General features: G+C 37.6%; 4 protein-coding genes and 1 pseudogene across 14 annotated transcripts; 3 read left to right on the plus strand and 2 right to left on the minus strand.

Moving 5' to 3' along the window:
- Positions 1-11,356: 11,356 nt before the first annotated feature.
- LOC132035467 (hemoglobin-2-like) lies at positions 11,357-12,040 on the plus strand. Its single transcript, XM_059425754.1, has one exon. The coding sequence runs from the start codon at positions 11,404-11,406 to the stop codon at positions 11,860-11,862; it is 459 nt and encodes a 152-aa protein (XP_059281737.1). The 5' UTR covers positions 11,357-11,403; the 3' UTR covers positions 11,863-12,040.
- Positions 12,041-27,415: 15,375 nt separating this feature from the next.
- LOC132047542 (secreted RxLR effector protein 161-like) lies at positions 27,416-28,171 on the plus strand. The gene has a single exon (XM_059438570.1). It carries the CDS (start codon positions 27,416-27,418, stop codon positions 28,169-28,171), a length of 756 nt encoding a protein of 251 aa, XP_059294553.1.
- Positions 28,172-33,540: 5,369 nt separating this feature from the next.
- On the plus strand, positions 33,541-34,442 carry LOC132047995 (hemoglobin-2-like; annotated as a pseudogene).
- A 2,227-nt stretch (positions 34,443-36,669) lies between these two features.
- On the minus strand, positions 36,670-39,308 carry LOC132035478 (BES1/BZR1 homolog protein 2-like). Its single transcript, XM_059425763.1, has 2 exons — positions 38,978-39,308; positions 36,670-38,043 (listed from the first exon to the last, which is right to left on the minus strand). The coding sequence occupies exons 1-2, from the start codon at positions 39,206-39,208 to the stop codon at positions 37,315-37,317; spliced, it is 960 nt and encodes a 319-aa protein (XP_059281746.1). The 5' UTR covers positions 39,209-39,308; the 3' UTR covers positions 36,670-37,314.
- Positions 39,309-41,360: 2,052 nt separating this feature from the next.
- LOC132035487 (secreted RxLR effector protein 161-like) lies at positions 41,361-45,060 on the minus strand. Of its 11 annotated transcripts, XM_059425837.1 has the most exons (4): positions 44,631-45,053; positions 43,558-44,547; positions 43,189-43,301; positions 41,361-43,110 (listed from the first exon to the last, which is right to left on the minus strand). In XM_059425837.1, exon 4 carries the CDS (start codon positions 42,339-42,341, stop codon positions 41,601-41,603), a length of 741 nt encoding a protein of 246 aa, XP_059281820.1. In that variant the 5' UTR covers positions 42,342-43,110; positions 43,189-43,301; positions 43,558-44,547; positions 44,631-45,053; the 3' UTR covers positions 41,361-41,600. The 11 variants fall into 11 exon arrangements, 10 of the variants coding, with proteins under 10 accessions (XP_059281820.1, XP_059281791.1, XP_059281769.1 ...); XR_009409304.1 differs by having other exon boundaries at positions 41,361-42,201; positions 42,595-44,547; positions 44,631-45,060; XM_059425808.1 differs by having other exon boundaries at positions 41,361-43,301.
- Between the last annotated feature and the right edge of the window lie 27,029 nt (positions 45,061-72,089).

The raw sequence follows: 72,089 nt of genomic DNA on the forward strand, positions 1-72,089 counted from the left end.
TTACTACTCAGGGGCCAAATGACGAAACTTGAACAGTGAAAATAAGGATTAAGAAGATGAACCGTTACTGGTGATTTTATTACTTGTTATAGAATCTGACATTGTTTAAATTAAATCGCGTATCCTTGGCTTCACTTATAAATTCAATTGTTATCCGCTTTTTAGGGTAAACAATTTGGAGCCCATCGTGGGGCCTAGGATAATAGTGGTGGTTTAATACAAGTTTGATAACACTTGATATTTTACACTTGTTCTTTGAAGTTAGATTACAGGTCTACTTAACATGTCGGACTCTCAGTCTGTCAACTTCCATGCTGAACCAAATCAACACGAGGAACACAACAACGGTGTACCCAACAACAATATGCCCCCAGTTGATCCAGACCAGATTGGGTCCTCCGTAGGAAACATACCGGCAGATGGGGACAATGGGGCCGCGTTGTAACAGCTCCAGAACCAGCTGGACATGGCTATGGCATAGTTGCAATCCCAACAGGCAGTTATCGTATAACTGCAAAATCAAAACCTGGCACCCAGCGTTGCCCCGTCTGAGCAGATAGAAGAAACCGAAGATAGGCGAAACGTGGTGAGGGATGGAAATCAGCCAGGGCAAAATGTCGAGTTGATAAAGATGCTCGAAGAACTTATGAAGTACGTGGAGTCGGAGGAAAAGAAGATAGAGGCAAATGACAAGAAAGTGGAAAACTACAATGCAAAGGTCGATCAGATCCCCGGAGCACCCCCGGTATTAAAGGGGCCGGACTCAAAGAAGTTCGTTGAAATGCCTTTTCCACCTAGCGCCGCCCCAAAACCTATCCCAAAAAGATTCCGCATGCCCGATATACCGAAGTACAGTGGGACTACCGACCCAAACGAGCACATGACCGAATATACATGCGCCATTAAAGGCAACGACCATCCAGACGATGAGAGGGAGTCGGTGCTATTGAAAAAATTCGGAGAAACCCTATCCAAGGGAGCCATGTTATCGTACCATAATTTACCCGAGCATTCAATTGACTCGTTTGCTATGCTTACAAATGCCTTCGTCAAAGCCCATGCTGGGGCCATTAAGGTTGAAACAAGGAAGTCGAATTTGTTCAACGTCAAATAACATGATGATGAAACCCTAAGAGAATATGTAGCCCGATTTCAGATGGAACGAATGGATTTGCCGCCAGTACAAGATGACTGGGCTGTTCAAGCTTTTACCTAGGGTCTTAACCCAAGAAGCTCGATCACATCTTTGGAACTGAAACACAACTTGGTAGAATTTCCAGCCATCGCTTAGGCCGATGTGCACAACAGGTACCAATCGAAGATCAGGGTCGAGGATGATAAGATTTTGAGAACGACATCAAGTTTGTGGCGCTCCAGCAAAGGAAATGATCGGTTGAGAAGGACAACGGAGTGGGCACCAAGACGTGCACTTGATAAGTACAAACCATATCCGCTCGGTCGGAGGGGTAACTTGCGTAATGGTGACTCAGGCAGGAATGATAGAAGGAACGACCGTGGTCCGAATCATCTAGGACTGGTGAACAGAAATGCGACCGACAGGTTATTAAGAAATAGAGACGCGCCGAGGTTATCCGAGTATGATTTTTGCGTAGATATGGTTAATCGGAAAACGCGACATCCGAGACCCATCCAGTCCGACCCGAATAAATTAGAATAAGAACTTGATTTGCAAATACCATCATACCCACGGTCATCGAACCGAAGACTGCCGGCAACTAAGAGAAGAAGTCACTCGTCTGTTTAATTTGGGTCACCTTTGAGAATTCCTAAGCGGGTCACCTTCGAGAATTCCTAAGCGAGCCGGCCAAAGCTCATTTAAAAAAAATTAATACTTGCAAACAGGTTGATCAGGAAGAACCTCACCAAGTGATTCACATGATCATGGGAGGAACCGACATTCCTCAAGGGCCAGTGATGAAGTGCACCAAGGTCTCCATAACGAGGGAAAAGCGTATTTGGGGTTATGACCCCGACGGACCCATTTCATTCGATGATGAGGACCTGAAAAACATCGTTCAGCCCCACAACGACGCACTGGTAATATCTGTTCTTATTAATAAATTTAGAATTAAACGTGTGTTAATTGATCCAGGTAGCTCGACTAACATCATCTGATGAAGGGTTATCGAGCAGCTGGGACTACTAGACCAAATAGTGCCAGTAATCCAAGTCCTCAACGGATTCCACATGGCATGCGAAACGACGAAGGGTGAGATCACATTACCAGTCATCCCAGCCGGGACTTCACAACAGACAAATATTTATGTCACGGAAGGAGAGATGAGACATAATGCACCCTTTGGAAGACCGTGGATACATAACATGAGAGCAGTACCTTCAACGCTTCATCAAGCTATAAAATTCCCAACCCCGAAAGGAATCAAAATCGTGCATGGCGAGCAACAAGACACAAAGGAAATGTTCGCGGTCGAAAAAGCGGTTGCGGCAGCCAACGATCCAGTATCAAAAGGCAAAAACTCGAGCAAGGGGGAAGCAACCAAATAGCAATCACAGGCTCCGATCTCGGCGATCTCGGAAGATGGGGATCGGAACTTACTGGATGAGAAGATCAACTTTGGGGTCCCGAGATCCTTCATGGTACCCAATGATTCAGATACCACCAAATCTACAGTTGAGGAACTCGAGCAAGTCATATTGTTCGTTCATCTACCCGACCGGAAGGTATACCTGGGGACGGGATTGACCCCCGAGCTCAGGAAAAAGTTTATTGAATTTCTTAAAGGTAACGCCGATTATTTTTCCTGGTCCCATTTAAACATGACAGGTATCCCTCCAGAGGTAACTACACACAAGCTGAGCCTCGACCCCAGCTTCCTGCCGGTCAAATAGAAGAGAAGGCCACAGCCCGAGGTCAATCAGCGTTCATCATAGCTAGATCTGTCACCTTGCTTTATTTTATTATTTGTTATAGAATCTGACATTGTATTAAATTAAACCGCGTATACTTGGTCTCACTTACAAATTCAATTGTTATCCAATTTTAGGGTAAACAGTTTAGCGCCCACCGAGGATACGTTTTTTAACCATAGAGAAGCATATTCATATATCAAGCAAGTAATAAAATCACCAGTAACTGTTCATCTTCTTAATCCTTATTTTCCTTTGTTCAAGTTTCGTCATTTGGTCCCCGAGCAGCAACCTAGACCCCCGATATTCGAGGTCAATCGGCGTTCATCATAGCTAGATTTGTCACCTTGCTTTATTTTATTATTTGTTATAGAATCTGACATTGTATTAAATTAAACCGCGTATCCTTGGCTTCACTTACAAATTCAATTCTTATCCAGTTTTAGGGTAAACAGTTCTTGACCTAGGGTTTTCAAGAAAAGCCATATTCAAGGTTTGAGACATAAGCTTTAGGGGTTCTTCTCAAAGTTCAGACTTTTATTGTGGATTGTGAAGCAGCTAAGATATGTGAGACTAACTATCTACATTAGGAAACGTTTCTAATTCTCCCTATGCCTCATTCTACATGCTTATCAACAATTTGACTCAGAATACAGTTTAACCCTAGTTTCTTGAATATTTGTAGAACTACTATTGTGTCGGGTTATAATTTCATAATTCGTTCATGGTGATCACTTTGAATATCACGAACTCAGTATGTAATCATTATAGACTTTTGTATTGACATCAAATGAGTCTCAGTCAGTATATAATCAGTTATTTATTTAAGTTCCATAATCAGAAACAGTTATCATGCTATCAGCTATAGCCAATCTCAGTCTTGTAAATTGTTTAATGTTGAACACATGTATTTGTATTTTTGGGCCCTAGGCCACAATTTATGCATACGTATTGCTTAGGCCTGAGGTCACAGTTTTTGTTCACATTATTTGGGCCCTAGGCCACAGTTTATATTTACAGTTATACAAGTAATTCTTCATTCAGAACAAGGAGTACCTCAGATTCTTGCTTTTCTGTTTAGTTCGGTTTCAGTACTTATATTTCTTTCTTTCAGTTGCTTTGTACCAGTACAATTCAAATGTGTTGATGTCCCTTTTATTGCTTGGCGGCCTGCATCTCGCGATGAAAGCAACGATATATAGGTTGCCGATCCAGCTAGCTAGGACTTGCTCGTATCAGCTATTGGTGAGCCCCAGTTCCTCCGGGGTGTTATCCAACTTCAGTCTTCCTAACATTTAGGCAGTTATCTCACTACAACACAACACATATATAGCTACGAAATCTCAGCTAAAAATTAAGATATCATGGCTAATACCTGTCAATAGCTACAAAAATTAAAATTCCGCAGCTATTTACAAATTCTCAAAATTTCTTAGCCACGAAAATTTAATGGCAAAGCTAATTCTATATTTTTGCTATAGTTATTAATTATCGTAGCAATAGGTACTTAAATAGCTACAAAGTTATTGTTACAATTACATTTTATAGCTAATCATAATTTTTTGCCACGCTTTTAAAGTTACTGTGGCAGTAGTAACCTTTTAGCCACAATAACAATTACATTTTATAGCTAATCATAATTTTTTGCCACGCTTTTAAAGTTACTATACCAGAAGTAACCTTTTAGCCACAACAAATAAATGATATAGCTAAAGAGTTATTGCTACGATTAAATTTTGTAGCTAATCATAATTTTTTGCCACTCTTTTAAATTCTTTGTGTATACGATAACTTTTGCTACTACAATATACAAATGATATAGCTAAATAAATATTTTTACTTCAAGCTTTAAAGGATCGTGGCAATATTTAATTTAATAGCTACAATTATTTGTCATGAGAAAATGATAAAGCCACGAATTTTACGGTTATGCTAAAATTTCATTGCTAATTATTAGTTTTTGCTACATGTTTGAGCTTTTGTAGCAATTGTAACATTTTGGCCACCTTAAATTAATCTCGTAGCTAAATGAATATTCTTGAATCAAGTTATAAAAGACCGTGAAAATGATTTTCTTAATAGTTATAGTTATTTGTCAAGAAAAAATTGCCATGAATTCAAAGCGGCAATAAATTTCCAAAGTTAATTACTTATCATGACAATATTATTATTTTAACCACAATAAATTAGTTGTACATAATAAAATTTCATAGTTAGACGAATGTTTTTGGCTTTTGCTTCGATTACAAAAATCATGATAATATTTGGTCTAAAGGAATTAAAGAATTTTTAATGAAAAAATCATTTTAAATATAAAAGTTAGACTATTTTCCTAAAAGATAGGAAAAAAAATAATAGTAATCGCATAAAATTAAAAATTAAGTAACTTTCAAATAACAAAGATTAAAATGCAAAAAATAATCTTTAATAATAGTAATTTACTTGTAGCCTCAAACCTTATATCAACTGATTTCTTAGATTTATCAATGTTTGCATACTCAATTTTTATTTTCTTGCAACAATTTATTTTTCAATGTTAATTATATGATTATGTATGTAAAATTCAAATTTCTCTGAATGGTATTAGAGATATTTATTTATGTCTCTATTCCTTTATAATTCTTAAATAGGTATTTAGAGTAACTGCATATATATTAAGTGCTTATTTAGACAAGTATTTACTATTGAAGAATTTAGTAGTTCTTACAGATATTTATGTATAGCTCCACCTTAATTATCTTAAGGAAGTGCATAAAGTAATTTCACCTATTTAAGAACAAATATTTAATAATTATTTTATGCATTTAGAGAGATAATTATTTATTTATTTATTGCATGACACTGTTTTTTTGGAGATTTAAGGTGTTTAATAAAAATAAAAAAGTAATTTTGAGTAGCAGTAAGAGTAATTTTTCTGTTGTTATAAAGAAACTACAAATTTCCGCTTCTTCCAAAGGCAGAAACATAAAATTACTTTTTTCGATACTCTTCATATATTTAAATGCTTATTTTGACAAGTGTTTATACATTGAAGAATTTAGGGCCTGTTTGGAAAGCCACCTAGGTAACTAGAATTGGATGTAATTACACAGTTTGGTCTGTTTGTTTGACCAAGTAATTACACAGTTAGGTGAGAATTTGGTGTAATTTAGAGGATCTAATTACACTCTCCAATTCTCAAGGGGGAGTTGAGAATTAAGTGTAACTACACCCTGTAATTACAGGGTTACTTTTTTAGTTTGTTTCTTTTTTGTTTATTTTAATTTCTTTTTTAATTTTACTTTTGAATTATTTTATATTTTAAAATGTATATTTCTTTTTATATTATTTATTTTTCATTTCCTTTCTTCTCATTCCCAATCTTTACTTCTTGTGGTTCCATGTAATTGCTCGTTTTTTTTTTATTATTATTCATTTAGCATAACTGTGTTATTATTCTAATTTTTGAAACTACACCTCTCAATATTGGAATGAATGAGTCATTAATAAACTTGGCATATAACGAGTGACATTATTAAGGTAGAATATGGCCTTGGCACATGAGGCTTTTTTGGCCTGCCAGCCTCAAAAGCCCAATCTCTTTTGGCCCGCCGGCCTCAAGGTTTGGGTTAAGGCTCGCCCTTAAGGCCAAAAAAGAATAATAAATTAATTAATTTTTTTAAAAAAATATAAGTAAATTAAATAAAAAGTAATGAGAAAAAACAATGTAATTTATTAATTTTTTAAAAAAAATATAAGTAAATTAAATAAAAAGTAATGAGAAAAAACAATGTACTTACTACTAAGTAGTAATTAGAAATTGGAATAATACTTTTTAGTCTTAGAATTTATATTATGTTTAATTTCTTTTGAACGTGATCTAAATTAGTGATTAAAAATAATAATTTATATTTGTTCTGTTGAATTTTTTCTTCTATGATATGGATTTGCGCAAGAATGGGTGGTAGAAGATTCTATTTCATATTGCAAAAGTTTCTTCTATTTCACATTGCAAAAGTTTCATATTCAAATTGTACGAAAAATCACTTAGAAAATGTTATTCCGGAAGATGAAAAAACTTAAACGCAGTGGCCCATCTATGCGACGCCCATCGAGGCTAGGTTGAGGCTGCTATTTATTTAAGTTCCCCCTTCAATTAAAATGGTCAGCCCGTCCTAGCCTATTTAATTCTTTGGCCCTCTAAGGCTAGGTTGGATTGGGTTGGGCCAGCCTATTTTGACACCTATACCTATAATTATAGGGTTACTTTTTAGTTTGTTTATTTTAATTTTTTTTGATATTTTAATTTCTTTTGATTTTTAATTTATTTTTTATTTCTATTTTTGTAATTTCTTTTTATTTTTACTTTTTAATTGCTTTATTTTTTAAAATGTATATTTATTTTTATATTATTTATCTTTCATTTCCTTTCTTCTCATACCCAACCTTTACTTCTTATGGTTCTACGTAATTGCTCGTATTTTTTTTAATTTTATTCATTTAGCATGACCGTGTTATTATTCTAATTTTTGAAACTACACCTCTTAATATTGGAAAGAATGAGTCATTAACAAACTTGGCATATAACGAGTGACGTTATTAAAGTAGAATTTCGTTGTTAATGAGGTTATAGACTTATATTTTCCCTTTCTTTTGAATTATTTACTTAAGTAATATTGGAACTTACTTATGTAATGGTGGAATTTGACATAAAAGTATTACATTAAACTTTTTCATTTGGATTTTGAATTTAGGTTATATTTTTAATTTTAAGCTATCTACTTTCACATCGCATGTTTTTTTTTTTCACTTACATTTGATGGATTTTTGTGTCAAACATTTGAATAATGTTATGGAATTATATTTATAAATATTATTTTTTTCTCAAACATCTAATCGATGATGTTCTCACAAAAAAAGTATTCTTTTAAGTTTTATAATTCATTAAAATTAAAATATTATTAACTTGAAAATATATATATATATATATCAATTATTTTTTACAACATTAGTTACAAATATATGATTATTAATTAATATATTTTCAAGAAGTAATGTGTTATTTTTTATGTTATTGTTTCGGGCTTTCAGCCTACTGATGAAGGGTAAACCTACTTCAACCTTTCATTGAATGCAAGAAGATCATCCGGCGGGTGGGAGCATCACAATTTTCAGACAAATACTTAATTTATTTTTGGATATGAGATACTTTAGAATTTTATAGATTAAAATTGAAATGTAAAACATATTGTACATAGTTTGTAAATATCTATATTTTAGTTTGACAAGAATTTAAATGTGATGTTTGTTACTATCAAGCCTATCTAGTTTTTATTCTCCAAACTTCATTTGTGTAATTTGGAAAATGTATTGTGAATGTCATGAAGTTTAGTTATATAATTGTGTATTATTTGTATGAAATAAGTCATACCTAAATTTTTGTTGGTAATATTCATAATAATAGGTATGAATATGGAATATACGAAAATAGTTAATTAGGGAAAAACAAATATTCATAATATATATATATATATATATATATATATATATATATATATATATATATATATATATATATATATATATATATATATATATATATATATATATATATATATATATGAATATGGAATATTTAAAATAGTTAATTAGGGGAAAATAACAATAAATTTGAAATGGAAAGATTTCTGCTACCAATAAATTATTTTTATCAATAAATTTAATTTAAAAAATCAACCTCAGATCTTATGCGGGATTTCTAGCTACGAAACTTTAAATTGGAAGCTAAACATAATCTTTAATACTAAGAGGTTAATTTGTAGCATAGCTATATATTTAAAATTTTGTGGCAAAATAGATTCTTCTTTCGCCACAATGTTTCACTTTGTGGCTAAAGCATGAAGTTAGCCATAGAGTTGGTTTGGCGTGGCAAAAGAATAAAATCATTTGTTATAGGTATATTTTCCGTGGCAAGAATGTTTTACCATCTTAGCTATAAGACACAAAATTTCGTAGCAATAAGTATTAGTTGTTAGTCATGGACCATGTAAAGTTTGTAGCTAATTTTTAGCCACATTCTCTTTTGCTACAAAGGCTACAGAAAAAAAATTGTGGCTACAGTGTTTAGCCACGGAAATTTTCATATTTAGCTACAATGTATTTTGTAGCTATATATGTGTTATAGTGTCTTTAGAGGCTTCATAGATATAGTCTAGTCAGTCAGATATTAGCAAACTTTTATGTTTTAGCCTTATTGGCTATTTATTCAGATGTTTCAGACTTAATCAGTGATTCTGCATTTAATATGTTTTCAGTCAGACTTTTAATAGATCAGCATATGTTAGTCTTATTTCCTTATTATTGCATGTTTTGATATCACATGTTGATTCAGCCAGCCTATGGGTTCGCTCGGTCACGTACGGTTAGGCACGAGTGCGTGTTACGCCTAGGCCATGGTTCGGAGCGTGACACCTTTGAATCAAATGGTAACTAAATACGGATTTGACGTGATCATTCAAATCTAAGAATCCTCATAATTAATTAATTAACTTTATATATTTAGGTATAGGCTTATGGCTATGGGAATAGGAATTACAGAAACATAATATCTACTTTTCATAATTCTAGTTACCTCCCTACATATAGTCTTTTGATATTACGCAGCCCTTCCGAAATTTTTGTTATCTAGACTTATTGTGTTTATGAAGCATTGAGAAGAAAGCGCAGAAGTTAAAACGGAAAATGATAAACATAAAAATAAAGCCATCTACCAAATCTTTTTAAATTTCAATTGTCATTTTCTTCCCTTTAATTGGTTATGGATAAAATGCTATCTTATTAGTAGTAATTAAGATGACATGTAAATAAGGGAACTGTAAAACTGAATAAGGAGAAAATTCTATTTGCAATTTTTTTTTTTCATTTTGCCTTAAACTTAAATAGGCTACACTTTTCTTTCTAATTATTTAAATTTGTATTGGGCTTAGAATGAGCCCTAATTTTGATGAAGATGTGTGTGTGTGTATATAAGTTTGGTTCGGTTTTGATTCGGGTTTGTTTGGTTTACCGCCAAACCAAATCAAATATTATAATTTTTTTTAAATTTAAAAACAAATCAAATCAAACCAAACTGGTTTTTGATTAATTAAATCGGTTTACTGATTCGGATCGATTTTTCAGTCTCATTTGGATACCCCTACTATTACTGAATACACTTTTGACCTTTTTCCGTTCTTTGTTAGGAAAATCAATCCTAATAGGAAACCACTTAACCAAGTCACCATGATTCTGGTATTTAAAATGTTCAGAAAATCAGAAAATACACGCTAAAGTTTTACTCGGCAACTATCATGTAATTTTATGCACGTGGGGAGGGCCCTTTCCCGTGTTGGTTCTAAGATGCATGCTTGACCCCTGAAAAAAAAAACGAAATTTAAAATCGTGATTGATCACTGACTTATCACGATTTTTCGTTTAGGCTACGCCATGACGTTACTATTTGAACCCTCGAACGTAAGCTAAAGTTTGTGTCATTTGAACACATCGTGCCCGACAGCACATGCGTGCGGTCTTGTTTTAAACAGAGCGTGAGAGACCAAATTTTTTCTTTTTTAAAATTTTTAATCATTAAAAATTAATTTTAAGAAAAACTCTATTTTAAAATCTATTTAAATAATTTTAAAAAAAAAAAACTGAAAAACCCAACCCATCTAAGATAGCCCCGCCCGCGGCTTGCTGCCTCCGTACGCGGCCGTAGCTGTAGCTCCTTCAAAATTTATTTAAACAAATCTCCGCCGAAAAACGGCACCATTTTTTTAATTATTAAAATAGATTTTGAAGCGGCGGCGGCGGCGGCGGTGGGGGCGGCGGCGAAGTGGGCTAGGTTTTCAGATCGGAGAGGATGGGTTGGGTTTTTCAAAAAAAAAATTTATTATTTAACTAGAATTTAAAATTAACTTTTCTTAAAAAAAATTTTTTTTGTTAACATGGCTTATTTTTATTGGGCTATTTTTCCATGTCGCAGCAAGTGTAGCTCACGCACCACACTTGATCTAGACTGTGTTCAAATGGCACAGTTTAGCTTGTGTTCGAGGATCCAGATGGTCATCGTTTCAGTTGAAGGATCTAAATGAAAAATCAGGACAAGCTCAGGGGTCCATCGATGACTTTAGCAAAAAAACAAATATAGACATTAGGCAGCGCATGAAGTAGGTAGAACTTTCAAGATAAGAAACAAAAACAAATTCATACACTTTGAACCTCCCAAGCACAAGCACCTGGTTTTCATCAAAAAACCATGTTCAGCCGCCGGTGGCTTTCAATTTTTTTCAACTTGTTCGAACTTTCTTATTTGTGCCACAAGAAAAGGCTCTTCATCACCATGAAAGGCTAAACACTTCAATCCAAACTCATTCTTATCCTTCATGCCCCTACTTAGTATATATACACACTGTGTCTTCCTAGATACCACCATATATTCCAGCAACCAAGTTCTCATATATACTTCCTTTTTATTCTAAAGTTTAGTCGTAAGTCATGAGTAGCTTTACAGAAGAACAAGAAGCTTTGGTAGTCAAGTCATGGGACTCAATGAAGAAGAATGCTGGTGAATGGGGTCTCAAATTCTTTCTCAAGATATTTGAGATTGCACCATCGGCTAAAAAGCTTTTCTCATTCCTCAAAGATTCAAATGTGCCTTTGGAACAGAATCCTAAACTCAAGATCCATGCTAAATCTGTCCTCGTCATGACTTGTGAAGCTGCAGTTCAACTTAGAAAAGCAGGAAAGGTTGTGTTGAGGGATTCAACTCTCAAAAAAATAGGTGCTACACACTTGAAATATGGTGTGGTTGATGAACACTTTGAGGTAACCAAGTATGCCTTGTTGGAAACAATCAAAGAAGCAATTCCAGAAATGTGGAGTGTTGATATGAAGAATGCATGGGGAGAAGCTTATGATCAATTGGTTAGCGCCATCAAGACCGAGATGAAGTAGCCTAATTCCTCTTGCAATGCTTGCAGCAAGTTTAATATAAATCTTATTCTCTTGTATTAATTTCCTTCTTTCAGTTTTCTTCAAACCTTTATAATAACAATTCGTGTGTTGTGTCTTAAAAAGAATCACAATAATTAATACTCTTGACATTAATTTTACTAAGTATACAGTTTTAATATCTTCACCAAAGCCTTTCTTTCTTGTAACCAAATAGATGCTCTTGGTATATTTTATGTTTTAATTAGACATCTTAGGTTTTGTTGTTCTTTATTTCACTCATCCTTTTTCATATCATATCCATATTAACTTATAAACTTTTTTTATGTAATTCTTCAATATAAAAAACTTAGATTAATTAATTCGTTGTTTAATTTAGGGATTTTAGTCAATTGGATCTTCTCCAAACCTTAATCTGACACTTACCAACACATATATAATGGAATTATCGGAAAAGGGCTAAATATATCCCAGTATTATTGAAAAAGGACCAAATATACCCCTCGCTATATTTTTGATTCAACTATACCCTACCGCTATACTATTGGCTCAAATATACCTTTTCTCGATTAAAGTTGTCCACCTTGGACCTAACATCCTACGTTGCAGTGACTTTTGATGACGTGGATGTCATATGGCTTTGCTACCTCATCACATTAACCCATTTTACTTCTCCCCTCTTCCACCACTAAAATTTTCTGCCCCCTACACCACCATTGCTACCATTATCGCCTATAGTTACAGCTCTAGAAAAAACCCCTTTCCCAACAGCATCCGATCCCCCCATTTTCTCAAAAAACGCACACCAACTGTTTGTGTAATTGCTCTTTCGGAAAAAAAAAAAAAACTCTACTCATAGGGTTTGAACTTAAAACTCTACCCATTAGATCGGAAGAAAACCCACATTCAGTACTGTTTGATTTCGCCATTTTCTCAAACCGCACACCAGGTGTTTGTGAAATTGAAAAAAAAAAAAACAGTGCTCATAGAATTGGAAAATTGGGTTATAACTATATGGCGGTAATGGTAGAAATGGTAGTGGAGGGATGAAAATTTTAGTGGTGGAAGAGGGGGAAGTAAAATGGGTTAGGGGTGATGAGGTGGCAATGCTACGTGGCATCAATCTCATCAAATGTCACTGCTGCATAGGGTGTTATGCCCAAGAACGGAGAAAGGTTATATTTTAGCCAATAGTATAACGGTTGTGGTACATTTGGACCAAAAGTATAACGAGAGATGTATTTGGCTCATTTTCAATGATACAGGCGGTATATTTGGTCCTTTACCATAGAATTATTAACTAAACATATGGTAATTTATAAACAGGTCGATAATACTTTGCCTGCATTAGTCAAACATAAGCTGAAACCTTGTTAGATAATAGCTCATTCACAAACATTTCATCTTGCTTTATATTGTTTCTCAACCGACCAGGCACGATTATTTTAGCGATTAAAGCTTTTGGGACATGCACGTGAAGAATTCTTCAAATAACATAATGGTGAAAAAAATTGCTAGAAAAGCAGCATATTAGTAAGTTATAGCAATTGCTCTTTTAATTTAAGTTTTTTCGTTCTTCTCTTACCCTATTTAATACGTTAATTAACCATTGCCGGGCATATGTAATCAGTAAACTTCGAAATTAGCTTTTCTTTAAGATTATATGCTATTCGCTAAAAGTTTGACTTGGTAATTATCTGTAATATCCCCTGCTATGAGAATTAGTATTACTTTAAGAAGCATGAAAGAGAAACGAAATTATAAGAAAATATAAGTTGCTAAAATACGATAATGACAACAAATAGATCAGAGAGGGATCAAGATAAGTGATGAAGTCCAGATCGCAAAACCCACAAAGGATGATAATATTCATTTTGAAAATATACGCCCAACTGCACAAGAGCACTAGTCGATATTAAGAGATTTCCAAGAAAAACTTGGTGATATTCACAAGACGTCAATTTTTTTCTTTTAAGCATTTGATATTCGGAACTCACTAGTCAGACTGATCTAAATTTAGTATGACTAAGCCAACCAAGAGATAAACTCATTGGTTCGACTATTCAAAATTTAGTATGAAGAAGCCGACCACGAGATATAAATTGCTCTGTACCAAGAGATCTTCCATTGTGGACCAACAAGATACACTATGAGTTGTTTTAGCGGGTCATTAAAATGATTGAATTGTACCATATGATACAAAGCGTGACAATGGTCGCATTCCCCACAAAGCAGAATGCACGTGGGGAGGGCCATTTCCCATGTTGGTTCTAAGATTCTCCTTTGACCCCATAAAAAACAAATATAGACAGCGCATGAAGTAGGTAGAATTTTCAAGACTAAGAAGCAAAAACAAATCCATACACGGAAAAAACCCCAAAATGCCCTTCCCTCCATCGTCTAAATTAACACTACACAAGCTTCCACCTAAGTCCAAGAGAATTCACACTCGACTCCAAGACATTGTCAATGAGAAGAAAATCCAACATTAAACTGATTTCACTGACAACACAATCTATTAGAGAAGCAAAAAAGCTAAGCTCTAACTCAATGTAACCTTCATGCTTAACTAACTAGTAATGTAGCAGTAAGTTAAGCTGCCGTCCATGATTCGTCGCACTTTTCTACAGGACAATAATATCTCAGCTCTCTCTGATACAAAGTCATATGAGGGTCTTGCAACCCCAGCCGAATACAAATACACAGGACCTAATAGTTCATTACTTAAATACATACCGTAAGAGAAGCTCTTAAATAGACACGGAACCATGGTAACTGCTTTTGCTTCCTTCTATCATCAGTTATGACTTCACAATTCTCCAGACACATCTAGATCGTGAGCCACTCTCATTATCAATTCAATGAACATCTTAGCTTCATATAGTGATCGCCTGTTTAGAGAACTATACAATAGAGACAACAAGAAATCACATGCTCCAATTTAAGTTCTCAGGTATAGTAAGAGAATTTACAAATGAGATCCACGTAGTTGGCACGCTATGGCTTATAGTGCACAATAAATGTGATGAGCCGCGTGCAAACTGCAACGTTGCAGATATGGAAATAAGCTCCTCCTATTTCCTTATCGGAATCATCTCATTAGGAACTTTAAGCACGTGCCTTTGCACTACCAAGAGTGAGTTCTAGATCATCCACAGTGTTGGATATTGGTTATGGGTCGCGGGCGCGTGTGGTGGACCCCTCCCCCCTCGCCCCACTTGCTGTGACTGCGCTGCAGTCACCGGTGGACTGACCCATTGTCCCCTCCCCGGCTGCCTTCCACTCCGTGGCGCCGGCGGTCCTGCCCCCCACACGTCACGTCCCCGGCCTCCCGCGTGGTTACTAGAGGCCAACGCGGGATTTTCAAACCCAAACAACCTTTCAACTTAAATACTTCCACCCTCTCCATCTCGCCTCCCGCGAAATCCTCGTCAATGCTCTAAATGACCACACGGTGGAAAAAAATTTGCCATGGTTGATGAATATAATGCTCTAATTAATAATAAGACGTGGGAGTTGGTTCCACGTCCCCACGATGTGAATCTTATTCGTTCTATGTGGATTTTTCGTCATAAAAAGAATTACGATGGTTCTTTTGAGAGGCACTGGCCCGTCTTGTCTCGTGATGGCGTGTCTCGACGGGTTGGAGTTTGACGACGAGACCTTCGGTCCGTCGTCAAGCCGGCTACTATTCGCACCGTCTTGAGCATTGCACTTACACACTCTTGGCCCATTCACGCGCAGTTGGACGTCAAGAATGCTTTCCACACGGTAATCTTAATGAGGCCCCCATTTATGTGCGTGACCTATTGGGTTTAAGGACCCACGGCATCCCCATCGTATCCGTCTCTTGAAGAAATCGTTGTACGCCTTAAGCAAGCTCCGTGCATGGTTCCAACGCTTTGCGGACTATGTCTCCACCATTGGTTTTTCACGTAGCGGATACGATCACTCTCTCTTTATTTATTGTCGAGGTTCGACATTGCTTACATTCGCTATATGTTGATGATATTATTCTCACGACTTCCCTCGATGCTCTCAGGAAATCCATCGTGTCTCGCTTGAGTGCGAATTTGCTATGAAGGATTTGGGCCCTCTCGGCTATTTTACGGTATCGGCACGTGTTGCCGGACTTCACACCGCATGTCTCTCTCTCGAAAAATTATGCGACGGACATTATAGAGCGTGCGGGCATGTTTGCTCGCAAGCCGATCCGGTACACCGGTCGACACCAAAGCCAAACTTGGTGCCACGGCGGCCTCGCTGCGATGATCCCAATATCGTAAGTTGACCGGCGCGTTACGATGCTACATTCGCGCGACCCGGACATCTCCTATGCGGTTCGACAAGTATGCCTTCACGTACGTGATCCTAAGGTTGCCCGTATGCATGCTCTTAAACGCATAGTCCGATACATTCAAGGTACTATTGACTTTGGTCTCCATCTGTACAAGTCCTCCGCTTCTCTCTTGTCTGCTTATCGATGCGGATTGGGGTGGTTGTCCAGGACACTCGCAGCTCCACGTCCCGGTTCTTGTGTCTTCCTCGGCGATAACCCTCTCCTCTGGTCATCCAAACGGCGGCCCACTATGTCTAAATCGAGTGCGCCGAATACCGTGGCGTTGCTAATGTAGTATACGAGTCTGTTGGCTTCGCAACCTTCGGAGCTCCGTTATCCAATTCGGTCGGCTACGTTAGTCTATTGTGATAATGTTAGTGCCATATACCTATCGGGTAATCGTTCGACACCAACGCACTAAACATATTGAGATGGACATACATTTCGTACGTGAGAAAGTTGCCGTGGAGAAGTTCGTGTCCTTCACGTCCCGTCCCGCTACCAGATCGCGATATCTTCGCACTAAAGGTCTTCCGCGCGTGCTCTTTGATGATTTCGGGGACGATCTAAGCGTACGACAACCTCGCTTCGGCGGGGGTGTGATAGACTATGTAATAGTATAAATATTGTAAATATTCCCTTCTTATGTATTGTAATCGAGGTCTGTAATTTAGGCTAGTATCATTCTAATTAGGGATACCTACTTTTGTATATAATAACCTTGATACATAATACAAGGCACGGATTGATTTCTTACATGGTATCGGACTAGGTTTCCTTCCAAAACCCTAGCCGTCCACCTCTCTCTCTCTCTTCCAACCCCTAACCCTAGCCGTCCCTTTTCCTCCTTCCTCTTCTCCTCCCGTGGGACAACAAAAATTTCCGTGCTGCTTTAACCGTCACGAATGTGAAATCCTTAATCCCAATCACTCGAACATGGAAAGCAAGCCGTTATCACGAATGGGCAACCCTATTCAAAGTCCTAGCCCGCGTTCGCTCCGTACTCGAGCACATCATACCACCCACCGACACCATTGAACTCACCGCGTATGACGCGATAAAGGCGGCTAACCTTCCGCTGCGGAACGCCTAGATGCGGTGGTCCTTGATGGATATACGCCACCGTCTCCCGCTGATATTCTTACCTCTATTCTCGTGGCGGATGATGTTGCCGAAGGCTTGGAATCGCGTTGCTCAACTTTTCCAAGATAACAAACACTCGCGGGCGGCGTACCTTGAAACTAAATTCACCACCACAAAAATGGCCGACTTCGGCTCGGTTATGGCTTTATTACGATAGGCTCGAGTCTCTCGCGGATCGACTTGCCAACGTCGGGTCGCCGGTGTCGATCCGACCGGTCTTGCGACTTCTCGCCGGCCAGGAGACGTATGCACACTTTGTCACCACCATTCAACGGAAAGATGTCTTGCCTTCTTTCTGCGAAGTGTGCTCCGGACTCGAAGCTTGAAGATGCGCCCCGCGAGGAACGTGCCGCGATTCCAACCCCCGCGGCTCTACTTGTTGATAATGATACTACCTCCACCACTGGCGGTAACAATAATTCCGCTAACCGACGTGATAATAATCGTGGCGAGAATTCCTAACCGGAACAAGGGCAAAAATAACAACAACAACGCCAACCGCGGGAAGCGAGGCCGCGGCGGCCACGGGCCCGCCCCCGGTGGTGGCCGGTGGCCGACGGGACGCCACCGGCGGGGGGCTACTGCTGCGGCCGCCCCGGCGGTGGCCCGCCCCCTGCCCGTACCCGACGAGCGGTGGCGGCGGCGACCCGCCACGTCGCGGCCGGCAAATGCATTCTTGGCGCGGGTCCTCGGCCTCGCGGGCTATTCCATGCACGTTCCTCCCGACTCGGGGGTACACTCGACGACGTGGAGGCGACCATGCATACTCATCCTTGCATCAACCGGATGACAATTGGTACATGGACACCGGGCGACTTCTCACATCGCGCGACTCGGGTACTCTCGCGTCTTATTTTAATTTGACAATAATTACGGAATCATTGTTGGTAATGGTAGCACTATTCCAATTCGAGGCTATGGTCATACATCCCTTCCCCCGCTAATGCTCGATTACGTCTCCGAAATGTCTTGCATGCTCCAAAACTCATCAAAAACCTTGTTTCCGTACGTAAATTCACTAAGGATAATAATGTTTTCGTTGAGTTTGATCTCTTGGGTTTTTACGCGAAGGATTTACCGACGGGGAGCCGCCTAATGAGATGTGAGAGCACCGGGAATTGTATCCTCTCAATGCCACGAATGGTCCACTCCACCATCCACCTTCCTTGCCGCATCACCTAGCTTGTGGCGTTCCCGCCTCGGCCGTCGGGAAAAGCTATCCTTAGTTCTCTTCGTAGTAATGCCTTAATTGAATGTAATAGGGCCCGTACTTCTTTTTGCACCTCTTGTCCTTTGGGAAACATGTTAAATTGCCATTTTCGATTCATTGTCGTTTACTACTATGCCGTTTGACATTATTCATAGCGATTTATGGACATCTCTGTTTTAAGTTCTAATGGGCACACATTTATTATGTTTTCTTTCTTGATGATTATAGTAATTTTCTTTGGACTTTTCCTATCTCTAACAAGTCCCAAGTGTATACGTCTTTCTATCTTTTAAGGCATTAATACGGACTCAATTCGAAAGAGACATTAAAAACATTCAATGTGACAATGGGCGGGAATTCGCAAATGGGCAATTTCAATCTTTTGCGCCTCGATGGTATAAATTTTCGGTTTTCTTGCCCATACATCTCCTCAAATGGCAAGCGGAACGAAAAATTAAATCCATTAACAACATAGTGCGCTCTTCTTGTCCACTCCTCCGTCCCCTCTTTTTGCATCATGCTCTGTAAATGGCCACCTACCTCCTCAATATACTTCCCACTAAAGTCCTTAGGCATAAATCACCAACCCAAGTTCTCTATCAATGAACCCCTCCTATTCTCATCTCCGGGTTTTTGGGTGTCTATGCTATCCATTTTTCCCATCTACGACTATTCATAAGTTACAAGCAAGATCCACCCGTGTGTTTTTTGGGCTATCCGTTGAATGTAGAGGATATAAGTGTTATGATTTGTCCACCAACAAAATCATCATCTCGCAGCATGTCTCTTTGACGAAACTCAATTTCCCTTCTCCAAATTGCACTACCCTCCCCAACGTCTATGAATTCTTGGACCATGGCATTTCCCCATATACCTTCGTTTTCTATCTCGCTGCTCCTCCCGTCGTTCCCTCGGTCCGCCCCCTCCACCGCTCTCCGCACCGGTGGACACGGCCCGGCCCTCCCTCCCCCCCCTGCCCCACCCGTGAGCGCGGCGGTCACCGGTGGACACGACCCATTGTCCCCTCCCCCCGCCCCCGCCGCGACCGCGCCAGGTCCTGCCACCCCCCGCGGTCGGCGCGGCGGCCCTCCCGCGTGGTTCTAGAGGCCAACGCGGGATTTTCTCAAACCCAAAACAACCTTTCAACTTAAATACTTCCCTCTCTCCATCTCGCCTCTCTCCCGCGAAATCTGTCAATGCTCTAAATGACCACAGTTGGAAAGCTGCCATGGTTGATGAATATAATGCTCTAATTAATAATAAGACGTGGGAGTTGGTTCCACGTCCCCACGATGTGAATCTTATTCGTTCTATGTGGATTTTTCGTCATAAAAAAGAATTACGATGGTTCTTTTGAGAGGCACAAAGCCGTCTTTGTACGTGATGGCGGGTCTCGACGGGTTGGAGTTGCTGCGACGAGACCTTCGGTCGGTCGTCAAGCGGCTACTATTCGCCCGTCTTGAGCATTGCGCTTACACACTCTTGGCCCATTCATCGGTTGGACGTCAAGAATGCTTTCCTACACGGTAATCTTAATGAGGCTGTTTATATGCATCGGCCCTATTGGGTTTAAGGACCCGGCATCCCCATCGTATGTCCGTCTCTTGAAAAAAAAATCGTTGTACGGCCTTAAGCAAGCTCCCGTGCATGGTTCCAACGCTTTGCGGACTATGTCTCCACCATTGGTTTTTCACATAGCGAGGATACGATCACTCTCTCTTTATTTATTGTCGAGGTTCGACATTGCTTACATTCCGCTATATGTTGATGATATTATTCTCACGGCTTCATACGATGCTCTCGGAAATCCATCGTGTCTCTGTAGTGCCGAATTTGCTATGAAGGATTTGGGCCCTCTCGGCTATTTTACGGGTATGTTTGCCGGACTTCATGTTTCTCTCTCGGAAAAATTATGCACGGACATTATAGAGCGTGCGGGCATGCGCACTCAGGACGCGGTCGGACACGGGGTCGACACCAAAGCCAAACTTAGTGCCACGGCCGGCCCTCGCTTGCGATGATCCCACCCAATATCGTAAGTTGGTCGGCGCGTTCTCGATGCCTTACATTCACACGACCGGACATCTCTATGCGGTTCAACAAGTATGCCTTCACATGCATGATCCTAAGGTTGCCCGTATGCGTGCTCTTAAACGTAGTCCGATACATTCGAGGTGCTATTGACTTTGGTCTCCGTACGTACAAGTCCTCCGTTGCCTCTCTTGTCTCTTATCTTGATGCGAGATTGGGGTGGTTGTCCGGACACTCGCCGCTCCACGTACGGTTCTTGTGTCTTCCTCGGCGATAACCTCCTCTCTGGTCATCCAAACGGCGACCCACTATGTCAAATCGTCGAGTGCGAGGCCGAATACCGTGGCGTTGCTAATGTAGTATACGAGTCTGTTGGCTTCGCAACCTTCTCTTGGAGCCTCGTTATCCCAATTCGGTCAGCTACATTAGTCTATTGTGATAATGTTAGTGCCATATACCTATCAGGTAATCCAGTTCAGCACCAACGCACTAAACATATTGAGATGGACATACATTTCGTACGTGAGAAAGTTGCCCGTGGAGAAGTTCGTGTCCTTCACGTCCCGTCCCGCTACCAGATCGCAGATATCTTCACTAAAGGTCTTCCGCGCGTGCTCTTTGATGATTTCGGGGACGGTCTAAGCGTACGACAACCTCCCGCTTCGTACAACGCGGGGGTGTGATAGACTATGTAATAGTATAAATATTGTAAATATTCCTTCCTTATGTATTGTAATCGAGGTCTGTAATTTAGGCTAGTATCATTCTAATTAGGGATACCTACTTTGTATATAATAACCTTGATACATCAATACAAGGCACGGATTGATTTCCTACAAAACTGATTTCACTGACAACACAATCTATTAGAGAAGCAAAAAAGCTAAGCTCTAACTCAATGTAACCTTCATGCTTAACTAACTAGTAATGTAGCAGTAAGTTAAAGGTTGCCGTCCATGATTCGTCGCACTTTTCTACGGGACAATAATATCTCGGCTCTCTCGATACAAAGTCATATGAGGTCTTGCAACCCCGACCGAATACAAATACACGGGACCTAATAGTTCATTACTTAAATACATACCGTAAGTAAGAGAAGCTCTTAAATAGACACGGAACCATGTAATAGTTTTGCTTTGCTTCTATCATCGATTATGACTTCACAATTCTCTAGACACATCTAGATCGTGAGCCACTCTCATTATCAATTCAATGAACATCTTAGCTTCATATAGTGATCGTTTGTTTAGAGAACTATACAATAGAGACAACAAGAAATCACGTACTCCAATTTAAGTTCTCGAGGTATAGTAGAGAATTTACAAATGAGATCCGCGTAGTTGGCACGCTATGGCTTATAGTGCCTGATAAATGTGATGAGCCGCGTGCAAGCGCAACGTTGCGAATATGGAAATAAGCTCCTCTATTTCCTTATCGGAATCATCTCATTAGGAACTTTAAGCACGTGCCTTTGCACTACCAAGAGTGAGTTCTAGATCATCCACGGTGTTGGATATTGGTTATGGGTCGCGGGCGCCATGTGGGTGACCGGCCGGTTTTTATTACAGTGATAAGATGAAAATTAACTTCCCTTGAGAAGTTACCAACACAGTAAAAAGTCCTTGAGAAGTTACCAACACAAAAAAAAAGAAACATGATAGTGGGATAAGATTATGGGAATGTGCTGGTGTTGGTTTCTTTCACTTTATCAACCGTAAAAACATAACCTCCTCTTCTATATATGAAAAATACTCCAACATTCTCCATAGATACACAGAAAAGAATAACACGCGTAAAGAAAAGAGAAGTGAAAGACATCTAGTTCGTGAAAAAGTACTCCGTTTCCAAGTGAGACGAAGTCGATTTGGGGCAATTTTTGTGGTGATCTTGTGCAAAACCGGTGCTAACAGGTACATCATCTTTGTTCTTGTTTCAAGATATGAAAACCTTCAATGGCATCAGAGCAACTGTTAATTGTTCCCAGTCTGAGTATTTTTTTTCTCTCTTGAAATATCTGCGTTATTTTTTCTTTCGATTTAATAGAACGCTACAACAGATTTGCTAAGAAAAGAATCATTGTTGCATTTTTTTTTGTTAATCTGTTACAAACAAAGAGAGAGAAAGAAATTGCTTTAAAATTGGTTTCCGTGTTTTTTTTTTTTTTTTTTTTGGGTGTGAAAAAGAAAATGTTGCCCTTCAATATATTGTGGTCTTTACTTTGTAAATAAAGAGTGAAGTTTCAGCACTTTAGGGAAAGGTGAGTGTTCAGAAAGTAAAATGTGTGGTTGTCATTGAATTACTAAGGCCTATATGTCTATTGAGTATGACATGAACAGAAAAAAAAAAAAAAAAGAGAAGTACTTTATTGTACCAGTACTATTTGCAGAGACACACTTTAATAGTAATGTCTTTTTGACTTAGTGGCCCACTTGATAAATGTATTTCTTTATTGTGTAAAAAGATACAGCAAGTTTTTTTTGAAAAGTCATGTCATATTCTCAATACACATTAGTGTAAGGAGTTTTCTACAATTGAGAAACCACCAGGCATTAACGTGACATCAGGGGCAAAGAACTTGCCTAAATATAATGAAATTATTTCCTTTATTCTATGAAATTGCTAAAGACTAGAATGGTTCTTTGTTTTAGTAAAAAAAAATTCTCCTAATAGCCATGCCATTATATTGGTATATGATCCTTAAATGTATTTTTTGTCTTCTACGAGTAATGTGGCATGTGTTGTCATATTGAATGGTATGTTTATTCTTATTGTTTCATTGTTCCCATTTCAGATATGGCTGGACAGGGACAAGCTCGAAGTACTCCAAGTGGGAGTTCCCGAAATCGAGCAAGGAGACAATGTAAAAGAGTACGTCGTCGTGGGACACATTTCTGTGGATGTGAAGTCATAAGGAATAATGTTCCAAGGGCGACGCAAAATCTATTAAGGGATCAAAGGGCTATACGAAGGGAAGGAGAGAAGAAATTCAAAGAATTTAAAGCTTTTAAGATGTCTCCTAATACTTCAGTGCCTGAACATATTGAACTTTTTCGGTTGAAACGAGAAGAACTTGCTAATTTTATTGAAATCTCGGATTGGGAAGCTTTAGCAATTTTAGTAGATTCCCTCCGAGAGCCTTGGAGTGGTATTTTAGTTAATATTTATCACGATTTCTTTTTAAGTCAACTTTTTGAGGTGTATGTTCAAGAACTTGAAGTCGAGTGGGAGATTATGAACTTGTAATTTGAATTGTGAATTTTTTTTCAATATATGGTTATGTTATTTAACTTTCTTTTGTATCCCGTTTATTTATTTATTTCAAATGGGTTGAGACATAATTGAAAGTTATTAAATAAAATTCACGCTAAGATTTATTTTTTCCATTTTTGATTAAACACTTAGACTGTAGATGATGATCGAAAACTTTGTGACCTTTCGATTTTATACTAAATGTGAAGTCATTTATGGGAATTAATTGCTTGAGTGTGAATATCACATGCATAAATTTATTAAAGTAAGTATTGATGAATAAGAACTTGCTTAATTGTCTCAATCAACAGGTATGACATCTAAGAGTATCATTGCTGACTTAAACAACGGTGAAAAACTGAATGGCGAGAATTACGACATCTGGAGTCGTAAAATGTGGTATGTACTAGAAGAGCAAGATGCTCTAGAAGGTATTAACCATGTTTTGGTTCACCCGGAAGAGGTAACAACGCTCGGCCGGAAGAGATCCGGGAAACTTACAATGCGTGGAAAAAGAAAGATTCTACTTGCGCATGGAATTATTGTAAGTTACGTCGTTGATGATCTCGTTCACGAATGTGAAGAATACCTACTTGCTCATGCTATGTGGGCACACTTACGAGAGACTTATGGGGGTACCCGCGTGACCCGCCTTAGACAGTGACTATCAAATTTGACACTTACAAGAAGCGTCATGATCACAATGTCAAGCAACACCTTAGGGTGATGTCTAAAATGATTGCTCAACTCAAAAAGTCTTTGGTCATGTTCTCTCGATGAAGCGGCGAGGTTCGAGCGGTGATCCGGTCTCTTCCCAATAGTTGGGAACACTTGAAGGTTAACTTAACCCATAATGATAGCATCAAAACTTTTTCTGATGTTGCCCGTCATGTCGAGCTTGAAGACGAGCGTCTTGGTGCTGCCAAAACTGTATCTAATGCCTATGTGGCAGAATCAAGTGGCACAAAGTCTTCTGGCTTCAAGCGCAAGAAGAATTGGAAAAATGACGGAAAGGGTAAGGAGACCGGAGAAGGACCTTCCAAGAAAAGGAACAAGCCAAATCGAAGGAAAACGAGTTTTCCAAGAAGAAAGACAAGAGTAAGATGAAATGCTACAAGTTGCCATGTTCCGGGGCATTTTGCTCATAAGTGTCTCGGCGAAAAAGGTAGCATTTCAAAACGCATCTCTAAGTGCTACATATGTTTCTAGCCTTTGTTTACTAAGCGAACCTTATCCTGTGTGGATTGTAGACTCGGGGCCACCGACCATGAGTCGTGATCGAGAAGCGTTTGTGGAGTTTCGTCGAGTCTCTTTGGATCAAGGTGAATATATGTAGGAAATAATGCAAAGCTTGAAGTCAAAGGGATAGGCACTTGCAAAATGGACTTGCGTGGTGGCCGAACTTTGATGTTGCATGATATCCTATATGCTCCAGATCGAACGTGACTTAGTATCGTATACATTCTTCTAGATCTAGGTTTCAATTTAAAGTTTAGTCGCAATGGTGTTAGAATTACTCAAGACAATGTTTTTTATGGTTTTGGACTTCGTTATGATGGTTTTATTGTTTTAGATTGTAATCCTTCTGACTTATGACTATTATGTTGACCGTTGTGTAATGACATGTTATTTTAGTAACAGTGATGTTGATGTTATTACATGGCATGCAAGATTAAGTCACATAGGGCAAGACCGGATAAATAGATTGGCAAAGGAAGGGCATTTAGGTCCTTTCTCCAAAATTGAAATGCCAACTTGTGAAAATTGTCTTGTAGGAAAGATTACACGTAAACCATTTGGGAAGGCTAAGAGAGCGAGACTCCCATTGCAATTAATCCATTCGATATCCGTGGTCCAATGAATGTGAGGGCGAGGTACGGTGCTTTGTATTTCATTACATTTATTGATGATTTCACGCGCTTTGGTTATGTCTATTTGATTTCTCATAAATTTGAAGCACTTGAATGCTTTAGAAAATATATGAATGAAGTTGAGAATCAATTAGATAAAAGTATAAAGACTTTAAGAACCGATCGAGGCCGTGAATATTTATCAAAACAGTTTGAAGAATTATGTAATGAAAAAGGCATTATGAGACAGTTAACTACTCTTTACACACCTCAACAGAATGGTGTAGCAGAAAGAAGGAATAGAACATTATTGGACATGACAAGATCTATGATGGCGCAGGCAAATTTACCTATCTCCTTCTGGGGAGATGCGTTATTGACTGCAGCCTACATACTAAATGAAGTGCCTTCTAAATCAGTTACTTCCACTCCCTATGAGCTATGGACTGGTCATAAACCGAACTTGAATGATCTACAACCTTGGGGTTGTGCTGCATATGTAAAGGATTGTTTTGGTAAGTTTGGAAAAGGCGAGTCCAAAAAGGGAAGAAATGTATCTTCATAAGATACTCGAACACTCCAAAGGGTATGTGTTCATTGGTGAATTAGAAGATGGAAGTATAGCGAAATTGAATCACGAGATATCACTTTTTTTAGAAAATGATTTTCCCAAAAAGGGCGAAATAAAAGAAGGAGAGCCTCTTTACGAAATGTTAAATTCAGATGATCAAACAATGTCTTCGGACATGTTTGATAGTCAAATAGATCAAGGATCGGTTCTTGGTCCAAGTGGAAGTTTTGAATCCCAAAATCCTTTAGAGGAATCTGAATTTCAACAACGTAAGAGTACCAGAAAAAGTGTACCTAAACTATCTTTATGAGATTGAAGATTACATTTTCTGGTGTCTCCCACGGGAATTGGATGAGCCTAATTAACGTACCGAGGCTTTGGCAAGTCCTGGAAAAGATGAATGGATGAAAGCAATGAAAGAAGAATTGGAGTCCATGAGAACCAACAAAGTCTGGGATCTGGTTGATCTTCCTTCTGGGCGTAGACCTATTGGGAATAAATGGGTTCTCAAGGTTAAACGTAAAGCGGACGGGTCAATAGAAAGATACAAGGCACGATTGGTCGCAAAAGGTTTTACCCAACAAGCTGGAATAGATTATGAGGAAACTTTTTTACCAGTTGTGAAGTTTACCTCAATTCGGTTACTTTTGGCTATTGTTGCACGTTTGGATCTAGAGTTACACCAAATGGTCGTGAAAACAGCTTTTCTCAATGGAGAATTAAACGAGGAAATCTACATGGAACAACCTGTAGGTTTCATCGTTAAAGGCCAAGAAAAGAAGATTTGCAAATTAAAAAGATCTATTTATGGCCTGAAGCAGTCTTCAAGGCAGTGGTATTTGAGATTTCACAAAGAGGTGATTTCATATGATTTCACCATGATCGATGAAGACCATTGCATCTATGTGAAGAAGTTCAATGGAATGTTTGTAATTATTTCCCTTTACGTAGATGATATTTTATTAGCCGGAAATAATTTGGAGTATGTGAAAACTATCAAGTCATGGCTTTCAAAGTCATTCGACATGAAAGACATGGGTGAAAACGAACTATATATTGGGTGTTAAGATCAAAGAGATCGTTCCAAGAAGGTTTTGAGTCTATCTCAGGAAACTTATATAAGGAAAATTTTGGAATGCTTCCGAATGAATAGTTGCAAACCCATGGATACTCCAATAGTAAGAGGTGAAACTTTAAGCCTTGAAATGTGTCCAGAGACTGAAAAAGAAAAGGAAGACATGTCTCGAGTTCCATATTCTAGTGCTGTTGGGATCTTGATGTACGCTATGATGTGTACTCGTCCGGGCATTTGTTATGCCGTAGGTCTGGTTAGCAAGTATCAGTCCAATCCTGGAAGAGATCATTGGAAAGCTATGAAGAGGATCTTCCGATACCTGAAAGGAACTGTTGATTATTCATTATGTTATAGTGGAAATGATTTACACTTGAGAGGATACACGAATGTTGATTGGGGTGGTGACCGGAACGATAGAAAATCGACATCCGGTTATGCTTTCTTACTTAATAGTGGTGCTATTTCATGGAAAAGTAAGAAACAAACTTGCACGGCTCTTTCAACCATGGAAGCTGAGTTTGTGGCTTGTGCATCTGCAGTACAAGAAGCTATTTGGTTAAAAAGATTCTTTGAGCATTTGGACGTAGCAAAGAATTCTCAAGGATTAATGATTTTACATTGTGATAGTCAAGCGGCTATTCCAGACACAAATGATCCTAAGTATCACAACAAAACCAAGCACATTGACATCAAGTATAACTTTGTAAGAGACACAGTAGCAAGTGGAGAAGTAAATTTACAATACATACCTACGCGTGAGATGATAGCTGATCCTTTTACAAAGGTGATATCTGGAGACTTATTTGAGAAACATATTATGGCTCTAGGTTTGCGTAGGATATGATTATATTTCTGTATTGTAAAATGACTTGGTTGTTACAATATTTTCATCAATATTTGACTCTTGAATTTTTGTTCATATCTTCTATGCATGTGATGATGTAATTTTATTGATAAAGTATGTCGAACAAGTCGCGAGATTGGCTCTCTCACACGAGCAATCGTCTCTTACGTTGAGTAACGTAAAGAGATGAGTTCCACCACCATGTTATGACTTGTTTTGTAAGCCAGATATGAGTTTCTCTAAGAAGATGGATTTGAGGATCATTGAAGAGAGAAGCTCAGGTTAGACATTTTGGAGATGTCTAGATCAAGATCTGTACGGTGTTGAATGAGTAAAAGAATGAGACACACGCACCAATATAAGGTGAGAACACTGTAGCACGTGTTTCATACCACGTGTGCTAAGCGACCAATGGGTTAATGGAAGAATAGATCCCTGCTTCTTCATTGTGTGAGACCCCGAAAAGTTACATTAACTTTTCAAAGGAATACCCTTTGACCTTTGGCTGTTTCTTGAAGTTTCAATCAGTGTTGCTACTTTAGCATGTTACTAATAGCCATGAGTGATTTGGTAATGAAGTGTATGTCTAGGAAAGGAGTTGATTTGGAACAGACAGATTGGAGTCGAAAGGGAAGACAATTAAAATTATTAATTTAACTTGTATTCACAGGCCGGCCATTACACTTACCATAAGGGTGTCAAGTGTAATAGTGGATATAAAGTTAAACATGAACTCGAGTTCACCTATTTAGAGGACGAGAGATCGGATAATTAGCTACTGGAGTAGCGAATGATGTCAGGAGTATTGCGAGTGATAAGATCCTTGTGTTAGTAGTGAATCCCTTCCGTATGTGATCGGATTTCTATGTGGAGCTCTTGTACAACCTTAATAGGTTTGGAATGCTATAGCTCTTGAAGCTGCGAAGTCGCACGAACTATTTGTCAGTATGAATTATGTGTGTTATTGACATGGTACTGATTTGAGTCCAGTCCACCATGTGCAAAGTGGGAGATGTTGGATATTGGTTATGGGTCGTGGGTCGCCCGTATGGACCGACCAAATCGGTTTTTATTCGAAGTGATAAGATGAAAATTAACTTCCCTTGAGAAGTTACCAACACAGTAAAAAGTCCTTGAGAAGTTACCAACACAAAAAAAAAAAAAAAAAAAAAAAACGTGATAGTGGGATAAGATTATGGGAATGTACTGGTGTTGGTTTCTTTCACTTTATCAACCGTAAAAACATAACCTCCTCTTCTATATATGAAAAATACTCCAGCATTCTCCATAGATACACAGAAAAGAATAACACACAGTAAAGAAAAGAGAGAAGTGAAAGACATCTAGTTCGTGAAAAAGTACTCCGTTTCCAAGTGAGATGAAATCAGATTTGGGGCAATTTTTATGGTGATCTTGTGCAAAACTTCCGCTGCTAACAGGTACATCATCTTTGTTCTTGTTTCAAGATATGAAAACCTTCACACAGCAACTTCATGTATTCTCTCACCTTCCCATGCCTTCACTGCAGCCTCTCAAAATCAAACTCGTAGCCCACATGTCCCTTTTGAAGCTACAAGCTGACCAAACATACCATGGCCACTTAAGGAATCTAAGAGAATGTTCTTTGAGGAGGAACGAGTTTTACAAGGTTAAAAGTAGGCGAAGTTGGGGCTCGCCACCGATGGAAGGCCGACCCCTGCAAATTCAGCGAGGTTATAGACTTATATTTCCCCTTTCTTTTGAATTATTTACTTAAGTTATCTTGGAACTTACTTATGTAATGGTGGAATTTGACATAAGAGTATTACGTTAAACTTTTTCGTTTGGATTTTGAATTTAGGTTATATTTTCAATTTTAAGCTATCTGCTTTCACATCGCATGTTTTTTTTTCACTTACATTTGATGGATTTTTGTGTCAAACATTTGAATAATGTTATGGCATTATATTTATAAGTATTATTTTTTTCTCAAACATCCAATCCATGATGTTCTCACAAAAAAAGTATTCTTTTAAGTTTTATAATTCATTAAAATTAAAATATTATTAACTTGAAAAAAAAAAATATATATATATATATATATATATATCAATTATTTTTTACAACATTAGTTACAAATATATTATTATTAATTAATATATTTTCAAGAAGTAATGTGTTATTTTTTATTTTATTGTTTCGGGCTTTCAGCCTACTGATGAAGGATAAACCTACTTCAACCTTCCATTGAATGCAAGAAGATCATCCGGCGGGTGGGAGCATCACAAATTTCAGACAAATACTTAATTTATTTTTGGATATGAGATACTTTAGAGTTTTACAAATTAAAATTGAAATGTAAAACATATTGTACATAGTTTGTAAATATTATATTTTAATTTGACAAGAATTTAAATGTGATGTTTGTTACTATCAAGCCTATCTAGTTTTTATTCTCCAAACTTCATTTGTGTAATTTGGAAAATGTATTGTGAATGTCATGAAGTTTAGTTATATAATTGTGTATTATTTGTATGAAATAAGTCATACCTAAATTTTTGTTGGTAATATTCATAATAATAGGTATGAATATGGAATATCTGAAAATAGTTAATTAGGGAAAAACAAATATTCATAATATATGCATGAATATGGAATATTTAAAATAGTTAATTAGGGAAAAATAACAATAAATTTGAAATGGAAAGATTTCTGCTACCAATATATTATTTTTTATCAATAAATTTAATTTAAAAAGTCAACCTCAGATCTTATGCGGGATTTCTAGCTACGAAACTTTAAATTGGAGGCTAAACATAATCTTTAATACTAAGAGGTTAATTTGTAGCATAGCTATATATTTAAAATTTTGTGGCAAAATAGATTACTTCTTTTGCCACAATGTTTCACTTTGTGGCTAAAGCATGAAGTTAGCCATAGAGTTGGTTTGACGTGGCAAAAGAATAAAATCATTTGCTATAGGTATATTTTCCGTGGCAAGAATGTTTTACCATCTTAGCTACAAGACACAAAATTTCGTAGCAATAAGTATTAGTTGTTAGCCATAGACCATGTAAAGTTTGTAGCTAATTTTTAGCCGCACTCTCTTTTGCTACGAAGGCTACAGAAAAAAAAATTGTGGCTAAAGTATTTAGCCACGGAAATTTTCATATTTAGCTACAATGTATTTTGTAGCTATATATGTGTTATGTTGTAGTGTCTTTAGAGGCTTCATAGATATAGTCTAGTCAGTCAGATATTAGCAAACTTTTATGTTTTAGCCTTATTGGCTATTTATTCAGATGTTTCAAACTTAATCAGTGATTCTGCATTTAATATGTTTTCAGTCAGACTTTTATTATATCATCATATGTTAGTCTTATTTCCTTATTATTGCATGTTTTGATATCACATGTTGATTTAGCCAGCCTATGGGTTTGCTCGGTCACATGCAGTTAGGCACCGAGTGCCGTGTTACGCCTAGGCCATGGTTCGGAGCGTGACACCTTTGAATCAAATGGTAACTAAATACGGATTTGACCATGATCCATTCAAATCTAAGAATCCTCATAATTAATTAATTAACTTTATATATTTAGGTATAGGCTTATGGCTATGGGAATAAGAATTACAAAAACATAATATCTACTTTTCATAATTCTAGTTACCTCCCTACATATAGTCTTTTGATATTCGTTTTCCAAATTTTTGTTATCTAGACTTATTGTGTTTATGAAGCATTGAAGAAAGCGCAGAAGTTAAAACGGAAAATGATAAACATAAAAATAAAGCCATCTACCAAATCTTTTTAAATTCCAATTGTCATTTTCTTCCCTTTAATTGGTTATGGATAAAATGCTATCTTATTAGTAGTAATTAAGATGGCATGTAAATAAGGGAACTGTAAAACTGAATAAGGAGAAAATTCTATTTGTAATTTTTTTTTTTTTTTTCATTTTGCCTTAAGCTTAAATAGACTACACTTTTCTTTCTAATTATTTAAATTTGTATTGGGCTTAGAATGAGCCCTAATTTTGATGAAGATGTGTGTGTGTGTATATAAGTTTGGTTCGGTTTTGATTCGGGTTTGTTTGGTTTACCGCCAAACCAAATCAAATGTTATAATTTTTTTTAAAATTTAAAAACAAATCAAGTCAAACCAAACCGGTTTTCGGTTAATTAAATCGGTTTACCGATTCGGATCGATTTTTCAGTCTCATTTGGATACCCCTACGATTACTGAATACACTTTTGACCTTTTTCAGTTCTTTGTTAGGAAACTCAATCCTAATAGGAAACAACTTACCTAAGTCACCATGATTCTGGTATCTAAAATGTTCAGAAAATCAGAAAATACACGCTAAAGTTTGACTCGGCAATTATCATGTAATTTTATGCACGTGGGGAGGGCCCTTTCCCATGTTGGTTCTAAGATGCATGCTTGACCCCCCAAAAATAAAGGTACATCGTCGATGGATCACCAGCACATCACGATTTTCATTTGCACCCTCATTTATGCAACGTTGGACCAATTTGGACCCGAATGTCGAACCGTGTCATTTGAACACGTCACCTTGACTTGGCACATGCGTGCAGTACATGTTTTTAAACGAGCGTGAGGTGAGCCAAATTTTTTTCTTTTTAAAAATTTTTAATCATTAAAAATTAATTTTAAGAAAAACTCTATTTTAAAATCTATTTAAATAATTGAAAAAAAAAAAAAAACTGAAAAACCCAACCCATCCACTCCGATAGCCCACTTCGCAGCCGCCACTGCTGCCGCTCCACTTCAAAATTTATTTAAACAAATCTCCGACGAAAAATGGCACCATTTTTTTAATTATTAAAATAGATTTTGAAGCGGCGGCGGTGGGGGCGGCGGCTGCTGGGGCAGCGGCGGAGGCGGCGAAGTGGGCTAGGTTTTCAGATCGGAGAGGATGGGTTGGGTTTTTAAAAAAAAAAAAATTAATTATTTAAATAGAATTTAAAATTAATTTTTCTTAAAATTAATTTTTTTGTTGACATGGCTTATTTTTATTGGTCTATTTTTCCATGTCGCAGCAAGTGTAACTCACGCACCACACTTGATCTAGACTGTGTTCAAATGGCACAGTTTAGCTTGTGTTCGAGGATTCAGATGGTCAACGTTTCAGTTGAGGGGTCTAAATGAAAAATCAGGACAAGTTCAGAAACCATCGATGACTTTAGCAAAAAAATAAATATAGACATTAGGCAGCGCATGAAGTAGGTAGAACTTTCAAGATAAGAAACAAAAACAAATTCATACACTTTGAACCTCCCCAAGCACAACCACCGGGTTTTCATCAAAAAACCATGTTCAGCCTCCAGTGGTTTTCAATTTTTTTCAACTTGTTCGAACTTTCTTATTTGTGCCACAAGAAAAGGCTCTTCATCACCATGAAAGGCTAAACACTTCAATCCAAACTCATTCTTATCCTTCATGCCCCTACTTAGTATATATACACACTGTGTCTTCCTAGATACCACCATATATTCCAGTAACCAAGTTCTCATATATACTCCCTTTTTATTCTAAAGTTTAATCATACGTCATGAGTAGCTTTACAGAAGAACAAGAAGCTTTGGTAGTCAAGTCATGGGACTCAATGAAGAAGAATGCTGGTGAATGGGGTCTCAAATTCTTTCTCAAGATATTTGAGATTGCACCATCGGCTAAAAAGCTTTTCTCATTCCTCAAAGATTCAAATGTGCCTTTGGAACAGAATCCTAAACTCAAGATCCATGCTAAATCTGTCCTCGTCATGACTTGTGAAGCTGCAGTTCAACTTAGAAAAGCAGGAAAGGTTGTGTTGAGGGATTCAACTCTCAAAAAAATAGGTGCTACACACTTGAAGTATGGTGTGGTTGATGAACACTTTGAGGTAACCAAGTATGCCTTGTTGGAAACAATCAAAGAAGCAATTCAGAAATGTGGAGTGTTGATATGAAGAATGCATGGGGAGAAGCTTATGATCAATTGGTTAGCGCCATCAAGACCGAGATGAAGTAGCCTAATTCCTCTTGCAATGCTTGCAGCAAGTTTAATATAAATCTTATTCTCTTGTATTAATTTCCTTCTTTTCAGTTTTCTTCAAACCTTTATAATACCAATTCGTGTGTTGTGTCTTAAAAAGAATCACAATAATTAATACTCTTGACATTAATTTTACTAAGTATACAGTTTTAATATCTTCACCAAAGCCTTTCTTTCTTGTAACCAAATAGATGCTCTTGGTATATTTTATGTTTTAATTAGACATCTTAGGTTTTGTTCTTCTTTATTTCACTCATCCTTTTTCATATCATATCCATATTAACTTATAAACTTTTTTTATGTAATTCTTCAATATAAAAAACTTAGATTAATTAATTCGTTGTTTAATTTAGGGATTTTAGTCAATTGGATCTTCTCCAAACCTTAATCTGACACTTACCAACACATATATAATGGAATTATCGGAAAAGGGCTAAATATATCCCGTATTGTGAAAAAAGGACCAAATATCCTCATATTATATTTTGATTAAATATACTAACCATTATCTTATTATTTCAAATATCCTTTCTCGAGTTAAAGTTGTCCACCTTGGACCTAACATCCGTTACGTTGATGACTTTTGATGAGGTGGATCTTGTATGGGCCTCTTCTCATCACATTAACCCATTTTACTTTTCCCCTCTTCAACCACTAAAATTTTCTGCCCCCTACACCACCATTGCTACCATTATCGCCTATAGTTACAGCTCTAGAAAAAACCCCTTTCCCAACACTGTCCGATCCCCCCATTTTCTCAAAAAACGCACACCAACTGTTTGTGTAATTGCTCTTTCGAAAAAAGAAAAAAAAACTCTACTCATAGGATTTGAACTTAAAACCCCCAGATGGATTCAATTGGGGAACTTAAAACTCTACCCATTAGATCGGAAGAAAACCCACATTCAGTACTATTTGATTTCGCCATTTTCTCAAACCGCACACCAGGTGTTTGTGAAATTGAAAAAAAAAAAAAAAAACAGTGCTCATAGAATTGGAAAATTAGGTTATAACTATATGGCGGTAATGGTAGAAATGATAGTGGAGGGATGAAAATTTTAGTGGTGGAAGAGGGGGAAGTAAAATGGGTTAGGGGTGATGAGGTGGCACAATGGTAAGATCAATCTCATCAAAAATCATCAATACGCATAGGATGTTATGCCCAAGGACGGAAAAAGGTTATATTTTAGCCAATAGTATAACGGTTGTGATACATTTGGACCAAAAGTATAACGAGAAATATATTTGGCTCATTTTCAATGATACGGGGTATATTTGGTCCTTTACCGTAGAATTATTAACTAAACATATGGTAATTTATAAACAGGTCGATAATACTTTGCCTGCATTAGTCAAACATAAGCTGAAACCTTGTTAGATAATAGCTCATTCACAAACATTTCATCTTGCTTTATATTGTTTCTCAACCGACCAGGCACGATTATTTTAGCAATTAAAGCTTTTGGGACATGCACGTGAAGAATTCTTCAAATAACATAATGGTGAAAAAATTGCTAGAAAAGCAGCATATTAGTAAGTTATAGCAATTGCTCTTTTAATTTAAGTTTTTTCGTTCTTCTCTTACCCTATTTAATACGTTAATTAACCATTGCCGGGCATATGTAATCAGCAAACTTCGAAATTAGCTTTTCTTTAAGATTATATGCTATTCGCTAAAAGTTTGACTTGGTAATTATCTGTAATATCCCCTGATATGAGAATTAGTATTACTTTAAGAAGCATGAAAGAGAAACGAAATTATAAGAAAATATAAGTTGCTAAAATACGATAATGACAACAAATAGATTAGAGAGGGATCAAGATAAGTGATGAAATCCAGATCGCAAAACCCACAAAGGATGATAATATTCATTTTGAAAATATACGCCCAACTGCACAAGGGCACTTGTCGATATTAAGAGATTTCCAAGAAAAACTTGGTGATATTCACAAGACGTCAATTTTTTTCTTTTAAGCATTTGATATTCGGAACTCACTAGTCAGACTGATCTAAATTTAGTATGACTAAGCCAACCAAGAGATAAACTCATTGGTTCGACTATTCAAAATTTAGTATGAAGAAGCCGACCACGAGATATAAATTGCTCTGTACCAAGAGATCTTCCATTATGGACCAACAAGATACGCACTGAGTTGTTTTAGCGGGTCATTAAAATGATTGAATTGTACCATATGATACAAAGCGTGACAATGGTCGCATTCCCCACAAAGCAGAATGCACGTGGGGAGGGCCATTTCCCATGTTGGTTCTAAGATGCTCCTTTGACCCCATAAAAAACAAATATAGACAGCGCATGAAGTAGGTAGAATTTTCAAGACTAAGAAGCAAAAACAAATCCATACACGGAAAAAACCCCCAAAATGCCCTTCCCTCCATCGTCTAAATTAACACTACACAAGCTTCCACCTAAGTCCAAGAGAATTCACACTCGACTCCAAGACATTGTCAATGAGAAGAAAATCCAACATTAAACTGATTTCACTGACAACACAATCTATTAGAGAAGCAAAAAAGCTAAGCTCTAACTCAATGTAACCTTCATGCTTAACTAACTAGTAATGTAGCAGTAAGTTAAGCTGCTGTCCGTGATTCGTCGCACTTTTCTACAGGACAATAATATCTCAGCTCTCTCTGATACAAAGTCATATGAGGGTCTTGCAACCCCAGCCGAATACAAATACACAGAACCTAATAGTTCATTACTTAAATACATACCGTAAGAGAAGCTCTTAAATAGACACGGAACCATGGTAACTGCTTTTGCTTCCTTCTATCATCAGTTATGACTTCACAATTCTCCAGACACATCTAGATCGTGAGCCACTCTCATTATCAATTCAATGAACATCTTAGCTTCATATAGTGATCGCTTGTTTAGAGAACTATACAATAGAGACAACAAGAAATCACATGCTCCAATTTAAGTTCTCAGGTATAGTAAGAGAATTTACAAATGAGATCCACGTAGTTGGCACGCTATGGCTTATAGTGCACAATAAATGTGATGAGCCGCGTGCAAACTGCAACATTGCAGATATGGAAATAAGCTCCTCCTATTTCCTTATCGGAATCATCTCATTAAGAACTTTAAGCACGTGCCTTTGCACTACCAAGAGTGAGTTCTAGATCATCCACAGCAACTTCATGTATTCTCTCACCTTCCCATGCCTTCACTTTGCAGCTCTCAAAATCAAACTCAGAGCCCCCATGTCCCTTTTGAGCTGCTTCGGCCCAGCCAAACATACCATGGCCACTTAAGGCATCTAAGAGAATGTTCTGCTGAGGAGGAACAGGTTTTACAAGGTTAAAAGTAGGCGAAGTTGGAGCTGCCACCGTCTGGAAGCTGACCCAGCGTGCAGATTCAACTGAGGCAGCATCAAACTCATCGCATTCTGGAATTGTAGCAGGCTTAGAGTATTGGCGGCGGGTGGGACTTGATGGTGCAGAAGCAGCAAAAAGTGGGTGCTGCTGAAAAGTATGCAACGGAACCCTGGAGAGAGATTCCCAGATAGGTTTAGGCTTTGATCCTCGAGTAGGAGAAGAAAGAGGTGGGGTAACAGGGGCACTGTTAGATATACGAAGAGGTGGCAAAGTAGAGGGAATGGAAGCTAAGTTATGGAGAAAGGGGAGGATGTATGATGTGGGATGCCCGTTGTCACAACGTGAGGGACTAGGGAATGAGGATGATGTTGGGCTGGCATGGTAAGAGGGTACAGGACTGGGGAAAGAGGATGACATTGGGCTAGGCTGAATCGATGAGCATGCACTGATATTCATAGAGGCACAACCATTTTCCGTTGGTGGAGGCCTGTGTCCCTGAAATTAACAAAATTAATCAGAAAAAGAAATTAGCATCATACACAGAGTAAATGGTTAAACAGTATTTCCAAACATATCCACACTCATTCATAACAACTTGAAGAACAGAACAGTAAGCTCTACCAATATAAGGAGCAAACTTGGTGAGCAAATTGACACAAGTTAGAGCAGTTCGTTAGCTTCTTAAACCAAATGACTGGTGAGGGCAAAGGTTCCTTTTTCTTTAGGGTACTTGATAACAAATCTGTACAACACCACAACCTCAAAGCAAATAGGGGCTGGTCAAATGAATACTCTATATCCATTCTGCTTTGAGAATTCAGCTCTGACCAGAAATTGCAGTAATTCGTAAACATAAGAAAACAAAGGAGAAAAGGAGACAATATACAGGTTACCCATCTTTTCAAACCCTACCAACTTCATAAACACTTTATACACTCTTAAACAGCGAGAATATTTCAGATCTCAAACTATTTGGGATCTGCTATATAAATCCTTTATACACATCCAGTTGCCAAGCAAAAACTGGAACCAAGAACTCGAACAAACAAATTTCACCAAACAAACATACAAAGATAGAATTTTTAAAAGCTTATAAACCAAACAGTACAAAATATACACACACACACACAAAAGATCCAATTGCTAAAACTTTTGACCACCAAGACTCAATTTTTACTGGGGTTAATCTCAAGATCTATCTTTTTATAATATTTTGCCATGGCTTTTTTATACCCCTTTGAATTGCTGGTAGGGGTAAGGTCTGAGTGCACTCTACCGTCTCCACACTACACTTAGTGGGATTTCACTTGGTATATTGTTGTTATTGTTAATCTCAAGATCTATCTTTTTCTTGCTAGTAAATAGATCTACAATTATAAATCACAGAAGTAAATTGAAAAAAAAAAAAAAATAGCTAATTTTAACTAACCTTGCGATAAGTGGTGCCATCATCTTCAACAACCCAACCAGCTTCAAGACAAAGAGCTTTCAAGACCTCATTGTTATCACAGTGTTTGGGAAGTTTGAAGTTACCTTGAGCTCTTAAGCCAGTAAATATTTTTGCAGCAATAGCTCTTCTTCTCCTCTCTCTTCTCTTATTGTTTTCCCTCTCTTTCCACGTCGGCAACCTTCCTGATGATCCACCACCGCCGGCCGTCATTAGTGAGTGGAAATGGGGTCAGCAGAAAGGGGGTTATTTGTTGAAGAGCTTTTCTTTATTGGAATTGCACAAGAATTTGCTACAGGCCTACACTATCTCCTCTTCTTTCTTCTATATATCTATTTTTCATGTACATTTGACTAATAGCATTACTACTTACCTTTCATTTTAATAAAATAGGTGTATTTTTTATTTTTTTATTTTCCATGAAATAGATTTATGTCAGTCGATGGAAAATAGTTTTTTTTATCTTCACAAGGCAGAGATAAGACTGCATGCGCGCCATCCTCCACAGATCTCACTTGTGAAACACTCGATATGTTATTGTTGTTGTGGAAACAAGTGCATGTGTAAGCAGATACATTTCAGAATAAAGAGTTTTTAACATATATGGTAAATATTTTTTCAATTCAAATTATTTGTCATTGAACGTATTACGTACCGCTTATAGATATTTAATAATTTTAATTATAACAATATTTGTTTAAATTATTTTTTATATTTCCTAAATAACTTATTTGATCAGTTCTCAAATACTAGTTAAAATTTTGAATAGGATTCTTTTATTAATGTCTCATTATTAATTAATACTCCACTAACTAAAATATGATTCATTTCTGTCACTCTTATTAACTCGTGGAACTTTGACTATAATTTATTTCAAATGGAAATCATTTTCTCCAACTTTGAACAATGACATTATTCTCATCCTATGTATCATTTTCAATCCCCATCTCTGTAATAATTTTTATATATTATTTATATTTTTTTTTCAAAATCTTTCGCAACATTTATGATTATTAACTTATTCTTATGTGCATTAAAATATAATTTTAGTTTCATTCTTATTTATGTTCTATTATGTGAACAAACTTTTGAGTTGGTGGTTATAAAGGGAAAATTATCTATCGTCGATCGTAATTGGTTAGAGCACTAGTAAGAATACATAATATAAAGCAAAATAAAGTAATTGAAATTACAAATAATAAAGAGAAGTAAAATTAGAGAGAGAGAGAGAGAGTATGATTTTATTAGAGCTCCATATTTACAATCATGCAATATTTGTTTTAGAATAACCATAAGATTCTAAGAAGCTTAAGTTAAATATAATGACAGAAAGTATCTAAGATGAAATCAATATATCTTGTAGTTTTCAAGTGTGTAGATCGTATGAGAGATATTCGATCTTAGATCCTCTCGTTAGTGTGGGGAACTTCCTCTTTTATAGGCATTTTATTACGTGAAGTTCAAGATTTGATGAAGTTTTCCTTAAGGAGAAGTGGGTGTTAAGTGAATAAGCGATTCAAACACAAAGGAAGCGATTAAGGAGTTTGCGGCACTCTCAACCTTGTCCCCTACGACTTAGTCATGGAGGTTAGTTGTCATGGCTTGGCCGCACGGGGGGTCATGGCCCATATTGTATTAGGTCTTTCATGCTCACGTCCTGATTGCATGAAAGTCTAAAATGATCATGCAGATCGTGGAGTTTGATCGTACGTGACACTCATAATGGATTGTTTGTTCTATGAGATAGTTGTTCATGGACAGGCTGTATGAGAAGTTAGAGACGGTCAGAAGGACACATGCCAGCACATGCTATATTTGTCCACTACAGTTGCCATTAATGAAATATCTATAATCTAAATTTCATTTAAAGTATAAATAGATAATTTTAAGCAGTTGTTACAAATTTACCTTATTTTTATTAATTATAATTTTTATTACTTGCGTTGAATTATTGTTTAGAAAACTCACACTACTCTCACTTATTCTATTGAGTTTTGTTTTCTATTAATTGGATTAATCATACAAGAAAATTATCATTAACTTAAATGCTTGATTATTATTTTTAATTTTTCACTTCAAAAATAATATTTTATAATTATGTAGGTACGTCCATGATATAGAATTTTCTAAAAGAGGAAAAATATTATGATCATAAAAGTTTTTTAAAAAAAAATAGGAAGATAAAAGATGATAAGAAGGGTTATTAGGCATTTAAAAACTCAATTAAATTCGGAGGAAAAATTTTGGAGCAAAGAGCTCCCACACACTCAGAAATAGAACTTAGCTACTGCACAAAAAAGTGAAACAGTAAGCTAGTTGTAAGAAGAAATAAATCAAGCAGTTAGTGAGCAGAGAAAAGCTTAAGTTGTGATATTGCAATGGATACTTTTATTCTTCACCAGAGAAGCCTTTAAATAGGCATTACATCTCAGCTAAAATGCATTAGATATGGAGAAAATATTGGCACTAAATCTGTCATGCATTACAACTGAAATCAAAATTTGAAGGACCAAATAATAACTAACTTAGACTAAGTCAAAAAACAGTAAAAAAAAAATACTAAAAAAGCTGCAGTAACTTTTTTCTCTCTTTCTTTTTGAATCACTTATTCAACATTCCCTCTTGATTCAAATTCGCTAACACCAAGCAATGATCTGAAGTAGACGTGATTCTGATATGGCAGTGCTTTTGTTAATATATCTACTACTTGTTCATTGGTGTTGCAAAACTTCAATATGATATCTTCTTTCTCCACCAGCTCACGAATAAAGTGGAAGCAACTATCAATGTGCTTTGTTCTTCCATGAAATGCAGGATTCTTAGTCATTGCAATTGAGGATTTGTTGTCACAAAAAATATCAGTTGCCTTCTCTTGCTTCTGGTAGAGATCAGCCAAAATTCTCCTAAGCCAAATGCATTGACAAGCTGCAGAAGTTGCTGCGACATACTCTGCCTCTGAAGACGACAATGTCGTTGTTACTTGTTTCTCCGAACTCCATGTTATTGCACCTGATCCAAGACTGAAAACGTTGCCTAAAATACTCTTCTTATGACCCATCGAGTCTGCCCAATCACTGTCAGTAAAGCCTAATAACCTAAAAGCTGAAACGTGAGGATACCAAATATCATATTCGAGTGTTCCAGCAACATAGTGTAAAATTCTTTTTGCAGCTCCAACTTGATGCGTCGATGGATTGCTCATAAACCTTGAAACGACACTAAAAGAGTATGAAATATCTGGACGAGTATGAGACAAATAAATCAAACCTCCAACTAGAATTCTAAAACTTCTTGCATTGGCTCGTTCAGCACCATCGTCCTGCTGCAATTTTTCATTCAGATTCATGGGTGTTGCAGCAAATTTGCAATTAACGAGGCCAAATCTTTTAAGAAGGTCTGAAGCATATTTTTTTGAGAAACAAATACTCCATTTTCTCCTTGTTTCACCTCAAGTCCAAGAAAGTAATGCAACAAACCCAAATTTTTCATCTCAAATCTACTCATCATACTAGATTTAAATTCAGCTACAACAGAGTGAGATGATCCTATATAAATTATATCATCAACATAGAGACATACAACTAGAATATCATTGTTACCTCGCTTCCTCAAGTAGAGAGTAGGCTCACTTTCGTTCCTTTCAAATTTGCAAAAAATAGGAATTAATTTTGCTATACCAGGCGCGTGGCGCTTGTTTCAACCATAAAGTGCCTTCTTCAACTTGTACACCATTTCCTCTTGGCCATTGATTTCAAAACCTTCAGGTTGAGCAACATAAACCTCCTCTTCCACCTCACCATTCAAGAGTGCTGACTTAACATCAAGTTGATAAAGTGACCAGTTCAATTAAGCAGCTAATGCTAAAGTTGTTCTTACTGTTTCAAATCGAGTAATAGGAGAAAAAGTTTCTTCAAAATTGATACCATGGTGCTGCGAGTATCCCGTTGCGACAAGCCTTGCCTTGTGCTGTTGTACACTTCCATCTACATGATACTTTGTTTTGAATATCCACTTTAGGCCAAAAATATTCTTTTCATTTGACAAAGTTTCATTACTCTGAATTGCCATCAGTTCTTCCTTCATCGCATGCTTCCACTCTTCATTTCCGATTGCTTCTTCATAAGATATAGGATATGAAACAATAAAGCAAATTGACAAAATGCATTAGAATATCTAGGATTTGATTTTCTTACTCTTGTTGATCTTCTTAGCGGAATTTGCTCAGTTGAAGGCTCTTCAAGTGCCTCAGATTTCTCTAGTGCAATTGTTGCTCTAAGTGCATTTGGGGCAGACTCTTGTCTTTCATCTGGAGAGTCCTCAATGGGTATTGAAATCTCCTGTTGTACTTGTTTTTCACTCCAATTCCAGCTTGATTTTTCATCAAATACAACATTTCTGCTAATTATCATTTTGCCACTAAGAGGATTATATAACCTATATGCTTTGGATTCAAGATAATAACCGATGAAAATATATTTTTGTGATTTTTCATCTAGTTTTTGACGAGTTTGAGAGTTAACCAAAGCATAAGCAGTACACCCAAAAATTCTTAAGTGGCTTACCAAAGGTCTTATACCCTTCCTAGCTTCATATGGCGTTTGATTCATCACGACCTTTGTAGGAGATAGGTTCAGCAGATACATTGAGGTTGCAACTGCTTCTGCCCAGTATTTTGGAAGTCCCTTTCCTTTCAGTAAGCTTCTTGCCATCTTCAAGTAAAATTCTTGTTTTCAGCTACCCTATTTTGCTCCGGCGAGTAAGGTGTTGTAAGTTCCCTGAGAATTCCATTTTCTTCACAAAAATAGATAAATTCATTAGATAAGAACTCACCACCTCTGTCCGTTCGAAGAGTTTTTATGCGCAACCCAGTCTGATTCTCCACCAAAGCTTTGTATTTTCTGAAATGCTTAAAAACTTCTGATTCGTATTTCAGAAAATACACCCAGCTTATGCGGCTGAAACCATCTGTGATGAGTAAAAAAAATATCGACTCCCACTAAAAGATTCAGTATTCATTGGACTAAAGCAAGAAGAAATTCTCCAAGCCTTTCCGACAAGAAATGAATTTCTACTTTGCTTCACATAAATGAAACCCTTGCACGAATCAAAAGAATTAATTTTTAGTAATCCAATGACCATACCTTTTTGTCCTAACAAATTTATCCCCTTGAAATTAAGATGGTCGTACCTCAAATGTCACAACTCAGAGTTATTTTTTACACCAGTAACAAAAGCAAAAGTTTCCACATTGAAACTTCTAATGGAAACATTTTGTTTTCAGCCATGTGAACCATCATTTGACCTTATTTTTTATCTTTAATAACGAATGCTCCATCATAAACAAAAATATCCGCTAGCCATTAGTTGTACAACACTCAATAAATTGTGTACCAAACTAGGAACAAATTGAACATCAGGTAGAAGCTTTACTTCACCATGACTGTTTCTGATTCCTACTGTTCCCTTTCCTTCAACTTGAAGGTTGTTGTTATCACCAAGATTGAAAATCGTGTTTTGTGTCGTGTCAAGCTCTTTGAAGATTGGCTTCATGCCTGACATATGGTTGAAGCAGCCGTTACAAACCACACTTCACTTGCAATTTTATTAGTATCACAATAAGCCATGAATAACTTACTTTCTTCATTAGTTGTCTCGGCATAATTCAATTGTTTCTCCTTGTACCAGCAATATATGCTTGCATATGCCCGAACTTCATGCAATGATGACATTGTGTGTTGCTTCAATTGCCTCTTTGCTCATAGGAGTGCCATTGTTGAAAGCCTCTGCCCCGGTCTCGACCTCGGCTATTTCCATGAAATGCATCTCTGCCTTGTCCTCTTCCTATTGCTGTCTTATCATGTTCTCTTGAATTTGATGCCTCCGCCTTCAATTGATATGCTTTTTCTTCCTGCTTTTCTGCCTACTTGTTTATTCTTTCCTCATGAAATTGTAAAGAACCCATTAATTCATCAAATGAAATAGTCAACAAGTATTTCGACACCTCAAGTGCAGCCACAACATGATCAAATCTAGGAGTTAAACTCCTTAAAAAATTTGCACCAACAGTTTGATCAGTTATTTGGTCTCCGTATGTGTTACACCTCGGAAATTTCCCTTTAGCGTACAAGTAAGTGGACTCGCGAAGGGCATGATGAATACGAGGCTTGGATAAGCAAGAAATAGTAATTGATAGCCCTAATTAAGATTTCCAAAGGCATTGGGATTGAAGAAAGAAAGTTGTTAAGGAAAGCGAGTTATAAGTTAGTGTGTCGGGCAAAATTATGAGTATTGAGTTAATTATGTCTTAAGGATGTTTTGGAGAAGAGTTATGACGTTCCCTAGATTAATAATGAAATGTTAAACAAGTGCTAAGAAGGATCCATAAGGATTGGAGATCAAACGAAACGACGGGAACCATTCGGTGGGCGTGAGTTCCACGACCATGTTCCACGGACAGCATCATGATCCACGGACCGTGGATGTGTCCGTGGAATAGCCAGCAGAGAAGATGGCTGGCTGGTCGTGAACCACGACCAGTTCCACGGCCAACACTGGGTTCCACGGACCGTGGAAGTCCCGCCGACTGAAATTGTTCCAAGTCTTTAAATGTGATCCCACTTCATTTATTTCATTTCCATCAACCTTCTTCATCTCTCAAGATCTCTCGAACCTTCTCTATATTTCATCCATAAGTAAACAAAGGGAATCAAGGATCAACAACAAGAAATCAAGTGAATCAAGTGAAGGAAACCTCATTAAAGTCATTCAACTCAAGAAATCTCAAGAAAGGTAAAATAGGGTTTTGGTGGAAAAGGTGAATTGTCATCCAAGGCTTATTCCTCTATCATTTAAGGTCAGTTTTATGATATTCTATGTTGTTTGAAGTATTAATAAGTTGAAACACATGGATGGTAGAAGAGTATAGAAAATGGGTCTTAAATGGGTGAATAATGTCATTATGGAATAGTAGTTGGAGTGAATCATGAAAATGGTTACGTTGAGATTATAAATGCGTTATAAATGACATTTAGAATATGAAATGAGCATTGTATGTGAAAGTACGCGATAATAGACTTTGGTCATGATTATGGAGAATTGGAGTAGAATTGTGAAATGTGAATAGTGTAAATGAATGACGATTGTTGCTAGCGATGTTGTGGTTGTTGTTATGAATGTTGGGAGTTGATATGGAATATGGCGGAAAGTAGTATAAACAAAGGAAGCGCTGCCCAATTTTCTTTGGCCTTAAGAAGCACGTTCTTGTAATTGCCTAGCTAATGACAATACGAACTCTCTTGAAGGTAGAGACGCAAGCATTAAAGGAGAACGAGCAAGCGATAGGATAGCTAAGCGACGAAGGTATGTGAGGCTTAACCCTTCTTTCTAAGGCATGAATCTTATGCATGATTTTCCTTCCTCTTTGCGGATTTCCTACATTCCAAAAAGACTAAAGGCCTATGTGCATGAATGATCATATGAGGTAAGAAATGTGCTATGAATACGAAGATAATAATGTCAAGCTTAATCCTAAAGATTCTAGAGGTTATGAAATGATGTACCTACGAAGCGAATGATGTTGACTACGATCCATCAATGTCTTCCTCACGTACACTCACCTTAAGATGTAGTCCCTCCAAGGTGAGACATAATGACTACGATTACTCCATAGCGTAGTCGGGGGTCCACGACCTTACGTTACCCCGACACAAGATATGTATGATGATATTAAATTATGATAGAGCCACGATATATCCATGACATGAATGATAGTGATGAATCTATGATATGTATGATGACAAATGCATGATATGTGTGATGATGTGATGTCACCGCGCCTAATTGGCCGGGCATGTCACCACTAAGGCGGGCTGCATACGATTTCACCGCGCCTAAATGGCCGGACATGTCACCATTAAAGGCGGTCGTTATGATTTCACCGAGCCTAGTAGGCGGGCATGACATTAGTGGGCGGAAGATATGATGGTTACCGGACGCGGGTTAACGACATGATGATGTATGATTGATGTGATAATGCATGTATGGCATGATGATGTATATGTGATATGATAAGGCATACGCTATGGTAATGTACATGATATTCTTATGTATGATGTATGTATGTGAAATGTATCTACGCTTAAAAGAACACACAGGTTGTATCCTCATTTCATGACCTGTGATATTTTTACTATGCTTATTTCAGTCCTGCCTTACATACTCAGTACAATGTTCGTACTGACGTCCGTTTTCTTTGGACGCTGTGTTCATACCCACAGGTTGGCAGGGAGACGGTGCCGATCCGTAGGAGCGATTAGCTAACTGAGAGCACTCCACTTTTCCGGAGGTGCCATTGATTATTTTTTTTGGTACATATATGTATATATATATTTACGATTTGGGCACGACGGGGTCCTGTCCCGTCCATATGTCTAGTATTCTAGTAGAGGCTCGTAGATACGCATGTGTGGGTAATATGGTCCCATAGTCCTCATGTATATGTATGTATATATATATTATATATCATTTTGATAGCCGAAGGGCTTATGTTTATAAAAGTAAATGTGTTTCAAATGGTGATAGATTTCTATGATTATGAGTGCATGTTATGAATGAGAGCAGATAAGTAGTAATATGAAGGGTGTTCGGTGGTTAGCCCGGATACCGTCATAACCGTAGCTCGGGTCATGTGAAGTGGTATCGAGCGATTCCCGGTCTAGGAAGTGTCTACGAGCCGTGTCTAGTAGAGTCTTGTTTATGGTGTGTTGCGCGCCACGCTAATAAACAAGAGGCTACAGGGCATTTAGGAGAATGACCATCTTTCTTCTTATGAGATCGTGCGATAGAGCCGTGCATAAGCTTTAATCCTCCCTAATAAGTATGTTGTGATTTCAGAAATGCCGCCAAAAGGAAAAGCTAAAGCCGCCCAGAAGGGCAAGCCTATGACGAGAAGGCGGGCAGAAAGAGAGCCGCCTATGAATATAGATGAGGGCGAGTCACACCATGAGGCTCCATCTAATGCCTTCACTACTCCGCCTATTACGGAAGAAAGAAGGGCACTTCCGGCTCAGATGCCTCAGTTCCTCCGTGGCTACCCAGTCAACAAGTGACCGAGGCTATTAATTTATTGACACAGTTGGTTGCCGCCCAAGCACAACGGCAGACTGCGGGCCCAAGTGATCATTCAGCTAGTACTAGAGCCCGAGATTTCATGAGTTTAAATCCTCCGAAATTCTTTGGGTCAAAGCCGGACGAAGACCCGCAAGGCATTATTGATGAAATGCTAAGAACATTGCGGATTATTCATGCTTCTGAGACCGAATCAGTGGAGTTGGCATCATATAGACTCCGAGATGTGGCGGTTCTATGGTACAATAATTGGATAGCATCAAGAAAAGAGGATGCACCTCCGCCTGTTTGGCAAGAATTTGTAGACGCTTTCATCCGCCATTACTTGCCACCCGAGGTCCGCCGAGCTAGAACGGATAGATTTCTGAATTTGAAATAAGGGAGCATGAGTGCTCGGGAGTATAGCCTTCAATTTAATTCCTTGACTAGGTATGCTCCGACAATGGTGGCCGATATGGGAGATCAGGTGCGTATTTGTGAGTGGCTTAGGGCCACATTTATTTAAAGATTGCGTAACGGCTTCGTTGCAAGATAGAATGGACATCTCCCGAATTCAAGCCCATGCCCAAAATCTTGAGGGACAACAACCTCCGCAGAGGGGTGATCGTGATGTTGATAGAGGGCAAAGCAAGCGGGCCAGATCTATGGGCACAGGCGGTGATTATAGAGGGGGATCAAGGCAGACACATTCTAGGCACTCAGGCCAGTTAGTGACGAGTGCACCTCCTCGATTTACAGGCAAAAGATCTGATTGCTCTTTTCGTTCGGGACGGGGCCGAGTTTGAGGCCCGGGTTCTCGGTTGGGAGAGATTACGGTCGGGGAGACCACCGTGTCACGACCCGACCTACGGCGCGACGGGTACCGAGGTCGACCACCGAGCACCCCTCATTCTCTCTTGCTTAACTTTGTCTTTATTCATTTCTCTTGTCGTTTATAATCATAGAAAACGACTTTCATATAGAACATGTTTACTTATATAACGTGGGCCCTTTGGGCTATCAAAATAATAATAATAATATACATAGGCTTTCACTTACATAATGACTATGGGACCATACTACCCACTCATACGTATCTACGAGCCTCTACTGAAATACCAGACATATGGGCGGGACAGGACCCCGCCGTGCCCGAAATACATGTACACAAAATCATATCTCAAAATAGCACCTCACGGAACAAGGAGGGCTTCGTAACTCTGGCTGGCTAGCTACGCGGATCCGCACCGCCGTCTCCTTGTCTACACGTGGGCATGAACACGGCGCCCAAAAGAAGGACGTCGGTACGAATATTGACCGAGTATGTAAAACATGAGCAGTAACGATGGAGAAACATAACGGTGATATATGAAATAACATAATGTGGGAGACATTATCATTCTCTTCATAGTACTTACCTGCTTCCGTAGGGACGTTCCATGTTCTATTTCGTGCTCGTGTACATACATTCATATCTTTTACTTACTTACCTCTCATATCTATTCACTTGTCATACTCATGCTCGTATCACGTACTTTGCATATCCATGGCCCTTACTCGGCACTTACATGATATTAGTATATTCGTACTCTAATCAACATCGTCATATGTATATAATCGTACTCGTAACGATATCATATACTTATCTCGTTCGTACTCACATGAATGTGATGCATATGGTATAATCATACAGGTAACACAATCATACTCATATAGATATCATACGTGAAGCATAGTCGTACTCATACAAGCATCATGCATATAACATAGTCGTATTCATATAGGTTGGCATCATTCATACTCGGCCTCCTTCGGGCCCGATAGGATTGCTAGCATACGTACTCGGCCCTCTTGGCTCGATGGCATTACTGGCATACGTACTCGGCCCTCTTGGGCTCGATAGACTTGATGGCATTCGTACTCGGCCCTCTTGGGCTCGATGGGCTTAACAGTATCCGTACTCGGCCCTCTTGGGCTCGATAGATTTAATGGTACACGTACTCGGCCTTCCGGGCTCGATACATACATATATACATATACGTCGCATAGGGGTATCATGCCTTAACATAGCTAGTCATCATCGCATTCATCATAACACATGCATAAACTTATCATCATGTCGCATTCATTTATACGCATTTTATCATTATCGTATTCGGCCTCATAGGCTCGAAGACATATCGTATTCGGCCACGAGGGCTCGACCACGTCACATATATCTCATATCGTACATGCGTCATAGGCTCGTTGCTATCACTCATTTCATAGTCATGTTGTGGCTTTGTTTTACTCTAGCGTCATATATATATATACGTGCCTACATACCATATACTCATTATCTTACATCTTATAGATTTATGATTATGAATCGTCTTATAAGCATATCATGGTTCCATCGTACTTAACATCACTATCATTCATTTCATGGGCATATCGTGGCTTAACATAGTGCTACCATATCTTATCATATATGCATAAATCGTAATAATCGCCCCGACCACTATAGGTGCGGTGTAATAATCAATATCCCCTTATACTCATTCTATCATAATATACTCATCATAACATGCTTATCATAGTATGCTTGACATCATATACTTATCCACAAGACATGCATAAAGACTCTTAGCTAATCTGCTTTATCGGGGTGACGTAAGGTCGTGGACCCCGATGTCATTATGAGCATTCTTACATATTCGCCTACTTGAAGGGACAAACATAAGGTGAGTGTGCACAATGATCAATTTCATTAAATTACATAAAGGTCATCCTTAGCTCCTTAGAGGCATCATATCATAGGCTATAGCATTTCTAGACTTTAGCTTGCTATCATCATTTTCGTATTCATCTTATATTTCTTATCTCGTATAGCTATTCATGAGAGAGGACTCTTAACTTTCTTGGAGATGGGACATTCATAGTAAAAGAGGAAATTCATGCCATAGGACTCGTACCTTAGAAGGAAAGGTATTAGCCTCGCATACCTTTTTGTTTAGCTACTCTATTCTTTGGCTCGTCCTCCTTCAATGCTTGCGTCTTTACCTTGAGAGGGTTCGTATCGTCGTTAGCTAATCAATTACAAGAACATACTCCTTAAGGCTAAAGAAAATCGGGCAACGTTTCCTTTGTTTATACTACTTTCCTCCATATTCCATATCAACTCCCAACATTCATAATAATCATCACAATATCGTTAACGACAATCGTCATTCATTCATCTTATTTGCATTTCATAATCTCACTTCAATTTCCCATAATCATGACTAAAAATCCATCGTCGTATTCCTTCGTATCCAATGCTCATTTCATGTTCTATAGGTCATTTATAACATATTTATATCCTCAACATATTCGTTTCCACGATTCAATCCACTACTAATCACTAATGACATTATTCATCCATTTAATGACCCATTTGTTGTACTCTTCTACAATCCATGAATCTTAGCTCAATAATACTTCAATAGCATGTAAAGTTCATGAAACTTACCTTAAATGATGGAGGAATAAGCTTGGAGTGGTGATTCACCCTTAGCACCAAAACCCTAGTTCAACTCTCTTGGGATTTCTTGACTTGGAAGACTTTTAATGGGCTTATACTCTACTTGATTCTCTTGATTTCTTGTTATTGATCCTTGATTTCTAGGGATTTCTCATGAGTGAAATGTGTGGAACTCTCTAGAGGTTTCTTGAAGTGCTTGAAAAAAACGAAGTGAAATGAGCTTAAGTCCCTTTTTAAAAATCCCAAAATCGATCTTTAATGAATTATTGTCGGGATGAACGGTGGTCGTAAACCACGGTTTACGGACCGTATACTAGTTTACGGTCCGTCCTCCGTGGCCGTATTTAAGCATAAGGAAAACGAAAAGTTTGGTGAAGGACCGAGCTTACGACACAGGTTTACGGTCCGTAAACCGTTTACGGGCCGTATCTTACCGGGTCGTGTTTAACCATTTCAACGCTTAACAGAACTTGAGACTTTTGGCAAGTGGATTTGGGGACGATCGCACTATACGGTCCGTAAATCACTTTACTGAGCCGTATTGTGCACTATACGACCAATCGGCCGGAAATTTTCGCAACTTTATTATTTCCACAAAATTCATGATTAGCCATTCCCGACTTATCAACACATCATATACTCAAGCTCTTCATCGTTCTACTCGTCACTCAAGTACGGAAAGATTCCGAGGTGTCACAACCTGTTCCCCGATGCATCCAGTGCAGAAAATTGCACTCAGGGCCATGTCGCCAGGGCACAGATGCATGTTATATTTATGGACAGGCTGGACATTTGATGCGAGATTGTCCTGTGAGATATGGCAGAGGTGGGGTTCAACCCACAGGATCAGCAGCAGGTTCCTCTTCAGTACGTCCTACAGGGCAGACTCCCCAGATTCCAGCAGGCCGAGGTAGAGGCCGAGGGGGAGCATCTACTTCAGGTGCCACACAGCCCCGTTTATATGCTTTGGCCGGACAACAGGATCTCGAGTCGTCCCCAGATGTGGTTACAGGTACATTGTCTGTGTTTTCTCATGATGTGTATGCATTGATAGATCCGGGATCTACGTTATCTTATATTACTCCCTATGTTGCTAATCGTATTGGGGTGAGACCCGAGCCAATTAAGCCTTTCGAGGTGTCTACTCCGGTTGGTGATCCCGTGATATCTAAACAAGTGTATAAAGAATGTATAATTATGGTATGTGATCGTCAAACCAAAGCTGATTTAGTTGAGCTGGAAATGCTAGACTTTGATGTTATTATGGGTATGGATTGGTTGGCCTCATGCTATGCTAATGTTGATTGCCGATTGAAATTAGTTCGATTCCAATTTTCGGGAGAGCCCGTACTTGAATGGAAAGGTAATACGGCAACTCCGAGAGGTAGGTTTATTTCCTACCTTAAGAGCGTTAAAAGATGATAGCTAAGGGCTATATTTATCACACAGTGGGGAGTTCATGATACGGAAGCAAAGTCTCAACATTCCAATGTTCGGTAGTGAATGAAATCCCGGATGTATTTCCGGATGAACTCCCGGGGCCTTCTCCGGAAAGGGAAATTGAGTTCGCCATTGATGTGTTCTTTGGACCCGAGCCCATTTCTATCCTCCTGCTCGAGTGGCTCCGGCAGAATTGAAAGAACTAAAGGTACAGTTGAAAGATTTGCTCGAGAAGGGGTTTATTAGGCCCAGTTCATCACCGTGGGGAGCACCAGTCTTGTTTGTGAGAAAGAAAGATGGCTCCCTACGAATGTGTATTGATTATAGACAGCTAAATAAGGTGACGATCAAGAACAAGTATCCTCTTCCGAGGATTGATGATTTATTCGATCAGCTACAAGGTGCCAAGTGATTTTCCAAAATAGATCTAAGATCGGGTTATTATCAAGTGAGAGTTAGAGAAGAAGACATCCCCAAGACAGCTTTCAGGACAAGATATGGCCATTATGAATTCCGAGTGATGTCGTTTGGGCTAACTAATGCTCCGGCGATATTTATGAATTTAATGAATAATGTATTCAGACTTCTCTTAGATCTGTTCGTGATAGTATTCATTGATGATATTCTGATATACTCTCGCACAGAATCAGAACATGCAGATCATCTACGTATTGTTCTCGGTATCCTCCGAACTCGGGAGTTGTATGCGAAATTTTCAAAGTGCGAGTTCTGGCTAAATTCCGTGACATTCTTGGGCCATGTAATTTCCGATGATGGCATTAGAGTTGATACTCAGAAAATTGAAGCTGTGAAAACTTGGCCAAGGCCTACGACGCCTACAGAAGTTCGTAGTTTTCTCGGATTGGCAGGTTATTATAGGAGATTCGTAGAGGGCTTTTCATCCATTTAACCCCATTGACGAAGCTAACCCAGAAGTCAGTAAAATTTCAGTGGAATGATGCTTGTGAGCGTAGCTTCCAAGAGTTAAAAGACAGATTAACCTCAGCTCCAGTTTTAACGCTTCCAGAAGGGCCGGATGGCTATGTTGTGTATTGTGATGCTTCCGGTGTTGGGTTAGGATGTGTATTAATGCAGCATGGAAAAGTCATCGCTTATGCTTCGAGACAGCTGCGAAAACATGAAAAGAACTACCCAACTCATGACCTCGAATTGGTCGCAGTTATTCATGCATTAAAAATGTGGAGACATTACTTGTATGGTGTGCACGTTGATATCTATACAGATCACAAGAGCCTTCAATACATTTTTAAACAGAAGGAGTTGAATCTGCGACAGCGGCGATGGTTAGAATTATTGAAGGATTATGATGTGAATATCTTATACCACCCCGGAAAAGCAAATGTAGTAGCTGACGCGCTTAGCCGCCGATCTATGGGTAGCTTATGTGAAGCCCCTTCGGAAAAGAAAGAAATGATTCATGAACTCCATCAACTAGCAAATCTTGGAGTGCGTATAATTGATTTAGGCGATGCGAGAGTTGGTATTAATAATCCCACAGTTTCTTCCTTGAATGCGGAAGTAAAAGAGCGGCAATATGAAGACCCTCAATTGAGCCATTATAGAGATATATGCCATGCAAAAGAGGAGTCCCCATTTGAAATTTCTATAGAAGGAGTTCTTAGATACCGAGGCAGGCTATGCGTTCCAAATGTTGCAGAACTATGCCGCCGAATCCTGGAAGAAGCTCATTATTCTCGGTATTCTATCCATCCAGGAACGAAAAAGATGTATCATGATCTTAAATTGATGTATTGGTGGGATGGTATGAAAAGAGACATAGCAGAAGTTGTAGCCCAATGTCCAAATTGCCAGCAAGTGAAGATAGAACACCAAAAGCCAGGAGGATTATTGCAAGCAATGGAAATTCCTACGTGGAAATGGGAAGTGATCAACATGGACTTTATTGTCGGATTGCCCCGTTCCCGAGGAAAGTATGATTCTATATGGGTGATCGTGGATAGACTCACGAAAGCAGCTCATTTTCTCCCAGTCAGGACCACATACTCAGCAGAAGATTATGCGAGGCTGTATATCAAAGAAATTGTGAGACTTCATGGCGTTCCAATATCTATTATTTCGGACAGAGGAGCACAATTTACAGCTAAGTTCTGGAAATCTTTTCAAGAAGGTCTAGGTACTCAAGTGAGGCTCAGCACAACATTTCATCCACAAACTGACGGGCAAGCCGAGCGTACTATACAGACCTTGGAGGATATGCTAAGGGCATGTGTTCTAGATTTTGGTGGTAGTTAGGATGACCACTTAACCCTAATTGAATTTGCCTACAACAATAGCTACCATTCCAGTATCCAAATGGCTCCGTATGAAGCTTTATATGGAAGGAAGTGTAGATCTCCGATTGGATGGTTTGATGTCGGAGAAGTGCAATTAATAGGCCCCGAGTTGATTCAACAAGCGGTAGAAAAAGTCAAGATAATCCGAGATTGATTATTGACAGCTCAAAGTCGCTAAAAATCTTATGCGGACAACCGCCGGCGAGATCTAGAGTTTCAAATTGATGATTGGGTGTTTCTGAAAGTGTCGCCAATGAAAGGGGTGATGAGATTTGGTAAGAAAGGGAAGTTAAGTCCTCGATATATTGGACCCTATAAAATCATCCGCAAAATGGGTCAAGTAGCTTATGAATTGGACTTGCCTTCAGAGCTCGAATTAGTTCACCCAGTATTCCATGTTTCGATGCTCCGCAAATGTGTTGGAGATCCCACAAAGATTGTGCCAGTAGATGATGTCCAGATCACAGAAAAGCTAGCCTATGAAGAAGTGCCTATTGCCATATTAGACAGGCAAGTACGGAAACTTCGGAATAAGGAAGTGGCTTTAGTTAAAGTCTTATGGCGAAATAACAATCGGGAAGAAATAACTTGGGAAGCGGAAGAGAAGATGAAATCCACATATCCGCATTTATTTCAGCCCCCAGAAGAGATCTATGACGAGACGTCGAGACTACGAGGTATGTATGCTTTACTTTTATGTATATGGGTCGTGTGTGGCCAATCTATATTGCTATTGTGTTGTGGCCCTGTGAGGCAATGATATTATGGGTTGTTGTGACAGGATGGTAGTTCCATATTACAGGGGAAACTCTGGCGAAATTTTTCTAGAATCCCGATGATTTAACATTCGAGGACGAATGTTCCAAAAGGGGGGAAGAATGTTACACCTCGGAAATTTCCCCTTAGCGTACAAGTGAGTAGACTCGCGAAGGGCATGATGAATACGAGGCTTGGATAAGCAAGAAATAGTAATTGATAGTCCTAATTAAGATTTCCAAAGGCATTCGGATTGAAGAAAGAAAGTTGTTAAGGAAAGCGAGTTATAAGTTAGTGTGTCGGGCAAAATTATGAGTATTGAGTTAATGATGTCTTAAGGATGTTTTGGAGAAGAGTTATGACGTTCCCTAGATTAATAATGAAGTGTTAAACAAGTGCTAAAAAGGATCCATAAGGATTGGAGATCAAACGAAACGACGGGAACCGTTTCCGTGGCCCCCGTGAGTTCCACGACCATGTTCCACGGACACGTATAACATGATCCACGGACCGTGGATGTGTCCGTGGAACAGCCAGCAGAGAATATGGCTGGCTGGTCGTGAATCACGACCAGTTCCACGGCCAACACTGGGTTCCACGGACCGTGGAAGTCCCGCCGACTGAAATTGTTCCAAGTCTTTAAATGTGATCCCACTTCATTTATTTCATTTCCATCAACCTTCTTCATCTCTCAAGACCTCTAGAACCTTCTCTATATTTCATCCATAAGAAAACAAAGGGAATCAAGGATCAACAACAAGAAATCAAGTGAATCAAGTGAAGGAAACCTCATTAAAGTCATTCAACTCAAGAAATCTCAAGAAAGGTAAAATAGGGTTTTGGTGGAAAAGGTGAATTGTCATCCAAGGCTTATTCCTCTATCATTTAAGGTAAGTTTTATGATCTTTCTATGTTGTTTGAAGTATTAATAAGTTGAAACACATGGATGGTAGAAGAGTATAGAAAATGGGTCTTAAATGGGTGAATAATGTCATTATGGAATAGTAGTTGGAGTGAATCATGAAAATGGTTACGTTGAGATTATAAATGCGTTATAAATGACATTTAGAATATGAAATGAGCATTGTATGTGAAAGTGCGCGATAATAGACTTTGGTCATGATTATGGAGAATTGGAGTAGAATTGTGAAATGTGAATAGTGTAAATGAATGACGATTGTTGCTAGCGATGTTGTGGTTGTTGTTATGAATGTTGGGAGTTGATATGGAATATGGCGGAAAGTAGTATAAACAAAGGAAAGACGCAATTTTCTTTAGCCTTAAGAAGTGCGTTCTTGTAATTGCCTAGCTAATGACAATACGAACTCTCTTGAAGGTAAAGACGCAAGTATTAAAGGAGAACGAGCAAGCAATAGAATAGCTAAACGACAAAGGTATGTGAGGCTTAACCCTTCTTTCCAAGGCATGAATCTTATGCATGATTTTCCTTCCTCTTCGCGGATTTCCTACATTCCAAAAAGACTAAAGGCCTATGTGCATGAATGATCATATGAGGTAAGAAATGTGCTATGAATACGAAGATAATAATTTCAAGCTTAATCCTAAAGATTCTAGAGGTTATGAAATGATGTACCTACGAAGCGAATGATATTGACTACGATCCATCAATGTCTTCCTCACGTACACTCACCTTAAGATGTAGTCCCTCCAAGGTGAGACATAATGACTACGATTACTCCATAACGTAGTCGGGGGTCCACGACCTTACGTCACCCCGACACAGCTATAGTTGCTTTCAATTTCTAAGATATGTATGATGATATTAAATTATGATAGAGCCATGATATATCCATGACATGAATGATAATGATGAATCTATGATATGTATGATGACAAATGCATGATATGTATGATGACAAATGCATGATATGTGTGATGATGTGATGTCACCGCGCCTAATTGGCCGGGCATGTCACCGCTAAGGCGGGCTGCATACGATTCCATCGCGCCTAAATGGCCGGGCATGTCACCGCTAAGGCGGGCTGCTATGATTTCACCGAGCCTAGAGAGCGGGCATGACACCACTAGTGGGCGGCATATGATGGTTACCCGGACGCGGGTTAACGACATGATGATGTATGATTGATGTGATAATGCATGTATGGCATGATGATGTATATGTGATATGATAAGGCATACGCTATGGTAATGTACATGATATTCTTATGTATGATGTATGTATGTGAAATGTATCTACGCTTAAAAGAACACATAGGTTGTATCCTCATCTCATGACCTGTGATATTTTTACTATGCTTATTTCAGTCCTGCCTTACATACTCAGTACAATGTTCGTACTGACGTCCGTTTTCTTTGGACGCCGCGTGTTCATACCAGCTGGTGGCGGGGAGACGGTCTTCGATCCGTAGGAGCGATTAACTGACTGAGAGCACTCCACTTTTCCGGAGGTGCCATTGATTATTTTTTTTGGTACATATATGTATATATATATATATATTTATGATTTGGGCACGACGGGGTCCTGTCCCGTCCATATGTCTAGTATTCTAGTAGAGGCTCGTAGATACGCATGTGTGGGTAATATGGTCCCATAGTCCTCATGTATATGTATGTATATATATTATATATCATTTTGATAGCCGAAGGGCTTATGTTTATAAAAGTAAATGTGTTTCAAATGGTGATAGATTTCTATGATTATGAGTGCATGTTATGAATGAGAGCAGATAAGTAGTAATATGAAGGGTGTTCGGTGGTTAGCCCCGGATACCCGTCATGGCCCGTAGCTCGGGTCGTGACAGTATGAATTCATTTGGCTAATCCAGATATAGTCGGACTCCAATGTGGATACCGAACATCGGATGGAAAAAAAGAAGTTATTTAAGTTAAATGAAGGAAAAAAAAATCAAAATAAAAAAGCGCATACTAGCACTTTTCATAATTCTATCCAAAAGTTGTAGCACAAACGCAACACTTTAAACTCTCTGCAATACAAGAATATGCAGAGGCGAATCTAGGATTTTTAGAACATGGGTGCATCACTAAAAAAAAGAAGGAATAATGTATTAAGTGAGAATTGATCCATAATCCTCTAGGTAAATAAGTCAACCTTCAATCAAGTGCACCACTGGAAAAAAAAAACAAGGAAAAAATGTATTAAGTAGAAATTGATCCATAATACTCTAGGTAAATAACTTAACCTTCAACCAAGTGCACCATTTAGCCTTTTTGTAGCATGGGTGCCAGTAGAGAATATTATACCAATTTTAAAAACATATAGGAGTACATAAAATATCTAATTTTACGGAGAGATCATGAGTTTATGCCCCGAATTTAGTACATAAATTCGCCCATGCGAATATGGACCCTTAAGAAAAGCTTAGATTCTAGTTTGAATTAGCTGCATGATAATGCATTTGGCATAACTTTATAGTCTTGTAGGCAGGGGCAGAGCTAGGTTGGGTCATGAAGGTTCATCCGAACCCCTTTCCGTAAAAAAATATACTGTATATATAAGATTAAAAATATTTTTATCTCTCTATATATAGTATATAACCTTTTTGACTTTTTCATGTATTTACTTCATATATTTTGAATCTCTTAGTAAATTTTTTGACTCCGCCACTATTTGTAAGCAAGGTTTGTAAGTCAGTAAGTCATTATGCATATGGCAGCTCCATAAGTTGCAAACAACACTAGTAACTTTGAAATGAAGAATTAATGTCATGACATATTTGTCAGATGAAAAGCTCAATAATATAAAATAAAAGGAAAAATTAACTTAAAACACAACAGTTGGAGCTTCAAAGGTAGCATCGATTAATGAAATACTCTTTTGGTCTGAAGGAAAGGACGTAATAATTCCTTTTTCCTGATTTTCATAGACTAGCTGTGGTGATTGGTAGCGTCCAATAAAATTAAAACAAAATGAAGATTACAATCACAGCGGAAGAAAAAGATAAAAAGAAAAAGAAAAAGGAAATGAAGATGCCGTCTAAGCAAGGGACAAAGCACGAGCTCAGATAAGCGTGGGAGTGGGACCTACCTTGACATATGAACTCATAAAGAGAAGAAAGCAAGGAAATGAAGGGTACCTTTTATCTGTCGGCTACTGCGCACGTGCGATGTAGACACCTTGTAGCAAGAAAGAAAAAGAATTTGCTTTTGGGGGACCACTCACCGCATTTGACATGTGAACCCACTCGCTTTTGGGTTTCACGCTATTACAAGTACCTTTCTTGTGGTTCATAATATTACGAATGTTTTAATTTTATTATAACAATTCTTTTATCTATTTATTATTACTTCATAAAATAATGACATGACAAATCTACCCCTACTAGCTTTACTAAATTCTATTGTTGACAAAAGAGTACGTACTAACCTCTTTTAATTACTTAAAATTAATTGTATGAATATATTATTTAACAATTTTCTTAGAAAATAAACAACGTAAATATCTAGGCCTCGCTAGTTTTCTGTGGTAAGTTCTTCCTTTCCAGTCTTATTTGCAAGAATAATTTTCAGTCCTAGAGTAATAAGCGATCATTCTGCAAAAGAAATCAAATAAGATATTCTTCCTGCAAATGTATGATTCCTATATATGCCTTGTTTAAGCTTTTAATAAAGTGTTATACCGGGTTAAATTATGGAGATTTCTTCAATGCATTACCAACAATTTAGTAGGGATGATTACACTAGACAATGTGTAGGTACTTGGTAATAATACTTCTACACTTTTAATTTGCTTTATTGAAATTTGATGGAGATGTGCAGTTGATAAAATGAATTACAAATGTCTTCAGAGGTACACGTAGCCTTTCGATACATTAGTAATTAATAACTTAACCTTATAATTGTTTTAATTTGTATATTTAACCTAATTACTGGTTGATTATATTAGTAAGGGTAAATTGTCATATTCTATTTTTATGGTAGTAATGAAAAGATAAAAAGAATTGTTACAATAAAATCAAAATAAGAGAGGTAAACGTAATATTCGCACGTGGAGAATTCGATGTGTGAGCAAAAGTTTTGCTTTTGCAAAATGCGAGGGAAGTCCTCGAAATTATCCTTTCTTTTTTAGAATTTACAAATTTCAACTAAAAATTATTAACTTGCACATAACATTTACACTGAATTATACTATATATTTTTTATTATCTAAAGATATAACATATATACATTTATTAATCATTTTTCGATGATTAATATTTTTGCATATGTTAATCTAAAATAAAAAATACGGGTAATTTTTTTATGTAACATCTATTCTGAGTCTAAAGACAAGAAAAAGTTCGTGTTACATTCCGTACTTTTGTACGTTGAATTTGTCGTAAGTTAACCGGCATAAGCTTGAGGGACAAGATTATTTTGAGGTTGTAAGTATATCTATAGTACTTCTTTAAGTGGTATATACATGAATAAGGCCGTGTTCAAGTATACAGATCAAGAGCTCAGTGTATAAAAGAATGAAATTCCGAAGTAATTCAAGATCTTAAAAGTGTGACGATGGTGATTGAAAATAATATTTTGTGTATGCCAAAAGAGTCTACGGACTAGTGTTACATCACGTGATTAAGATAATGAGTATATGAAGTGTGTTAGAGGTGATTAATATTTAAGTGAATTGAGATTAAGAATTTTATTATGTGAAAAATTGATTAAAATGTTGAATTTTAGTGAAAGACTAATAAATTAACTAGTCAAATTATGGATAGGTGTTGTGGTGGACATTATCCACATGGAGCAGCAAGTGATGAACAAGGTTGATGTTAATATAGGTGTCATCTTGGGAGTCAAGTTTGGAAGGTAATTATTAATGGGCCCCACATTCTAAAAAGTTAAGAAGAGGATATACTTGAGGATATCACTTCTCACGTAGGAAATATAATTTTCCAGCAATTATGTTCCTATGAAGCAACCTTTTTGGTCTTTCATATCTAATAACGAAGTATTAGTTATTTTTAAGAAGTACAAGTCCTACGTTGAGGCAACAATAATGCAAATAACGACATAAAGGCTATATACACGTCGGTTTCCTTTGGATGATAGCAAATGGAGATTTCTTCGAAATGAAGTAAGGTGGAAGGAGTAGTTATTGTCATATAAGGTAAGAATTTCCCTTTTCTAGGTATATTTAAATTCATCCAGGTTATAGCTAAATTGTGAGATGAAAACTATGAAATTATGGCCGGGAAATCGTATAAGTTGTTGTTGTTGTTGTTGTGTGGACTGATTTGGAGTGTATTCTTGAGTTGTTGTGGCTGGAATTCTTGGAATATAGCTTGTGTATGTTGTTGTTGATATTGTGGTTCTTGATGTTGAGTTTAGGAAGTGATAAAAGTAGGGGGATGCTGCCCGATTCTTTATAAAAACAAGTTATCATTTAATATACATCATATTATAGTGTTCTCTAAGTTGATGGGCGTATTATCATTGTTATAGGTTGAAGTGCTAATTGAGACGAGGTCATTATTGAGTGCGTATTGACGACAAGAGGTATGTTAAGGCTATCCCTTCCTTCTTTTGGCATGACTCGAATGTAAACATAACGTAAACAATGTACGTCCAAAATGACTCTACTCATGAAAGCTAGAAATGTCTATGTCCTTCATTCTATTGAAAAGGTTTATTGATTCGTGTATATCTTGGCTTATCGACTCATATTGAAAGGTATATTGATATATTAGCTCCATAATGTAATCGGAGGTCTAACGACCTTACGTCACTCCGAAGGAAGTTCTAAAGATCCTAAAGGGTTTCCCCAAGATTTATATACTTACGTGGGAGTAAGACATGATGTTACATATGCATATACATTACATATTGGGACTTGGTTATTGCACTCTTATCTACCATCGAGCTACGGCCGGTTGGGCAGTTATGTTGCTCGTATTTACCACCAGGCTATGGCCGGTTGGGCAATTATGTATCTTCATTTACCACCGAGCTATGGCTGGTTGGACAGTTATGTTATATGCATTTATCACCGAGATACCGATCGGTTGGGCAGTTACGCATTTATCATCGAGCTACGGCCGGTAGGGCAGTTACGCATTTACCACCAAGCAACAACCGGTTGGGTAGTTATGCATCTTCATTTACCACCGAGCTACGGCCGGTTGAGCAGTTACGCATTTACCAACAAGGGACGGCCGGTTGGGCAGTTACCACTGATTAGTTGGGCAGTAAACGTCGCGATAATGATGTAGTAGTAAGAAACATGGCATTGTTGACATACATATACGAGATTGTAGTTATTATGCGTGTTATGGCCCTCGGCGACAAGTCAGAGATTATAGGTTGACTCTTATCCCTCCCAGTACTAGTGTCTTATTGTTATGTTTTATTTTCGCCTTACATGCTCGGTACATTATTTCGTACTGGCATCCCTTTGCCTAGGGACACTGTGTTCATGCTCGCAGGTCTAGACAAGTTGTCGGAATGGTCACACCAGTTAGATTTGCCGAGTACCGGCCAGCATGGTAAGCTCTATGTCATTCGGAATTGCCAGGGTTAGAGTTTTGTGTATATACAGTATGGGTAGGCCGGGGCCCTGTCCCGACCGTGTTATAGTTAGACTCCAGTAGAGGCTTGTAGACTTGTTTTGTCAGTACAATATATCAGTTTAGAGGCCTTGTCGGCCCTTGTGCATATCTATTTTGGGGTTTGCTGCTTGCAGAGACGTATATTGTCCTAGTTGGCCATGTAGTTATTCATGTATGCGTTGGGATGATCTCATCTTGCCGAGTTAGTTTGAAATACATATATTACAGCTTAAGGCCTCGTTGGCCCCAGATACGATATTATGTTTGCAGGTTGGCCTCTTTGGCCTAATTTGTCTTTCGAGACATAGATGATACGAGTTACAGCTTGGTTCGCTCGGGCTTGGTAAGGTACCGGGTGCCAGTCATGCCTCACTTAGGTTGGGTGTGGATTCTACACATACACATTTTTCTATCTTGGACGGTCTGTTCTAATAGAAGTCACCTGATTCACATGAAATATGGGGTTAATTTTAACTGAACTTATAGCTTGAGTCGACTGTTTTTCTTATCTGCTTTTCACAAGTTCTATTTTCAGTTGGTGCCAAACCTTTAGATTATTTGAAGAGGTTTGGGTTAAGGTCATTGCACTAGCTCTAGCCATAGGTTGATGGACAAGCCCTCACATGTTGCAATAGTGTGGGGCGTCAAAGGTTGTTAACAGTGGCCAACTTTGAAGTTCGTCCTTCTTTTGAACGACTAGAACACTAGATAATAGAGTGTTGGATATTTGGGTTTGGGTTGCGGGTCGCCCATGTGGACTAACCCGACCTGGTTAGAAGAGATAAAGTTGAGAAGTTACAAGAAGTTATTTTTAAAAAAACTTTCACTATGTGACGTGATATATAGAGGGAGGGATCAGATTTCCTTCAACCGTTCTTTTTTTTCCCCCCTTGAACGCCTCTTGTCTCTTCCTCAACAGAGAAAAAATATTTCTCTGGTTATTTTCTCCCAACAAACACACAAAGCACAACAGAGACATCTAATTCGTGACATATTAACTTTGTTTCCTAGTGATTCAAAGTTCGACTTGGCGATTCTTTTGGTGGCAAGTTCAACGATTCTTCCGCTGCGATCAGGTACATAATTTGTTGTTCTTCCCCTGCGATTTATTCTTTCAGTGGCATCAGAGCATAGGGTTTATTTGATTCCTAGACTGGGATTGATAAATGTTACAACAATAGGTGATCAAATTTACTTGAGAATATTAACAACGTTCACCGTTAAAAAGAGATTCAAAGGATTCGCAATGCAATGTTTGTTATTCATGATGAGTGAGACAATTTTTTTTTTTGTATATTGTGGTGCTGTTATTTTATTTTAATCACTGTAGTGGATTAAATAGAGTCCATCAATAATTGCAGCAGTCGAATAATTTCGACTTAACCGAGCACCACCGCAATTGCTCTATGTGGCTTTAGCAATAGAATCAAGAATTCTGTTGTTTGGAGTTTAACCCTCGAGCAATTTTTTTTTTTTTTTTTTTTGGTTTAAGAAACTATTGTATCTCCTTTTTTAATTAAAAGGGATTGTGCAAAAGTGGTGTTAGAAATAGGTGTCTTGTTCCTAATTTTGTAGATGCATTAGGAAAAGGCATTTGTGTTTTGGATATACCATTTTTTTTTTTTTGCCTCTTTGTGAAATCTAACTGGAGCAAATTTGTTCCATGTTTTCTTATTTAAAGGCTTTTATAATTCCTAACACATGAAACTCTGGCAAGCCATAGATTTTATGTTTAATAATTTTGGTTGTGGCCATTATCCATAGGAGATAGTTGAAACATGTAGCATGAAAGCAAATTAAGTATGCTATATAATGTGTTAGTTGAAAGCCATGAAATATCTATTTTTGTAAGGCAAAGCAAAATATTCATTTGCTTGTAGTTGTTTGAAGGAAGATTAGCATAAGGGTTAATATCTTGTGTCAACGTCAAAGTCTTTGGTCTGCACACACGCTGTATTTGAACAACCGAAATCTTTCCTTCATGTAACTGGTATGCTCGAGCACATTGGCCATGAATTTACATAATTAGAAATTTTTGGCTCGTAGACGACTCTTTGCTTTTTGTGTGAAGAACGTAAGTCAAGTCTTAGCCATTCCTTTGACTGATACTATATTGGTCCTGAAAGGGTTGAAAATTTATTTCAATAAATAAGAATATGACCCTTTACTTAACTTCTCCTCTACGAGTTACTGTGACATATCTTGTCACATTGAATGGTTATAAGCATTCTAGTTGTTTCCTCATTCCCGTTTTTAAAATGGCTGGAGGGGAACGAGTTCAAAGTTTTCCAAGTGGGAGCACTACTAAAAAACTGTTGAAAACCGATAAATTTTTTTTTGATATTTCCGACCTCACGAGGTCGGTTTCTGAAAAAAAGTGACCTCAAAACCGACCACAAAAGTAGGTCTGGTATGGGCAGGTCGCAAATAATTAGCGACCTCATGAGGTCGGAAAAAAGTGGTCGGTACATAATTCATCCAAAAAAAGGGAAAACTAATGTACCGACCTCATGTGGTCGGTATATTAAATTATTAACGACCACATGGGATCTGTAAATTAAATTAGTTTTTGTTTATTTTTCAAGTTAGCGACCTCATGTGATCGGTATATTGGAAAATTTTATTTATTTATTTTTCTGTTACCGACCACATGAGGTCAGTAACTATAAATTTATGAATAATGACAATCATAAACCGACCTCATGTAGTCGAGTTCTTTAAAATATGGATATTGATATGAACACAACCGACCTCATGTGATCGGTTTCTTTATAATGTGCAAAATGATATGAACACAACCGACCACATGAGGTCAGTAACTTGAAAATTTGAAAAATGAAATTAAAATTACCGACCTCATGAGATCAGTTTTCTGCAGAAAAATTGGCAGCATTCTGCTACTTTTGCAGCTGCCCACCTGCCAACAATGAAAATCAGTTCTATATTTAGCTAAAACCAGCTCAAATAGCTGCCAACAATCCAACAAGCACATATAATAACATGCTACAACCCGCACTACATCAAATTCAATTCGAAACTACTTCAAAGTTGAATCAAAATGTAATTCAACATTCACAAAAAAATAGTTTACTACTTCAACCTTTACAGACATCCACAAAACATTATACTAGTCTACATTAAGTTAGTTTACAACATCAAACTACTTCAACATTCACAAACATCCACCAAACACTTTCACATTTTTACAAATCCACCAAACACTTTCACATAGAGATGAAGCCAAACAATCTCTGGTGTCTCATAATTCCTACATGCACATTTCTCACAGGGACACCTAACCAAGCCTTCGATTATAAAAGGTTCAAGTGTCATTGCATATTCAACAAAAGCAACGACACCGTCCATAAATTCTTGCTTCATCCCCCTTCTGCCGTCATTTGTTCTAGTATACATCCAACTACGAGATTCCATCTACACAAATTACAAGAGATTTGAAATTGTTAATACACAAATTCAATGTTTAATTTAATCAAAAAAAATATATAGCATAGAATGGAATATGTAGAAGTGGTGTGACATACTCGCTGTTTTGGGTTGCTGCTAAATGCTTTAAACACTTCTACAAATTCCATTATTTATAGAAGTGTTTAAAGCATTTAGCAGCAACCCAAAACAGCAAGTATGTCACACCAAATGGGAAGTACTACAACACCTGGGACTTGGGATTTCATATGTTACAATGTAAAACACCAATATGAAAAAAAAAAAACCAAATTTACCATGAAAAACACCAACTTTACATGAAAAACCCAACTTTACATGATAAACACCAACTTTCAAAATTAAAATATATAGTTGTCCATGACTATAATGCTTTGATACTTATTAATGTAATAGCAATACATTTCAATCATAAGAAACTTTCAAAATTAAAATATATAGTTGTCCAGGACTTTTCCAATTTCTCTAATTAATATCCTACTCAATTATTGCCATTGACATGTCAACATATAATATATCTATTCATCTTTATCCAAACCTCATCTCCATTGTCTTTTATCTCCGAGCGTATTCACCCCTAAAATGGGATGATGTAAATTGACATGTATCGTGTCATGCCAGTCACTTCACATTGTTTCAGAGTGTGCTATTTAATTAACTGATAGTAACAATATATATAAAGATACATATCTTGACATGTGTTTACTAGAGTGATCGATGTAAACACCATGCTCAGTACATTTCTCACTAGTATTTCTTTCCCTTGATATAAGCAAAGTAATAAAAGATGTTACGTACCCTAAAGTCTTGTGTAATGATATTATTGAAGCTGTATGGAGAAGTGATACTGTCAAAGTTGAGGATTGGTGCAGAAGAAGCCAAGGCCCCAATGGTCACATGTGGGTATTTTAGCCTAAACCATGCTGCCAACACTGCCACAACAATATAATAGGACTAAATATCCCAAACCCGGATAGTATAATATATAAGGAATAAAGCTGCAAATATAGTAATATTAAATGCAGAAATTAAGGGCAGTACATACTTCCACCATAGGAACCTCAAAAAACAACAACAGGTGAGTCAGTGGCAGTCAAGTAGTTCTTCAGATCAATTATGAGAGTTGCATAATCTGCTAATGCCTGTGTTGAACTCAAATACCCTAATGTGCTCTTATTTGAATAAGCTATTTGAATACCCTAAGCATTATAGTCCCTAACATGTATATATAAAGATTCGAATAGAACCAGCAACAACCTGTGAGTTCCATCATGGCACTTAAAACATAAAAGTACTTTAGTACTTGTTTGAAATTTTACTGATTATTGAAATTTATAGGCAAAATATTATAGACAACTCTAGGAAATAACTTAGTATTCAACCAAGTGACCCTACCTCTTGATGAAAATCAGAAACTCCCCTGCTTTTATTAGTTTCATACATATGTAGTAGTGTATCTTTATCTTATCAAACAGCATATTTACATTTTTAAGTATTTCAGCATTTATGTAGATGTACTGCCTAAAAATACAAATTAGAAAATAATATTCATATAGGTGAGTTTGCATCCTAAGTCCTAACATATAGGTAAACGATAAGTTTAATGCAGATTATGTCTTGCTCCTCAGACTTCACTCATGTCCATATAATATAGCCCTCCCTCAAACAAAAATACATATTTTCTCTAACACCTTAAATAGTCAAGAGAGAACAAAGTCAAAGGCACAAAAAAGCTCGAGATTTTTTTTTATATTACTTAATAAAGGAAACAAATACCTCCAGTATAACAGTCAACTCAACAGACGAATTTCTTCTGCATTGACTCCAAGAAAGAGATGAAACAAGACAGGATGACCATGAGATCAGGCCACACTGTTCAACAAAGTACCGGGCCAACTTGGGTATTCTGACAGACTTCTTTACTATCTGCAACATAAATCATCTGAATGAATTCGGCTATTGCTTAGGAGAGGCTCATCACTCTTAGAAAGAAGAAACATGATCAAATAGAAAAACATCTTTTGGATGGAGAGGGTAAACCAAGTTCCTTTCAAGGAAAAAATCAAAAAATTATGTTCCGCATTAAACCAAAAAATTAAAGACCACATTCTGTTCTGCAATAAATCAACAAATTAAAGACCACATTCTGTTCCGCATTAAATCAACAAATTAAAGACCACATTCTTTTGACAGTATAACTAAGTGAAACAATAACTTCATGTACCTAATATTTTTGACAAACAAAATGTACTTAAAACAGGAACAAACTTGCCAATACGTGTACTTATAGGATTTTGAAGTTAATACTTTGATTGTGCGTATATCGAGAACACCCCCCCCCCCCCCCCCAAAAAAAAAAAAAACAAAACAAAACAAAAAAACCACATACAAGACATACACAAAGGTTAATAGTTGTACTTACAAGATTATCTAAAAAACGAAGGATAAAATACTTTCATATTAGAATTTTACTCATGAGGATAACTTAATAAGCTGCTTAATTTAGGCTCCTCAAAGATACTTCTGAGGCAACAACTGCTTCATTTTGAAACTGGTATTGAGTTTGTTTTTTATGCATGCAAGGGAAAGCAAATCTTTTACACACCTCAACCTCAAGCAATAGAAAGAGAGGAGAAAAGGAAGAGATATAGTAGTAAACAGTAATCCCCACCAGAGGAAATAAAGCAGTACAACATTCTGGTGCAATTAAACTTCTAATTCCGAGTGACTCCAGCTAATAACAAACTAACAAATAAATATTATAGCAGTTTGTTTGTTGCTTTGATGAATGGATCTCGCTATGAATATGGAGGTGATGGTAGCAGCAATTATGGAACTGAGGTTATCAACACATATGCATAGCTAAAATGCTATTCGTAGAATCCAATCTTCCGATAGAGGTGAATTTGAAAGAAAAAAGAAGTGTTGGGATCGATGGTGACAGTTCACTGGTCCTTTGATTTGTTTGTGTGCTGACTACATGTAAGCTTATAAGAGTTCACTCTTAAGGAGTAATTAAATAAGCTCAAAAGACAGCAAAAATGAGTTAAAATTGGTGTTGGGGGATGTGCAAGTCAGTGAGAATAATCTGGAATACAGTGCCATCTTGTGTATGTTTGGTAATATGGAAGGAAAGAAATGCAAGATGCTTCAAAGACAAAATAGAGGTTGTACAGAAATTAAAGTTGCTTAGGTTGCTTTTCCAAATCAGGGCTCAACAATGTGATATTAAATAATGGAAAAGACATTGGAATAAATTTGGGGGAGCTGGTCTTCTTGATATTGTCTTCTTATGGTGCTAGTATGAGTGCGATTGACTTGGAGATCCACTGCAATGATTAAATGAACAAGCAAAATTGAGGATGACCAAAGTAAAAGCAGAGTTTAGGGATGACCGAAGTAAAAGCAGAGTTTCGGATGACCATAGTAAAAGCAGAGTTGCGGACAACAATGCGTCTTGTATTCTTCTCTTAAGCATTCACACCTATTTTTTGTTACAAGCATGTAAATCTTTTGAGCTCAGGAGCTATGGTAAGAGGTTCAAGTGTACCACATTAAAAAAGGCTTACCACTTTATCTTCGAACTATGAGCATCAAGAGACGCAATCCTCTCTAGTTGTGGAGAATTCAGCTGGCCATACAACTCAGGGATTTGCCATATTGCTGCCCCGTATGTTTCACCTACAAATAAAAAAGAACATATCAAACCATTAACACCAACTGCGGTAGCATTCTAACTTTGAATGAACGCCGTGAAAGGCAATTCAAATGCAAAGGACTTCCTTGTGATCTTGCTTAAACAGACAGTTAAATCACAAAATCAACATATGCTCTGATTATAAAAAATGCTACAAAATCAAAAGAAACAAACAATTCCTCAAAATACCAACGAATAATAGTATTATCAAAAATATCAAAACACGCAAAACCAAGAGCAGTGCAATTCAACCAATCTACTTGAATTAACTATGCATCAATCCCAAATTAGTCAGCTCAGCTATATGAAATCCATTCCACTCTATCAACAACATTAACTTTTTCCTCATGATCAAGCTTTAAAGAGAACTGTCAAGTGCAGATACTTATTCCAATGCTATTAAAATTAGACAGCAAACAAAGAAGACTCATTAATCTAAGCTACTGAAAAAGTTACCGGAAGAAAAAATAGTAGAGACTCATTAACTATGCATCAATCCCAGATGAGTCAGCTCAACTATATGAATCCTTTGTATCTATTCCACTCTATTGAACAACATTAACTTCTAAAACAATGAAACTTCCTCGTGATCAAGCTTACAGAGAACTGTCAGCTCCAGAATTAGATTCCACTTTTAATCTAACAAATCTAGAAGATCAACAGAAGATACAATAAACTATGTGCATTCAGATCAACTCATTCACAATGCTACAAAAACGAGACAATAAACTAAGAAGACTAATTAGTCAAATATACCGCGTAAACTTACCAGACGAAAAACAGTAGAGAATATACATTGATCGAAGGGGCACGAAGCAAGGTCCCAGATCTAATTAGGATGAGAAAACAGGCCTTCATAGATCAACTCGGTACCAGCCGAAGAAAGCCTAATCAAATGTACCTATAAAATAAGCCTAATCAAATGTACCTATAAAATACCACCGTAATATGTAATCAACAATAAATTACGGAACTTAAGGTGATTCAGTGCCAACTGAAAAAAGCCGAATCATATGCACTCATAAAATGCAAAAGTACTATGAAATTAACAACGAATTACGAACAATTACGGAAATTAAGGTGATTCTGTACCAGCTAAAGAAAGGCGAATCAAATGTACCTATAAAATGCAGCATTACTATGAAATTAACAACGAATTACGAATAATTACGGAACTTAAGGTGATTCAGTGCAACTGAAAAAAGCCGAATCATATGCACCCATAAAATGCAACATTACTATGAAATTAGCAACGAATTACGAACAACTACGGAAATTAAGGTGA

The sequence above is a fragment of the Lycium ferocissimum genome, chromosome 2, assembly GCF_029784015.1.
Source record: "Lycium ferocissimum isolate CSIRO_LF1 chromosome 2, AGI_CSIRO_Lferr_CH_V1, whole genome shotgun sequence".
Taxonomy (NCBI): domain Eukaryota; kingdom Viridiplantae; phylum Streptophyta; class Magnoliopsida; order Solanales; family Solanaceae; genus Lycium; species Lycium ferocissimum.

Coding starts and splice junctions, on each gene's coding strand:
- LOC132035467 (XM_059425754.1), top strand. CDS start 11,404: ATGAGTAGCTTTACAGAAGAACAAGAAGCTTTGGTAGTCAAGTCATGG.
- LOC132047542 (XM_059438570.1), top strand. CDS start 27,416: ATGGATACTCCAATAGTAAGAGGTGAAACTTTAAGCCTTGAAATGTGT.
- LOC132035478 (XM_059425763.1), bottom strand. CDS start 39,208: ATGACGGCCGGCGGTGGTGGATCATCAGGAAGGTTGCCGACGTGGAAA. Junction 38,044..38,977: donor ATGGCACCACTTATCGCAAG/GTTAGTTAAAAT, acceptor TGTTAATTTCAG/GGACACAGGCCTCCACCAAC.
- LOC132035487 (XM_059425837.1), bottom strand. CDS start 42,341: ATGAATCTGAATGAAAAATTGCAGCAGGACGATGGTGCTGAACGAGCC.